Source organism: Capsicum annuum, chromosome 12, assembly GCF_002878395.1.
Source record: "Capsicum annuum cultivar UCD-10X-F1 chromosome 12, UCD10Xv1.1, whole genome shotgun sequence".
Lineage (NCBI taxonomy): Eukaryota > Viridiplantae > Streptophyta > Magnoliopsida > Solanales > Solanaceae > Capsicum > Capsicum annuum.
In genome coordinates this window covers 148,228,319-148,293,735 of record NC_061122.1, presented here as the reverse complement: position 1 = coordinate 148,293,735, position 65,417 = coordinate 148,228,319, and the positions used below count along the sequence as shown (strand labels likewise).

General features: G+C 33.1%; 2 protein-coding genes across 2 annotated transcripts; both read right to left on the bottom strand.

The window, feature by feature from the left end:
- Window positions 1-26,048: 26,048 nt before the first annotated feature.
- On the bottom strand, window positions 26,049-26,812 carry LOC107849156. The gene is made up of 2 exons (XM_016693798.1): window positions 26,501-26,812; window positions 26,049-26,402 (listed from the first exon to the last, which is right to left on the bottom strand). Exons 1-2 carry the CDS (start codon window positions 26,810-26,812, stop codon window positions 26,049-26,051), a joined length of 666 nt encoding a protein of 221 aa, XP_016549284.1.
- Window positions 26,813-26,898: 86 nt separating this feature from the next.
- Window positions 26,899-28,496, bottom strand: LOC107849155. Its single transcript, XM_016693797.1, has 4 exons — window positions 28,435-28,496; window positions 27,460-27,823; window positions 27,274-27,373; window positions 26,899-27,098 (listed from the first exon to the last, which is right to left on the bottom strand). The coding sequence occupies exons 1-4, from the start codon at window positions 28,494-28,496 to the stop codon at window positions 26,899-26,901; spliced, it is 726 nt and encodes a 241-aa protein (XP_016549283.1).
- Between the last annotated feature and the right edge of the window lie 36,921 nt (window positions 28,497-65,417).

The following is a 65,417-nucleotide window of genomic DNA, read 5'->3' as shown; positions in this document are numbered from 1 at the left end:
GATTTGGTTTAATTTTCAGCTTGATTTGTTTTGTCACCATACTATGAACAGTCCTAAGACATAATAACTAAAGAAGCATTAATTAAGGAAGTTTAAATGCAATAGAAACACGTGTATCTCTTTCAATCAATGCTCTTAAGACATTAGCTTTCTTAAATAGAAGATTGATTTCAGCATAGTGCCCCATCAACTTCCTCAAATAAGCAGACTGCTTTCAACATAGTGTCCTTAGGCGTGCAACTTCCTTAAATAAGCAAATTCTTTCAAGATAGTGTCCTTTAATCACTAAATCACCAAGATGCAATATACCACAAGAAATAGAGTGTTGTAGCAATAACTAGTCAATTCAAATCATAAAATATTTATTAAGTCCAAGCCTAGTTTACACATAGATAGGTATATCTCCTCAATCCCTGAATTCACCAATACACCTAATATACACAATTTTACACTTTAGATAATGTAATGCAATCACATAAAAATATAGATATCAAAAAATAATATTGGGGATCTAATCCCTCATGGGATAGGAAGTAACACTACAAATTGGACATATACTTGATTGACAATCTGAATTCTATTTCATGAAAGTAGTAAGGATTTTGTTTTGTTTTAAGACAAACATTGCAGCGCTCAAACTTGACTTATTGGAGACTCACGGTATCCGTATGCATTAACCTGACTCAAACCAGGACTTATATAACAATATTACTCATAATACGACGCAGTCTCGAACTGGTACTAAAATTATTAATTTCTTATTAGAAATAATATTTTAAAAGGTGGGGCATTTTAGTTAGCACGACGAGGCATAAGCCCCAAGTCGATGGGGCGTGAGCCTCATGGATCTTTCAATTTTTAATTTATATTATAGTAAAGTAGTGTTATAAAGAAAAAATTATTAACAATTAAAAACATGATTAAACAAATTTATAAAAAATACAACTTTTACAATGATTTTACAAGTATAAATAAAGAAATTCTGTAATAGCTAATATGATATGCAAATAACTCTAACATTTGTACTATCTAGATTAGAATGAGGATTCAATATTTCGTAATAGTTATAATTACAAATAACGACTATTTTGATACGTATGATAAGTAATAAAATATGATAATTTTGAGACGTATGACAATAATATGAAGACCAATGATAAGTGAAGATGTAGAATTCGGCTAATTAAGTATTTTGAAACAAAATGTTAAATGATATTCGGCCTCATGTTGCTTTTAAATAGTAAATATGCAATACAATGACTTTCTATTTAAGTTATTCTCAATCTTCTTATTCATAAAGATAAAAAAAATTATTAATAAGGGTCAACAATGTTAACTAAGGAATTTGATCCATAATTTGCCTAAGATCTATTAGGCAAGCCTCGAGCATTGGGTGTGCTTAAGGTTTACAGTTGGGCACTTAAAGCATAAGCCTAAGAGGACTAAAGGCCCATTTCTATGCCTCAAGGCATTTTGCCAATGCCTGGCCCCGGAATGAGTCCCGAGGCAAGCCCCAAAACTGCCTTATAAAACACTGATTATAAATTTTCCTTATAAATATAAAGTCCAAATAAATCATCACTGTACTTTTGTAAAGTCAAATACTGTGTTGTTGATCAAACCCAAACATATACAATGAATGTGTAAGTACGAGCATGCGTAAGTAGGTAACCAATCAATTAACCGATTCATAGATATTATAGTAAATTCCATATTAATCCAGATAAAAATCCATCATAAAGAACATTACAACCAAATTGAGACCTCACACATAATATTCCCAACCTAAAGGCCCTTATAATCTCAATAACCTAAGGGTAAACTAGATAAGAACTAAGTAATGTATCTAGGAAAATCGATCTAATGAAACATCCTACCCAATCCTAAGCTAAGGATTTCTAATTGTCAACCTAATACTGATCAGGAGCTCTAGACTAAGGCTCGAGCATTATGCAACTACCTAAACTAAAGGCTGAATGTGAATCCTAATCCAAGGCCTGTAAATAAACAAAGAGTATAAAAAATTCCTCAGTATCATAACCTTAATCCAAATATGTTGTCACTAATAAGAAATTTATGTCATATATAGCCCAACCAAGTTAAATCTTAAAGAGGAAAAGCCGTAACCTACCCGAAGGTCGATTCGCTCGCAGTCAATCACATCGAGACCTTTTCTTTCTGTATAACCTTTAAGTACTGCCAATATTATAAGAACCATGATCGACTCATTAATATGAGAAAATTGATACCTATATTATAATTTTATATGTTAGGCCAAAACTGATAAAGCTATGGGGCCCGATAATGAAATATGAAAATTGTGTTGGGTTAAAAGTATAGATAAAGTGTGAATAGAAAATGGAGGAAATCAAGTGGAAGGAAAAATAGAGAACAAAACACAAAAATGGAAAGTGTACTCTAAAATGGAAAGTCTACTATTTCTCCCACATTGGTGGGAGAATGTGACTTTCAAGTGTTTATATTAAGAAACACTTATTCCACTTGGTAAGTGAGGCAAGAAATAAGAGATGCCTCGCGCCTTCGACGTCGTCGCTCGCTCGGCTCAGATTTGAATTCGGATTCAAAAAATGATCGATGAGATCTATCTTTTTGAACAAAATTTATTTGATAGAAACCTGTTCGAAAAGGTGCAAACTTTGGACGAACAGACATGATCTTTCAGGAAAGGTCACATTTTTAAGTGAACCATTGCCACTTTTCAGAAGAGACATATGAAGGCTATATAAACTTGCTTTCATCTACAGGTTTAGACACAAAATTTTTTGAATTACAAACTCTGTTCTTATCTTCAAAACATTCTCTGTGATCAATCAAACTATTGAGTGAGTTCTTTTAATCCAATATTTTGAGGTACTGCTATTGTTTAGATTGAAGGCCATTTTTTCCTGGGAGGAAGATTCCATAACCTCGGGTACAATGAGGGGAATTATTTCTTAAGGACACTCCATGAAGTCGGGGACTTGGCCTTACAAATTCTATTTCATCTATTTTCTGAAAATAAACACACTTCTTAGATAGATTATTCACAATTTAGCATTGAAGGTGTTAAGTAACTTCAAAAGTGTTCTTGTCTTAGACTTGAACTAGAGTTGAAGTTGGTGTTGCTTGTATACAGATTCTTATACCAGAACACAATAAAATAACAATCTTAAGGAATAATTTGTAGAATCTGTATTTCTTGTTTTTGGAGATTAAAACTTTAAGCTTTCTACTGCGTTTGAACTTAACTAGTTATTCGAAGACATAAAATCTTCATCACAAGTTAAAGATCATTCGGTTGATGATTGAAAGTCATAAAAACTTCATCATTAACTAGAAAAAAAAAAGAAGAGTTTAAAGTTTCTTAACTTTATAAGTTGTATTCTGAAAATACTAAATTTTATTGTCTTGTGGTGACAGAAAAAATGACTAATGAAAGTCAAATGTAAGATGCGGCTATGATTGTGGGGACAACTAGTATTGCCTCAACAAGTCGAGTAAATACTCCGCAACCAATGGCACCTGCAGAGAATCTCAAAAAATTTGCGGGCATCAACTTTAAGTGATGGCAGCAGAAGATGTTCTTCTACCTCACAACACTATATCTTTAAGGGTTAACTAGTGAGGATGCTCCTGAGGTACCCGAGAAAACCTTGAACAAAGAGCGTTTCATAATTGTAGAGGCTTGGAAACACTCGGACTTCCTTTGCAGGAATTATATCTTGAGTAGTCTCCAAGACGACCTCTATAATGTTTACAGTGGAACTAAGATATCGAAGGTATTGTGGGGAGCACTAGAAAAAAAATACAAGACAGAGGATGCAGGAATTAAGAAATTCTTTGTTGCAAGATTCCTGGATTTTAAAATGATAAATAGCAAATTAGTCATCTCTCAAGTGTAGGAATTACAAGTAATCATCCACGATCTCCTAGCGGAAGGTATATCTTTGAAAAATACCTTAGTTGAACAAATTGAAAATGTTCTTAGTACACACATAAACTATTTTTTTAGGTTTGATTATGAATGATGCATTTTAAGTAGTAGCGATCATTAAGAACTGCCACCTATTTGGAAAGACTTCAAAAACTACTTGAAGCACAAACACGAGGAGATAACTGTCGAAGATCTTATTGTCTGACTATGTATTGAAGAGGATAATAAGTCTTTCGAGAGAAGATTAAAAGGAAATTCTATAATTAATGAAGCACATGTTGTAGAAGATGATCAAAATAATTCTACGAAAAGGAAGAATGTTAAACAAGGAAGCAATCAACCCAAGAAGAAATTCAAGGGAAAGTGCTTCAACTGTGGCAAGATTGGCCATAAGTCCATGGATTGTCGTATCCCTAAGAAAGTCAAGAAAAATGACCAAGCAAATATGATTGAGTTCAACAAAGAATGAGACGATCTGTGTGCTATGTTTTCAGAATGCAACTTGGTGGGGAATCCTTACGAGTAATGGATGGATTTTGGTGCCACCCACCATGTTTATGCCAACAAAGAGTTGTTTTCATTATTCGCTCTATCTCAAGTAGAAGAAATGATCTACATGGCTAACTCCGCTATGGCTAAGGTAGAAGAAACAGAAAAAGTGGGCTTGAAAATGACTTCAGAAAAGGTCTTGACACTTAACAATGTCTTGTACGTTCTGAAATTACGTAGGAACTTGATTTCTATTTCACTTCTAGACAAGAATGGATTCAAATGTGTAACCGTTTCTAAAAAATTATAATTAGCAAAGAGAAGTGTATGTAGAAAAAAGCTATCTCACCGAGGGCCTTTATAAGATAAATGTAATGAATGTTGAAATCAATAAAAGTTCAAATTCTTCTTACTTTCTTGAGTATTTTAATTTGTGGCATGAATGTTTAGGCCATGTTAATTACAAAACGTTATGAAAACTGATTAACTTAGAGGTTTTTCCAAATATTGAGTGCAATAAATCAAAGTATCAAACATGTGTGGAATCAAAGTATGCAAAACATCCTTATAAGTCCGTTGAAAGGAATTCCAATTCCTTAGACTTAATACACACCGACATTTGCGATATGAAGTCAACATCATCACGTGGTGGGAAAGAGTATTACATAAATTTTATTAACCATTGCACTAGATATTGTTATGTCTACTTGCTAAATAGTAAGGATGAAACAATAGATGCATTTAGACAATACAAAACTGAAGTAGAAAATTAGTTATAGAAAAAGATAAAAATGATAAGAAGTGATAGGAGCGAAGAATATGAATCTCCCTTCACCGAAATATGTGTAGAGAATGGAATCGTCCATCAAAATATGTCCCTGTACTCACCTCAATCTAACGAAATTACAGAAAAGAAAAATTGAATGTTGAAGAAAATAATGAATGCCTTACTTATAATTTTTGATTTACTGCAAAACTTATGGGGGGAGCCTATCCTTACAGCCAACCGTATACTCAATAGAGTTTTCCATAGTAATACACAACCAATTCCTTATGAAAAATAGAAAGAAAGGAAACCCAACTTGAAATATTTTAAAGTGTGGGGGTGTCTAGCAAAGGTCCAAGTTCCTATGCCTAAAAGGGTTAAGATAAGACCTAAGACTGTGGACTGTGTGTTCATAGGATATGCTAAAATCAGTAAAGCATGTCGGTTTTTGGTTCATAAATCCAAACATCTAGATATAAATAAAAATACGATAATTGAATCAGATAATGCTGAATCCTTTGAAAATATTTACCCGTATAAAATTAGACATTAACAGTCTAGTGGAGGATCTAAGCGACCTCGAGATGAACCAAGTGAGAATATACATAATGAAGAGAATCCAAGATGTAATAAATATCAAATAATGTCTACTTAGTTTGGATAAGATTTTGTAACATTTCTCTTAGAAAATGAGCCTCAAACATGTAAAGAAGCAATGTCGTCGTCAGACTCATCCTTTTTGAAAGACGCAGTCAACAATGAGATTGATTTAATATTAAGCAACCATATGTGGAAATTGGCTGATCTTTAAAAAAATGAAGTTGGATGATACTATTGACAAATACTAGGCAAGACATGCAGTAAAAGGCTTCAAACAAAAAGAAGGACTTGATTACTTTGATACATACTTGCCGGTAACAAGAATAACATCGATTCGAATGTTATTTACCTTAGTGATGGTAGATGGTCTTGAAATCTATCAAATGGATGTGAAAACTGCATTCGTAAATAAAGAATTAGAGGAATAAATTTACATGGAACAACCTGAGGGTTTTGTGGTTCCAGAAAAAGAAAATAAGGTGTGTAAACTTGTTAAGTCACTTTATGGACTAAAACAAGCACCTAATTAATGACATGCAAAGTTTGACCAAACCATGTTGGCAAACAGATTCAAGATAAATGAATGTGATAAATGTGTTTATATTAAAGACACTCCAAATCACCAAGTCATTGTGTGTTTATATGTAGATGATATGTTGATCATCAGTAGAGACATTTCAGACATAAATGCAGCAAAATGAATGCTCGAGAGCAAGTTCTATATGAAAGAACTTAGAGTTGTGGATGTGATCTTAGGAATAAGAATCCATAGAACTCCACAAGGGTTGGCATTGTCACAGTCTCATTATATAAAAAATATACTTGGAAAATTCAAGTATATGGAATTCGGTTTTGCCAAGACTCCATTGGACGTGAGCTTTGCTCTTCAAAAGAATGAAGGTGAAAGTGACTCACAATTGGAGTATGCAAGAGTATTAGGATGTTTAATGTATATAATGAAATGTACACGACCAGACATAGCATCCGCTATTAGTAAATTGAGTTGGTACACGAGTAACCTCAACAAAACTCATTGGATGGTAATGAAAAGAGTTTTGGGGTATCTTAAATACACTCAAGACTATACTTTGCATTATAACAAATATCCTACGGTACTCAAAGCATATAGTGATGAAAATTGGATCATCGGATCGAATAAAGTAAAATCTATAAGTGGATATGTATTTACTATCAGTGGAGAAGAAATCTTTTGGAAATCATTCAAACAGACTTGTATTGCTTGCTCTATAATGAAATCTGAATTTATCGCATTGGATAGAGTTGGTGAAGAAGCAGAATGGCTCTGAAATTTCTTGAAAGATATTCCTTATTGGCCCAAACTAGTGGCACCAGTATGTATACATTGTGATAGCCAAACGACAATAGGTATGGCAGGGAGCATGATGTACAACGGTAAATCTTATCACATACGACGAAGACATAATACCATTAGAGAACTTCTCTCCAGTGAAATTATCACTATTTACTATGTAAAGTCAAAGGATAATGTGTCATATCCACTTACAAAAGACCTATCTAGAGAAGAAGTGGAAAGGATATCCAAGAGAATGGGTTTAAGTCCTAAGACAAGTTAGCATGATGGTAACTCTACCTAGTAGACTGGAGATCCCAAGAGCTAGGTTCAAGGAGATAAAACAAAGTTATGAATGACAGGTTCAACATTATCAATACACCCAACTCATTCTCGTGATGTAGACAATGGTTAGTAAACAAGGATAAGACTTAAGGTAAAAAGTCTTTTAATGATTATCTAAATTTGGTAGATTTGAAAAAATAGTTTAATCTATAGGATTGAACATTTAGAAACCACCTATGTGAGGGAAAAGTGGAATCCGCTTCAATGAGAATGTTAGTAAAGTCCTATTCTCTAAGCTCTTATAAAACTGGGATTTTTTCATGGCTAAAAAGAACAAAATCGTGAGAACCATAAACGGTAAAAGGCTGGTTGTGTGAAATTTGTTGTCTAGGTGTACATAAAGATGACGGTTCAAATATAACAAATCTACCGATTTATCGAGTGTATCCGATGCATGTTCACTATGGAAATTTCAAAGGGAAACCAACTTGTCCAGATGCAATCAGTCTTTGCTTGATGATTACATACTTGTCCATAAAATTTTATGAAAAATAGCTATTCCTCATTCATGTGGGGGATTGTTGGGTTCAAAGTATAGATAAAGTATGAATGGAAAATGGAGGAAATCAAGTGGAAGGAAAAATAGAGAAGAAAACACTAAAATAGAAAGTGTACTCTAAAATGGAAAGTCTACTATTTCTCCTACATTGGTGGGAGAATATGACTTTCAAGTGTTTATATGAAGAAACACTTATTCCACTTGGTAAGTGAGGCAAGAAATAAGAGATGCCTCGCGTCTTCGTCGTCGTCGCTCGCTTGGCTTGGATTCCAATTTGAATTTGGATTTGAATTTGAAAAATGATCAATCGATGAGATCTATCTTTTTGGACAAAATTTATTTGACAGAAATTTAATCTGAAGGGAAATAAAAAATGCAGTAAATTATTTTTGTGTTTTGATCCTTCAGTTATATGTATGCATGCAGTGTTTCAAACTGATGCTTCAGAAGGATGCACTGTTTTGAATTGATGCTTCAGAAGGATGCAATCCTTCATGAAATGGTTTGCCTATTCAGAAAAGATGCAAACTTTGGACGAACAAACATGATCTTTCAGGAAAGGTCATACCTGTAAGTGAACCATTGTCATTTTTCAGAAGAGGTATATGAAGGCTATATAAACCTGCTTTCATCCACAGTTTAGACATAAAATTTTCTGAATTACAAACTCTCTTCTTGTCTTCAAAACATTCTATGTGATCAATCAAACTGTTGAGTGAGTTCGTGAATCCAATAATTTGAGGTACGAAGGCCATTTTTTCCTGGGAGGAAGATTCCATAACTTTGGGTACAGTGAGGGGAATTATTTCCTAAGGACACTCCATGAAGTTAGGGGACTTGGCCTTACAAATTGTATTTCATCTATTTTCTGAAAATAAACACACTTCTTAGATAGATTATTCATAATCTAGTGTTGAATGTGTTGAGTAACTTCAAAAGTATTCTTGTCTTAGACTTGAACTAGAGTTGAAGTTGGTGTTGCTTGTATACAAATTCTTGTACCGAAATATCATAAAATAACAAATTGAACTTGCAATTTTATTCCCTATAAGGTAAGAATGCATGCTCAAAAATTGAGCAAAACGTGATTTTAAATTGACCCAAAAGTAAAAAGATAAGAATTTAAGAACAAAATTTGGCAAAAATCAATTGAATTAGTATGATAGAAGTATTGGAAGCATAAACAGACTACTTTCAATGAAGAATACCCCAAGAAATAACTCCCAAGCTCTTCAAACCGCCCTAAATTATAGGATCAAGTTTTTGGAATTTTAGCTCGAATTTGACAAAAAGCAAAAGGGAAAATTGAGTGAAACTAAAAGAAAATGCATGCGGGGATCATAAAAAAACTTTCCCTTCATGATTTTGATGAAATCCCACAACAATCATACTTTCAAGCTCCAACAATGGCTCTATTTTGTCAAAATCCAAGCTAAAAACTCAAAAATTTGATCCTTTAAGTTGGGAATGTTTTAGGAGTTTGAGAGATGATTCTTAGCACATTCTTGATCATAATTAGTTTGGATACACTCCCTTTACTCCCCTTATATAAATTTGATTGATTTTCGCCAATTTTTTTTCTTAATTTTAGATTTTAATTCTTATTTTTTTTACTTTTTTGGCTGTTTCGAGCCCCAATTTGACCCCGCGTTGCTCAATTTTGAGCATGTATTCCTTACCTTATGGGAAAGGTAATTGAAGGTTTAATTTTTAAATTTTGTTATTGGATAACACATGTTAATTTTTACTCAATTTTACCCTCGAAATATAAAATTGCAATATGAATACCAATTTTCTCATCTTAATAAGTGTGTCATTTTTTGATAGCGTAGTGAAGGTTATACAAAAAGGAAAGGCGTCTATGTGATTGATCACAAGCTTGTTGTTTTACCTTCAGGTAGGTTATGACTTTTACTCTTTTAGACGTAGTTTAGTTGGGTTATATATGACATAAATTGCTTATTAGTGGCAAGTTATTTGGATTAAGATTATGATATGGAGGAATTTTTGATAATCCTAGAGTTTTTGGAGGACTTAAGAGTAGGATTGACATTAGACCTTAGTTTGGATAGTTTCTTTTCTCTTGAGCCTTAGTCTATGTAGCTTTATTACTATTAGGTTTACTATTGGGAATACATATCTTAGAATTGTGTAGATTTCTTTATTTGACTGATATAACACTCTGACGTCTTCTTAGCTAAATTCCATCCATGAAAAGTCTAAGCATTAGTTTCTAGAATGATCTAAATTATTTTTCATGTGGAATTTCCTAGATTTCAGCCTTTCATTATGTAGATGACTGAATTAGCTTTCTAACGATATAAGATTTGTCCAAAACGGACCCTCGGTGAAGATGTTATGAATAATTTAAGGTTCCAGTCGTAAACATCATCATTTTGGTCTCTAGCGCGCCGCGGAGAGGGTCAAATTGACAACCGTCAAATTCCAATGGGGTTTCGCAATGGTGGCACATCGTGGAGGCACCCAATTTTCCACTTGTCAAATTCTAATGGACCACCGCAATTGTGGCGCATCGCGATGGCACCCGAAATCGGGTTTTTAAGTTCAAATTTCTAGTTCCGTTTAGGAGTCATTAAGGGTAATTTTAAATTTTCCCTAGCCTTTAAAACCATCCAAATAAAGGATTTAGGGTATGTTTGAGCAACTTAACCCTATTTTCATCAAAATCATCAAGAATTCTCTCTAGAGTTTCAAACAAGAACTTCAAGAATCTTAAGATTCAACCGTGGGTTTTCAAAATTGATTGAAGATTCAAAATCCCCAGATCATAGGCTTCAAGAAACACCCATTGTTTCCCTATTTCGAGGTACGCGGGGTTTTCCTAAAATCTCTTGGGCTTAGAAATCATGTTTTGAGAAAAAGGATTTTGGATTTCTAAATATAATCATATTTTAGAAGTTTTGACGATATTGTTTTGGCCTTTAGGCCTTCCCCCAAATTGTTTGGAAAATTATATATATATATATATGTATGTATGTATGTATGTATGTATGTATGAATGTGTTGAAGGATGAATATTCAATTGAGAGCATGACTTATAATGAACTCCTCTCTTATTATGATCTTTCTCATCTTCCATATGATATGAATTGTTCTAAACTGCATCATGAAAAGCATGTTAAGAAATGTCTTGAATGATGTTATATTTGACTTATGATTTCAATTTCAAAAGAGAGAGGGTTGTTTGTATCGAAAAGTGTTGAAAGTACATATAATGAAAGAGTGCATGGATTATCCAAAAGCACATGACCACCTTATGTTTGAAGAGTTCTTGCATAGTTTGGACTTATACTTTTGGAACATGAAATCTCTTGAACTATTTGCATGTTTGGGTGGTCTGAACTATGTTTTAATAAAATAATTATACATGATGCATTATAGCTCAGAAATAGGACTTGCAAGTCCTGGTGTGATGACACCAACTCAGATTATACCATGGTAATTTAGAACAGAATAGAATACATATTTAAAGTCAGAATTTTCAGATGTTGAAACTAGAATAATGCATGATCCAGAAAAGGATAAAATTGGGCATAAAGAGAGCTTAGGTGGTTCCACGAAGAAGTTATGAGTCAGATAACTCGTTGCCTAAAACCGTGATTTGTCGATCTAGGCATATTATATTACGCTGGCCTCGAGTCGTGTGGCATATCGGAATCAAAAACTCCAACTCTTGCGGCACACTCGGGTTGGGGGATTCCCCGTCGAGTCAATTACGGATTCCATACTGCCCGTGGAATATTAGAATTGTAGAGGAGTGCCACCTAACTCAAAAGTTATACAAAGATTAGACATTGCATTGATAAGAATGATTTGTGATTTTCAGAAAGTGCCCATGTGTTTTGGAACTATTTCATGTATAGTATCTGATGATTTGCTCTCCAACTATTTTATCTATATAAAAGTTTTACTTTGGAGTACTTTGTGTACCAATACATCTGTATTGACCCCCCTCCTCCCTCTAGGTTCTGAGGCTCAATCTAGGGGTCCAGAAAGGCAGTAGATTCATCAAATAGAGTTTGCAGTGTTCAGTTGGTGAGCCTTATCTATTCCAGAAGGCACATCTTTCAGATTATGACCCTTATTATTGTTTTGGTCTACTGAGGGCCTTGTCCCAGTTTTGAGACAGTTATCAGATTTTCATGTAGTAGAGATTTTGCAGACCGAGTCAGATGTTATTTAGCTGTAGTTATACTACAGTTTTCCATAATTATGTTGATATTAAAATTTGACCATGTTTCTATAGATGACTATGTTTCCGCATCTTTTCTTTTATATAAGTGTTGTGCATGATTAACAGATAGAGAAGGGTGTTCTGGGCCTTTATGGTTTGGGATGTCCATCACAGCCTGGCCCTAATTCGGGTGGTGACAAACTTGGTATCAGAGCATTGTTCATGGTCCCAGGGTATCTGCAAAATTGCGTCGGGTAGAGTCTTGTTTATGGGTGTGTTGCGCACCATACTTATAGGCAGGGGGCTACTAGGTGTTTAGGAATGTTTCTCTTCTTTGTGATTTAGCTCGTGCTTCAGAGTCTAATCTGTCCCCTAATCAATGATCTCTTGCTTTTCAGAAAATAAGCTATGCCTCCCTGTTGCACCAATGTTAATGCTCAAGAGGACGAAGTCCGTCCCACTCATGGGATGAGGACATGTAACAGAGCTCACACTCCAGAACCTGTCCCTACTCTTGGAGTCCCTCCAGTCCCGACCAGTCCACCTAGGGCTCCACAGACCAATGTTAACTGTCCCCCGACTACTCAGAGGGATATTTTGAATGTAGAATTCAGACAATCTATTCATATGCTGACACAGTTGGTGGCTAATCAGGCCCAATGATCAGAAGATATTGGGTTTACACCTGTTACATCTGAAGCTACTAGGGTGGGTCAGTTCATGAGAATGAACCTGGCTAAGTTTACTGGGACTAAAGTAGAAGAGAATCCGCAAGAGTTCATAGATGAAATGGAGAAAATTTTCAGAGTGATGCATGTGGATCAGGTGGAAGGTGTCAAACTAGTGGCTTATTAGCTAAAGGATGTAGCGAACCAATGGTATGATGAGTGGGAAGAGGTGAAGGGCGACAGTGCTGAGCCTACAGTGTGGGACGAATTTGTGGAAGCTTTTCTTGACCGATTCTTTCCTTTGGAGATAAGGGAAGCTAAAGTAGAGGAGTTCATAAAACTTAAGTAGGGTAGGATGAGTGTTCAGGAGTATACTTTAAAGTTTAATTACCAGGCCTATTATGCTCTTGAGATGATGAGTAGTATGAGGGCCCGAATAAGAAAGTTTGCTTCCGGCCTTTCAAATGATCTGGTGCTTGAATGTCAAGGGCCGGTGCTAAACAGGGAATTGGACTTTGCTAGGCTGACAGTCCACATGCAGTAGGTTAAGGAGAAGAAGAAGAAGATAGCTAAGTCCAGTAAGAAGGACAGGCAGGCGAAGATAGCTAGATCAGCGGATCAGAACCCCAGTCAGCAGCAGTGTGGTAATTGGGGTAACAAGTGGCAAAAGAAAAAGTTTTGGGATAAGGCGCAGTCTGCAGCTAGTGCCCCAGCGCCCAGACCCCCAGTTGATAGATGCCCGCAGAGTTTTCAGACTAGTCATGGACCCAAAGCTCGGGATACTCAGTCGTAGGGTAGTATGGCACAATAACATTGTACTTTTCCATGGTGCGAGACTTATGGTAGGCATCACCCGGGAAAGTGTCAGCTAGGCGTATTTATGTGTTATTCTTGTGGTCAGATGGCCCACTTCCAGAGAGATTGTCCCTCCTCTAGGAGGAATGTTGGTGGAGCTAAGTCTCAGGCAAACTCTTCCGCACCACCACCACCCTAAAAGGGAACCACTATAGCTACTGGGAGCGATCGTAATCGGTTATATGCGTTGACCAATCGACAAGAGACGGAAGCCTCTCCAGATATTGTCACCGGCATGTTACAAATCTTTTCCTGTGATGTTTTTGTGTTACTTTATCCTAGGTCAACCTTATCCTATATGACCCCGTATGTGGAGATTAGTTTTGGGTTTGAGCTCGAAGTGATTGCCGAACCTTTCTCTATTTCTACCCTGGTATGATCTAGAATGATATAAATTAATTTTCATGAGGAATTTCCTAGATTTCAACCTTTTATTATGTGGATGACTGAATTAGCTTTCCAACGATATAAGATTCATCCAAAATGGACCCTCGTTAAAGAAGTTATGAATAATTTAAGGTTCTAGTCGTAAACATCATCATTTTGGTATCTAGCATGTTGTGAAGAGGGTCAAATTGACAATCGTCAAATTCTAGTGGGGTTCCACAATGGTGGTGCATCACGGAGGCACCCAATTTCCCACTCGTTGAATTTTAGTGGATCACTGCAATTGTGACGGTCGCGGTGGCACCCAAATTCGGATTTTTAAGTTCAAGTTTCTAGTTCTTTTTAGGAGTCATTAAGGGTAATTTTGACTTTTACCTAGCCTTTAAAACCGTCCAAACAAAGGATTTAGGGTATGTTTGAGCAACTTAACCCTATTTTCATCAAAATCATTAAGAATCCTCTCTAGAGTTTCAGACAAGAACTTCAAGAAACTCAAGATTCAACCGTGGGTTTTCAAAATCGATTGAAGATTCGAAATCCCCAGATCATAGGCTTCAATAAACACCCATTATTTCCCTATTTCGAGGTACGCGGGGTTTTCCTAAAATCTCTTGGGCTTAGAAATCATGTTTTAAGAAAAAGGGTTTTGGATTTATGAGTATAATTATATTTTAAAAGTTTTGACAATATTGTTTTGTCCTTTAGGCCTTATATATATATATATATGTATGTATGAATGTGTTTAAGGATGAATATTCAATTGAGAGCATGACTTATAATGAACCCCTCTCTTGTTATGATCTTTCTCATCTTCTATATGATATGAATTATTCTAAACTGCATCTTGAAAAGCATGTTATGAAATGTCTTGAATGATGTTATATTTGAATTATGATTTCAATTTCAAAAGAGAGAGGGTTGTTTGTATTGAAAAATGTTGAAAATACATATAATGAAAGAGTGCATAGATTTTTCCAAAAGCACATGATCACCTTATGTTTGAAGAGTTCTTGCATAATTTTGACTTATGCTTTCGGAACATGAAATCTCTTATACTATTTGCATGTTTGGGTAGTCTGAACTATGTTTTAATGAAAGAATTATGCATGATGCATTATGGCTCAGAAATAGGACTTGCAAGTCTTGGTGTGACGACACCAACTCAGATTATGCCATGGTAATTTAGAATAGAATAGAATACATGTTTAAAGTCAAAATTTTCAGATGTTGAAACTAGAATAGTGAATGATTCAAAACAGGATAAAATTGGACATAAAGAGAGCTTAGGTGGTTCCCCGAAGAAGGCATGAATCAGAAAACTCGTTGCCCAAAATCACGATTGGCCAATCCAGGCATATTATATTATGCTGAGCCGTGTGGCATATCAGAATCAGTAACTCCAACTTTTGCAGCACACTCGGGTTGGGGGCTTACCCGCCGAGTCAATGGAGGATTCCATATAGCTGGTGGAATATCAGAATTGTAGGGGAGTATCACCTAACTCAGAAGTTATACAAAGATCAGACATTGCATTGATAAGAATAATTTGTGATTTTTAAAAAAGGCCCATGTGTTTTGAAACTATTACATGTATAGTATCTGACGATTTACTCTCCAACTATTTTATCTATATAAAAGTTTTATTTCGGAATACTTTGCGTACTAGTACATCTGTATTGATCCCTCCTCCTCCCTCCAGGTTCTGAGGCTCAATCTAGGGGTCTAGATAGGAAGTAGATTCATCAAACAGAGTTTGCAGTGTTCAGTTGGTGATCCTTATCTATTCCAAAAAGCCCGTATTTTAGATTATGACCCTTATTATTGTTTTGGTTTACTGGGGACCTTGTCCCAGTTTTCAGAAAGTTATCAGATTTTCATATAGTAGAGATTTCGCAGATTGAGTCAGATGCTATTTAGCTATAGTTGCAGTACATTTTTCCATACTTATGTTGATATTAGAATTTGACCATGTTTTCGGAGGTAACTATGTTTCCGCATTTTTTTATATGACTATTGTGCATGATTACCAGATAGAGAAGGGCGTTTTGGGCCTTCATGGTTTGGGATGTCTGTCATGGGCAGGCCCTAGTTTGGGTCGTGACATATTAGTTTGTACTATCTCTTTTGGTTATCTGTATCTGGTTACACATATTCATACGTACACATTCATTTTATATTTTTGGATTAGATGGAAAACACATATTTGGCTTTACAAGAGAACGATGATGATTTATTTGGACTTTAGTTTTTAAATGGAATTTATTTAGGAAAGAATTAGATTATTTTAGTCTTATTCAGAATATTATAGGAAATATTGATATGAAGGTACCTATTTGTACTTGGGCAATGTATACAGATATCATGAGTCTCCATGGGTCCTGCCTTTGCAAGCCATAGATGCTGGAGGAGGAGTATATATAGGAATTGGTCATAGAATTTATTCAATACTACACTGCACTTGTTCATTTGCACCTATTTATTTGTATATACTACAATGTATATTACTTGCTTATGTATTTACTGTTTAATTTAATTATGTTCTGTTGGCTCTATTTATAGTCTTACCATACATAGAAGTAGATTATGTTCGCACTTTATTTTATACATTATTTTTCTAAACTCAGTTGATCGATGATACCTACTGAGAATCGCGTGTATTGGTACTCATACTAAACTTTTACATCTTTTTCCCTGATGTAGATCTAAGTGTGAGTTATCGCTGCTAACTTCCTACTCATTTAACACTTTTTTGATCGGCGATTTGGGGTGAGCTGTTGGTATTCAGAGTTGTGCCATCACCTTCTTTTGAACATGTCTTTATTTTGTATATTCAGAGATAGTTCTGTATATTTAGACTGATTTAGTACTATTCTTATATTAGTAGCCGTTGTACCCACCAATACCTGGTGTTGGGGCTGGATTTATTTTATTTTGTTATTTCACTCGATATATATATATATATATATATATATATATATACTAGTCGCATTTAGCCCGTGCTATGCCCGGTCTCAAAATTAATAATGAACTTTATATTTGTAAACTTTTTTAAATCTTATTGCTATTCTTGTTTAAAATTTTTGTTTTATTTTTGTGATATTATATTAATTGTAAAGGTAGTTCAAACATATCTCAATATTTCTAATATTCATCAAATAATATTTTTTTCTAAATTGAAAGAATAATTTTTTTCTTAGAGTTTATTTTTAGATTATCTTTTCAGTTTCAAACAGATGCATGCACCAACACTATTTCCCTTTTTGTTTTACTGTTAGTTTTGAAGATTAAAGTCTTTAATGATCCAAATCGAGTTTTATCTTTTGTTGGATTAACTTCATCATTTTTTCCTCAATACTTTTTTATTTAGTTTTTCTCATTTAAACTTATAGACTTGATTCAACAAAATACTTTTGTGGATATTTCTTCATATTAAACCATGTAAAAGAAATTAATAAGTTACTAATTTTTTTAACTTCAGTAGTTTCCTTCTCCTAAAATTAGATGTTAGGAAAGTTATATTGACATTTCTTAAATGCTTATGAACCTTTAATATTTCAATTATTTCGTCCTAAATTCTATAAAATATTGATAATCTCATTTTTTATTAAAAAATTCATCATAAAAAATGTGCAAAAGAATTACTCTCATTTTTCATTATTTAGTATCATTAATGTTAGGAGAGTTAAATTGCATTTTTTAAAAAATTAAATTTTCAAACTTTTTTAGCTATATATAAAAAATAATTAACATGTACTAAGTTAGAAAGAGAATGCCAAGATACTTTAATTACTTGTCCATGATAAATTTGTTAGAAAAAAATGATAATTTGAAGTAACATTAATAAGCATTTCCAGAAAATAGAAAGACAATAAACTCTTGGATCAATTATGAATTTGATTGTATAAATAGTTTTTTATGGTGTCACTATCATATTTTCATGACTCGTCACTTTTGTAGCATTTAATAAGCTAAGAATTACATATATACACAAATTTAAGTTACATAATTATAAAAAATTCCCAATTGGTAAAGTAATTACACAAATCCCATAATAATTACAAAAATCCCTTTATTTGGTATTTTCTCTCTCATTAATATTATACATGTTAAAATCGGTTTTTTGCTTCCGTCTTGAACTCCATTATGCTCCCAATATCAAGCCGTTTTTTACTCTATTTTTGAAATCCCTCTTTTATGGTATTCTTGAAGTAACCTCTACTTGTGGTTATCAAATTGTAAGTTATTCAACAGTTAATTATCTTTAATATTGTACTTCATTAATTTTTTTGAATTTTTTTTGTTCAACTTTACCAATTCAGGGGTTTTCCATTTTTTTTTGCATGTTCAAATTATAGTATTGTTCAATCTTATTCAAGTTAAGTAGTTCATCTTTTCGTTATTTTTCATATGGTAGAAGTTAGGTCTGAGATTTTCTTGTTTTTTTAGTTTGATTTAACAATACAGTTAAGTTAAAATAGTGTTAATTGGTAATGGATAATCCTCCAAGTTTTAGTTTAGGAATTACTCTGTTAGATGCAACTGTACAAGATATTCCACTTGGATTTGTTCCTACTACATTTGATGAACAGGATTTTGATTGGGCAGAGAATCGCTCAAAGCATAGAAACATCCCCGTTACAATGAAGAAATTGAAGGATAAGACTGTTTCTAAATCGAAGAAGTCTACTTCAAAAGCAAATAAAAAGAAATTTGATGATTCCGGCCAACCACGTTTGCCGAAGGTATTTTTTTTTAGTGTATTCATAATTTGACACATATATAATAATACACCATACATTAGTGTTTCATCACAGGAATGTATAATATAGTTGTTCTAAAATATTATTGTGAAGGTTATACATTCTAATAAAGATGATATTAATTTTTGAAATGTATAAGTTACCCTCATACATGTGTATTTTCTGTTTATATTTTGGTCTGACATAAATTGTTAGATGTATACATAACTATCATACATTTCTATATGTTGTTTAATTAGGGTACTCTTTGAAAATTTTATATGTATAAGTTACACTCATACATATTTAGATGTAGTTTCTTTTTGAGTATAATAAGAATTTGTTAGATATAAGTAACCATCATAAACGTGTATGTATAGAATGGTTAGGATTGGAATTTATTATACATTAATGTAAGTGATTTGTTAATGATTAAGTAACCATCATACATGTCTAACAGATTATATTAATTTTAGATGTATAAGTTAACCTCATACATTTGTTACTGTAGTGTATATGTGGGACTGAAATTATTATACATTTAAATAGTTTAATTATCAATGTATAAATAACCCTCATACATGACTAACTGTTGTTTAATAGGTGTTAACCATCACACATGTAGTGTATATATTAATCATCATACATTTGTATATGTTGTTTAATAGTTAACCATCATACATGTGTATGTATAGAATGGTTACGATTGGACTTTATTATACATTAATGTAAGTGATTTATTAATGATTAAGTAACCATCATACATGTCTAACAGATTATATTAATTTTAGATGTAAAATTTAACCTCATACATTTGTTACTGTAGTGTATATGTTGGACTAAAATTATTATACATTTAAATAGTTTAACTATCAATGTATAAATAACTCTCATACATGAATAACTGTTGTTTAATAGGTAACCATCACACATGTTTAACAGATTATATTAATTTCCAGATGTATAAGTTAACCTTATACATTTGTTAATGTAGTGTATATATTAACTTATACAGTTATAAGTTACCCTCATACATGAGTAACAATTGTTTAATGTTGGTCTAATTTATATTATGAAAGTATAAATGAACATCATACAATCAGTAACTATTAGCTAATTATATTTTACATTTTTTCCAGGGCATGAAATACTGAATTGATAAAGTCCCACCACACTCATTGCATATGGGGAGTTTATGTAACTGTGCTTTCGGTGAGGATATAAATGAATATTTTGGAGAGGATGTACTGGGAGCATTTAAAAATATGATTTTTGCCATATTTTTGGATTTGCCACGGTGCAACTGGATAGGACAAATTTCAAAATGCCTACTCATACTTGAAATTCAGCAGGATAACAAGGATGAGCTTCATGTTTGGGTACAAGGGGAAATTCTCAAATTCACAATACTTGAATTAGCCATTATAACCGGTCTGAAGTGTACCGGTAATATTGATGATTATATGTATACTTCATCATCTAAATCAGCGTTGATGTCGAGGTATTTTCCCGAAAATAAAGGAATAATAACTCGGTCAAAACTGATAACACGTATGCAGCTGGGAAACTTTGATAACTCTGAAGATGCTCTAAACCTGAAGATATTGTTGAGGACAGTCGGTACATTAACTTTCCATGGGGGAAGGTCACATTTGAAAAGTTAATGAGTTCCTGGTAGTAGGATTTCAACATTGCAAAGCAGTTATATTCATTGGGTGGAATGCCTCACGTTCTAAATGTTTGGATGTTTGAGTGCTGCTCTGAGGTAGAATAAAAAACTACTGTCCATCAGAGAAACGCTATTCCCAGAATACTAAACTGGTCGGTGGAGTGTATAAGGCCTAAGTATGAAAATTTTATGTCTGACATGTTCACTAAGGTAATTGTTTAACTTCGTACTTATTTTGTTTATTCACGTCGTTTTATATATGTGCAAATATTTTATTTTGAAATTATTCTTTCCAGCATTCTTACAAGAATATACAACCTACAACCGATGAAGTTAGCAGGTTGGATTTGTCCTTTTCAAAAGATTTTGAGACATGTGATCCAACAACTTATGCTTCGACATCCGATGTTGGAAAGTTGAAAAGGACAGCAGCTGAACTTCAACAGCGTGTTGGTACCATTGCTGAACAATTTGGTGATTTCAGCACTATACCACCGCGGGAAATCCTCATAAAGGTTGGTTTTAAATCGCCTGTATCACCTGGCCAACTTTTGAAGAAAAGAAAGACTGTCATGTTTGAGCAAGATCATTAAACGGTGTTGGATGATGATACATCTGGAAGTGGTCATGCAGTACATCATAGGTCTGATTTGTATTATGAAACACAAAAGAATGTAGCGGACAAGGGAGAAATTGGTGTGTCTAAAATTCAACATCATCATCATAGAGAAATTGGTGTGTCTCCTCAGAGTTACCAGCACAAGTCTGTTTCTTCATCTTCCAAACAACATGAAGGGACTTCTAAATCAAGTTTAGATGGTGATGAAATAAAGAATTACATCAACAAATGTGTAAGTTTAGTTTCCTTATCGTACATTTTTTCTGAAAAACATGATGTGTTTCTACTAATTTTTTTTTGTCATGTGATAAGTTTGCCGAAAAGATGGACGAATTGGTTACACTAATATCAAAAATACCTGCTGAGGTTGTCAAAGCATTGAAGAATGAAGAAAATAAGCAATCACAGGTATAACAATTTAATTTTATTATATTTTGCATAACGTTGAGGAAATGTTCATACATTCAGATTTTTGGTGTTATATAGAAGGACAAAATTGATGAACAACAATAAAGTCAAGAAAACGGATCCAACAAACGGGAGAGACCACATAATGAGGATATGTAGGTACATTTTTCCACTTATGTTATTTGTTTACTATAAATCAACATAATTACCTTATCAAAAACAAATTTTATTTCTTTTTAATACAGCATGAAAATGATGCTAAGGGATCAATCAATGTTATGGAGGTGTCTCGCGATGAAGAATCTAATAAGCATCACTTTCTTGAAGAGCAACAGTTGCTGGTATTTTTTTCCCTTATTACTTGTTACATACTAAATTTGGACAGTTTAATTTTTCATCATACACTAACTTGAATGTATAATGAACAGTTATACATTAAACTTACTACATTTTCCTTCATCAAAATACATGTTAATTATGAATCTCTTCATAGAATCAATTAAAAAAAGTTTATGAATAACTGTTATTTAAATCGACTTGTAATTTAGTTTAGGATGTGAATGCGGCCAATAAAGATGCAGGTCGTGAGGATGATTTTGAAAATGAGGACTGTTCTGATTTGGAAGCTTTGGAGTATCTTTATGTACATTATATTTATTTTTTCCCTAAAATATATGTCTATATAAATGTAGCTTTTGTTATTGGTTGAAAAAAAGGATATTAACCTTATCGGCTGAATATTAAGTTGTATCGATCTTGACGCTTTCAATATTTTGCACATTATTTAATAGTTGTCTTAATAAATATAATTTTTGTCTTCATACAACTTGGATAATGATAATTATCACATAAATAATAGGATGAGATTATGACGTATGAAGAAGAAAGTAACGATGAAGAATTGGGAAAAAAGAACATTCCAGATGTGGAAGATTTGCCGGTATTTTTATGTCCCTAATAATGTTTGATTGCTACTGTAAGTTTGTATACACATGTAGTTTCTTCTAACTTCTTCATATTAGGACAGTTAAATGTACATAAAACATTCAAATGTATGTATCAAGGAGAGTCGTACGTTCAACATACAAAAATTTTCATAAACGTAAAGGTTGTAATTTATGATTAACATCAAACATATTTATGTTATTAAAGCAATAAAATAGTTTGTGCATCACATATGACATCCTTTGTTATTACTGATATATTTATAGTTTCATATGCACCCATTACAGATAGAACTTTCTTATCACGGGTGTAAAACATCAATTCAAACTTTTATATTATACTTTGAATAGATGTTAAGACACGATAATTGTTATTAAATATAGGATGTGAATCTAATCGCTAAAGAAGATGTTAATGAAGTGAAATTGAAAAATCAGAAATTTACTGATGTGACAGATGGACAAGTATTTTTTGTCCCTAACACTTATTTTTTTTACACAAAAGTATCGATCTACGTGTTCGAGCTTGTAAAAGTATGTACTGGGACTAAATGTTATTTCTCTAGTGCATATCAAATTTTGAATGTGAATTTGAAACAAATGGAATGTATTGATTTTTTTCTCTACTGCATGTCAAATTTTACTAATATTGATGCTATCATGATTTCTAACATAAATGTCGTAAGCATTAATATAGTTACACATTCAGATATTGTATGTATACATTACAAATCCTTATGTGTTCACATAGGATGAAGTTGGTGGGACAATAACTGATTCAATACAAGTAGTTGTAGGTACTATTATATTTGGTCTGTCAACACCTTCGACTACAAAGTCAATGGATTTGGTGCTTCAAGTAAAATGACCAAAAGACACTAGGACCTTCCAGACAGTCAGATTCCACCTGACTTCCCTGATGCTCAGGTTTGGAAGCTTCAAGCCTCAAAAGAGAATGCACCTGCCAAACGAGAAAGAAAGAAGTCCAGGGTTTTAAGGTCACCATACATTTCAAAGTATGGTTCTGGCTCTAAAGATTCTGTTGATTTTGATAAAGAGGAGAAGCTGAAGTATGCTTTTGATGGGTACACCATCAACCAAGTATTACCAAACGAATTGATGATTGATTACTCCCAGTGGATTGTCGTAGGATTACTGAAAACTCATTCTGCCAAGTAAGAAATTTGGTATTATTTTTATGCCTAACAATACTATGCCATCTTAAACTAAACGGTTATTGTCATGTGTAATCAATGATTTTTTCCCAGGAAAGAGATGGATAACCATTATCGAGTAAATGCTTTTGGGTTAGGATATAGTTAATTGGACTTTGTTGTTGCATACCCACAGTCCAAGAATTGATTTTACTTGATGTCCGAACGCAAGACATGCTGGAACGATGAGGTAACTTGTTCTAAATATTATCAATATCATAAGTTATTTTGCTGAAACTTAATATTCTACAACACCATAACATATCATACATGTAAACCAATGTATAATAAGAAATCATACATGTTAGCCAATATATAATAACATATCATACATGCAGTATTTTCCATTATCAACTGTTCAAAATTTACCAACATGTCATGTATAATAACATGAAACTATAACATATTTGTATGTCATATATCTAATCAACAAGTAAGCTCGAAGCTACAGATTTCTTTCAATCGCTTTTACTATTTTACCATGTTTTCACTTGTAGCATTTAGATGTGATCTTCTACCACTTGAGAAAGAAATCAAAGTTTCATCTGGGTGATAATTATAGATATACAACTACAAGCTACTTCTTTAAATCATATGTTGAGAAGACACATACTCGCTATTATCCATCGGAACCGACAGTTGACCTATCGATGCAATAAGACTATGCAGAATCAATTGTGGTGGCTAAGAATAAAGATTCTATTTCTAATATAATTCATGGATTTTGTATGCCTGCTGGATTACCATGGTATATGGTTGATGAGGTATATGTTCCAATTAACTGCGGTAAAGAATTTCATTGGGTATTGGCTGTGATTGTCTTGAAGGAAAGATTGATACGTGTGTATAACTCACTATCAAGTAAAAGGAAAAAAGAACCTCATATTGAAATACAAAAGCTTGCAGTTATGCTTCCTACTTACTTGTTAGACAATGACTTTTATGATAAGATCGAGCGAACTAACTGGCCATCACTTGAAGCGTACAAAGGAAAGATTGCCTAACAAACTGGTCTTGTAAATGAAATTCCATTTGATGTTGATTATGTGTAAAATATCCCACAACAAACGTTTGATAGTTTGTAAGTAAATTACATTTTATTTTTCATGTATAATAATGTTTTAATTGATTTACTGATTATTATTTTATTTTTATTCTTGAAATCAAGGATTGTGGCTTATTTGTGTGTGCCTATGCAGAGATATTAAGCGAAGGACTACAAGTTCATTCATGTGGGTTTGATGCTGCAAGTCAACGTGCACGCTATGCTTCCTTACTATAGCATTATGGAGTGGAAAAGGCAAATGAAGGGTACACGAGTGATAATGGAGATCCGCCTCGACCAAACAAAAGTGTAATCAAAGAAATTGAAGCAAGTGCAATTGTTACTTTAGAGTAGCAATGTTTTCTAATTGTTGGCATTAAAAGAACTATTTCTTATTTTGGTTGTTAATGTTACACATTTCCAGGAATACTTTCTTAATGTTAATGAACATTTTATGGATGTCTTCTTCTTTTTTTAACAATTGATTTGTAGTTTCTAACACAATACTGTAATGATACAAATTTTTCTTGGTCGATATTGAGTTTGCCTTGTATTTTTTTGTACGACGTGTATAAACAAAAATAAAAACACACTCACATTGCTTTTGAACACATAATATTTTTACTATAACATAAATTTTCTTATAAGTTAAAACGACATTTCACTAATAATTAGTACGTTACATATATGTAACACATAACATAATACATGTTGTCACATTTTATATTTTCTTAAATAAAATTTACAAATACAGTTTACCAGAATCACTTATTTAAAGTATTAAACAATTTCGTACAATGATACACATGTATAATCTAAATTATACATTCATAACTTAACAAAAAAAATTAAATAAATGTATAACGTTTAATCATTTAGTGTCATTAAAATGACATTTTTCCTGTAAAATATACACCAACACAAAGTATAACGCTAATTAATACATTTCTTACATAGTAACTACTAACGTATAACAACTCATATAGATTATGTTTCAACAATTTTTTAAGTGACTGTTATATTTCCCAGGTTACATAATACATATACCAATCAGTTGTAAATTACAGTGATATGTTTACGAAATATGATAAACGAAAAATTACACAAAATGTGATGCAACTATTAAATATTAATTGAACAAGTGAAACTAAAATAGCAACCAAAAATCTTATTATTAATTGTTCCAGCATTCTAAAAAAATCTAATTAAAATAATTATACTACTAAAACCAAACAAACCATCAGCAAGTAGGAAAACATATTATCTTCATCATGATTCCTTTGGAAAGAAACCGCAAGTCCTACAGTTGTGACCGGCTCGTCTGCATTTTTCGTAGCGGTTTGAATTTGAAGACAGTGATTCACTTGATTTCAGATGCCTTTCTTTTTTGGCCAACCAGGAGGTCTTCGATATTTGGGAGGCAAAACTTTTTCATCATCAACAAAACCTGGAATACTCCAACCTTCTTGTCTGGCATTGAAACTATCGGGAGTTCATATGTCTTCACTATGGTTTGTGGCCTGTACAATTCAGAGCAATAACAACCATAATCCTTTACATCCACATTTTTACTTTTTAATACGGCAATTCCATGTGGACAAGGTATTTCATCAATTTCATATCGGCCATAATTGCACGTGCCACGCTCAATATCTACAATGTACCTCCATCCCGAATCATAAACACAATAAAGATAACTCCCTGCTGGCTTGACCTGTTACCAAAAAACATAATATGTTTTAGATGGAAAAATATTAATATACACTCAATGTAAAACAAAGTTTCTATTCCATAATTATTCTAAATACATACCGTAATCTGCAAAGCTTTAACACCATTATGAGTTAGAATTTCTTCAAATCTTCTGCCTAGAGTTGTATTGGTGTACGATGCAATTTCGTTGCTCTTACAATTCCATACAGCAAATAAGATTCTAACTTCTTCTAGGAAACCTAGAATAGGAAGTTTTATAGCCTCAACCAAACCACCATTGATACATTCGGCTATATTTGAAGTCATCATTCTACCTCTATTTACAGGAGAGTGACACCGTGCCCATTCTTCATACCCAGCTTCCTCCAGATATTCCTTAACTCGTTGATCAACCTTAGCAAACTTAGACATAATCTTTTTTTATAAGATTTAGCCATGGAATAATAAAGGTCACTAAGTCTATCTTTGCTTTTCCTAAAATGGGTGCAAACGTTTTTTCATAAATGCCATATACAAGCTAGATGAGGGACATTAGGATAAACAATGGTTACACCTTTTATGATACTTTCATTTCTATTTGAAACAACACACGTGTTGTTTCTTTCACCAAATGCCTCTCTAAACTGTTGAAAAAACCAAATCCATGTGTTGTCATTCTCCGAATCAACAACACCGTATGCTAATGGCAGAATACAACCTACAAATAAATTAAACAAGGCAATCATTGTTTAAAAAAATAAGTCAACTATAAAGGTGCTAATTTTAGCATCTTTATGATTCACTATAAATAAAACATCAATGTGTAAGTTAATATAATGTATAGTAAATAAAAAAACAAAAAAAGAGTACAAAAAAATATGAACGCACAGTACCTGCACCATCTAATGTGCTTACCGACACAAATGTTCCTTCATTTGGACTGCTTAAATGTGCCCCGTCAATAACTACAGCAGGTCTACAAAATTTAAAACCCTAATCATCAGACACAATATAATAAACAAGTATTTAAACTCGTTATCTACTGCCTTATGCATCCGAATGTGCGATTGTGGATAGACTTGGTTCAACATATAGATATAACGGGGAATTTTTCTATATCCATCTGCTGGTCCACCTCTAAGCATTGCAATAGCCTTCTCTTTTGCACGCCATGCTTTCATGTAGTTAATGTCGACTTTGTAAACAACATTCATCTCTTCGATAATGTCTGCGGGGGTGTGTATTCTTTTGTGATTGATTAATTTTATAGCAGTAAATTCACTCACAAAATTACTTGTCGCAACCACATTATTCAGCACTCGGTACCTAAGACTGCAACTATGCTCCAAAACAAATATTTTAATCAAAAACAATTCCGATTCATTCATACAAGATGCCTTCGTGACCCACTTGCAATCTTCGTTACGATAAATCAGTACATAGCTGCATCAAAATATAAAAACTTATTCATTGTATTAAATAAAATTATTAATCTTGAAAATAGAAATAAAATAAACTTTTTCCATAAACTGCCCAGTTATATTATACGTAGCTTTGAATGTATAATCTCATTATACATACGTTTTTTAACTAAAAAAACATAATTCATAAAACACATTAATCAAAAAATTAAATTTCAAAAAGTATATATTCATGTTATCAGTACATATCTTCATCAACAAATAAAAACTTAATCAATATATAAAACATAAATATATAAAATTAAAATAGTAAGAACAAAAGAAAAAAACTTTCACTACAACAGTTATATTATACATATATCTGCATGTATAATTAAAATTATACATTCACATTTTTAACTTAAAAAACCAGTAATAAATCACAAACTAGTTCACAATCTCTTAAACAAATGAATCATACATTTATTTGCCTGACACGATTTAATTATACATTATCAAACACATAAAGTATCACATTATACATTCGTATATCAACATTACACATCAACAGTTCACAAAACTACACAACATAAATTTCTTATAATAAAAAAAACAAATATGTTATAAGATCAGGACATACAATTGATATCATACCTTTTGTTGTTGAATCGTTTTGCTTTTCTGTTGAATCCATTCGCTATTGCGTGTTTTGCCATTACTGAAACAAGAGTTTCCTAATCCTTTTATATCTGACTCACCGTTATTTCAGTTTTCTTGCAATCAGTAATGAAGTTTTTAACTTCCATTTTAGGCACATATAGAGCATACTGATTATCCATTTCAACAACAGTTAATGCAACCGAATCATATTCACTACCCTCGTACACATTACAGAACCAGTTGCTTTATGAAACTCTATTTCACTATTGGCTTTGTCGCAAGTTGAAATACAAAGAAAAAAATTAACCAAACTAGCAAGTTGTTTCTTTAACTCAACATAAACCCTCACTCCATTATCGTTTATGATTACAATTGGAGAAGAGTTTCCTTCAAACACATATTTCACTTTATTTTTTTATGTACTTCGTCTATATTCAACTCAATGGCGATCGTAGAAATCAATTTCAAGAAAGTAATACTTTTTGAAATAATTATTGCGTCACTTTTGTATGACTCATAACTAGTTTCTGACTCCTAAATTCCTGAATGCCGCAGCAATATTGGGATATTCATGTTACTTTTTGAAATTTTGAGGAACTATGTAGAAAATTTTTGTTGATTTTTGGGAATTTTTTAGAAGAAAAAAATTGCAGCAATAGAGCTTTATTGCTTTCTAGATCTTCAATCAAATATTAGAGAAAATATTATTTGACTTGTATATTTTTTTTTGCAATTCAAATTTCAGTTACTAGTTTTATCCATAAATGAGTTAATATTAGATAATTATTGCTGTTAATTAAGGAACAGTGATATAATTACTAATTTCTATTACCTTAAATTCAGGAATAACTGTTTAATTATACATTCACCAATGTATAATATTTGGCCGAGTGTATGAGTATCTTTGCCAAAATTTGGGAGAGAGAATTTATGAGGGGATTTTGTGTAATTACTTTCTTAATCTAGGGGATTTATGTTGTTTATACTTTAATAAGCCCATATAACTATTCAAATTTACCAAAATGGATGAAAATTTGTACAATAATTAAAATTTAAATTAGGGATAAAATTGATAAAAAAACTTTATGTGAGGACTACAAAATTTTTCACATTCTCTCTTATATAGAGTTTTTGTGTGTGTGTGTATATATATATAGATATATACATATATGTATACTAGGTGGTTTAACCCATGCCAGCACGGGCCGAATAGTTCAACTGGAAAATATACATAAGCTCCCTCATAACACGACCATGAGCTTCTACATTTTACTTGCACTTTCAGAAGTCAAGATGTGGACATAAACTAAACAAGCCAAATCTCATGGCTATCAGAGTAAACAGAAGAAAAACTTATCATCTTATAGAAAGAATAAGGTTAGCTAGCAATTGAATTAGGAAAATATTTCTATGAGTAAGGCATAAAAAATTCATTCTTGTCAGTCTTATTTTTAATATACTATGAGTGGTCCTAGGGAAAACACACTTTACAACATCTTTGAAATACCCAGATAGACAACAACATGGAAATCAAACTTTATGTTATGCAGGGAAAACAGAAGTGTAGCGAGAGCGACTCATGCCAAAGATACTGCCTGATGGAGGATTATTGGGCAACATTGGAGCCAATGATAAACCAGTATCACCAGCGTGTAAGAATCAACACCTGCAGATGGATTAAGATTACCTTCTCAGTTTTTTATAACATCATCTCTGAGCCTTAGTACAATATAGATAAGGGCATTCCTTACACTACTAACTTCCCTAGACAGCTACATGTTTTAAAATTGCTCAATCACTTGAGAAAATATAAAAATAAGCAATTAAAAAACTTCTGAATTGATTGACTCTTATGCGATATAGACTTCAGCAAGTTCATCATTTGAATCCGCATATATGGGCTTCTTTCCTTTTGAGATATATAACGATTGAATCACTTTTCCTAATGATACATTCAATAATCTTGGAAGGAATAAGTATATAAAATGTTACAGCTTCAACTGTCATGGACTTAATATCATCCACTTACTATATAAAACCAAATACTGAATATGATTAACACACATGAAATACAAGAGTGGAGATGAAACTCTTGTCATATAAAGTTAATACACCAATCTGAGATCCATCAGTACAACACAACAAAGCAAAGATCATACCACCAAAAGTCTAAGTAACATACGGTAAATAAACTAAGTAGCATATTTTGATTCTTTAAAACAAGGCAAAAAATAAATCTTCTTTAAATAATGTACAAGAATGTATAAAATTATTTTACAAACGTAAGCAAATATAAAATTTTTAGCAATATAATAACAACTGAAAGAACTAGCAAAAATAGAAAGTCCAAAAAAACTAACCTGAGATACCAGCAATACAATACACGAAGGCAAAGATCGTTCAACCAAAAGCCTAAGCAACACCTTGAATACCAGCTGATGAACACAAACTATCAGATCTCTTAAGTCCCATAACAATGAAGATTGTTATGTACAAGATGAAGAAAGTTATGATGAACTCAGCAATACTAGTTCTGTAAAAGGACCATGATGACAACTCCCCTGGTTCAAACAGTGGTGCTGGTGGTCGATCTTTGTACTGTTGTACCCAATGGTTGTGTTTCCCTGAACTTGTTAGCTCTAAGATTAACATCTTCTTTCCTGTTTTTTGCCATTTTTTCACACACACATAAAAAGTTAAAGCTTAATATCTTTTTTTTGCTTTGTTTGAGTTAAGAGTGGACAGTTCAAGAGCTGAGTTTGGTATTGAGATAAGATTGGGTTGTGGTTGTTTTATAGTGGAGAACTTAACCAAAAAAAAGATGAGAAACTATCAACAATGCTTTTTGTGTAAAAGTTTGTTCCAAAATAATCAAAGAGAAGAAAAGCATTGGCAAATTATATTGCTCGAACTCTCCAAAAATATCAATGGGTGCATATCAAATTTTTCAAAAGTAGTGTATTTTTGGAGAATCCAATAGATACGGCATCGAAAGTGAATAGTCCACTCAACTTAGGTGGCAAGTATAGTACTATATGCTGGCAGGAGCGGTAAACAATGCAGAACACTTGTACAAAAAGAAAGACGGCTTCTAAAAGGCAAAAATTTCACCAATGCGGGGACTAAAGAATTCTGGAGAGAAAGCAATACCTCAGTGGAATTGACTGTGATAAAGCAATTGGTAGCATGAGAAACCCTTTAACACTTTCAATCAAAGATCCTTGTTTGCCAGTAATACGACCAGTATTGTTAGTAGGACACAACACTGTAATAGTCAATTCTTTAGTTTGAGAGGAACCAATATAAGCAAAAATCATGGGAAGAGCAGAAGGATAAATACGCCATGTGTTTGCTGAATCCACATACCCAAAAAATAGTAAATTTCAACAGTTGGTTGGTATGCATCGTATTGCATTGTATTGTTAGTTTAAATATAATAGTTGTTGTAATTTGATTTTGATTTTTGATACCATACCATTAAATTCATCATTATAGAATAACCAAAAGTCTAAAATAAGAAAAATCTATAGATTAGGTTAAATTACACCTTACTCATCAGTCAAATCGCACTAGAATACTAAACTAAATAAACTTCTATGTTTTAAGACTCCTACAAAGCATGAATATATTTTACATTAGGATGTTGAAGACCAGTTATAATGACATAACTTCTATCATAGTTAATAATATAAGCTCAAGATAATAAACTATCCCCAAAAAAACTTCAAGATCAGTAACAGAACAAAGCACTATAGTCTTGATTATATGAAAGATGTTATTTTTCAAAAGCATACTACAGAATTGACAAAACAAAATCATGTAGATATAGTTGGCTATAAACTTGATCCTACTTTTTGTATTAATTTGTGCAAAAGTTGAATCTTGTCTTCCAAGAACAATCGTGATCCAAGAAAAGAAAAGCTTAACATAGCCCCTTTTCCAATTTCATATTCCATGTATGAAACTTGTTTGGTATTAAGCTTTGAAATCTTCTTTTTACTTTCTACTATTTACTATTACATCGGGATCCATATGTGACTAAACAATACTCCCTCTACTTCATTTTCTGTGATTTTATTTAACAGGAGTTTAAAGAAGATGCATATGCTTCTAGAATATTTTCATTGCATTGAGCTTATCGAGATTATAGAATAAGCAATAGTAATAAACAATTTCCTTAAAGACTGTAAAGAATTACCTTATCCATGCTCCAGATATGTTATCTTTCTATAGGATCATCATGTGGAATTCATGATAATCTAATCATGAAAATTGTGATCTATAAATATAGCGAGAATATATTTATAACAAAGCTTTTTGAATGATTCATTGTACGCAACACTATAAGTCAATTGATCATCATCATGAGTATTTGAATTTGCAGAATCCTTTTTTCTTCATACATGAATTTGTAGGATTTAAATGATCACAAGGACCATGCATCATATGTTTCTTAACAAGTTTGTATAAATAAAGATTTTCATCATGATCGGGAAGTTCAACTGAAACAATTTGATAATATGATTCAGGAGTGAGTAATTTGAAATCCTCACTAAGAATCAAAAGAAAATGAGCGTGTGGAAGACCACGCTTCTGAAATTCAGTAGTGTACATAGATGCAATTACTTTTTCAAATATGTTTCTTTTTAATATGTCCGTTTTTAGTTCTTCAACTTTTGCCTTTTATACTCGACTAATTAAATCAAGTTTGTTTTGTGCTTCATCAGTTGTTAGTAAATATTCTTGTATTTCTATCCAAGAAGGATTATAGGTCATAGTTAAAAATATGCCAGATTTTCCAAAATATTGCACTAATGCAATAGCATCCATATAGCGTTGAAGCATATCTCTAGGACCACTCGTAAAACTTATTGGAAGAAATTTCTATTTTCCTATCTTTGAAACATCTCTGTCGCCATGTCTAAGAAAATCAATAAGTCCTTGTAATGCATCAGTTCAAAACAAATCCTGATTACATGAGGCAAAATCTAATCTTTTAGTTTCAATTTTTATGAATTCATCAACTGAGTATTGTTTAAAAATTCCTTTAGAATGCAACACTCCATTTTGGTCATTATCTCTAATTTGAAATTTATAGCTGTAGTATTCACGACAAGAAATGTTATCTCTTTTTGTTTTCCTTTTTGTAGAACTTTAACTTCCATATCAAGAAATTCATCAATAGAACACATATTTGATAAACTTGGAAGTTGTTCATTTTCATAGTGCGATTGATTAGTTTTGTTATAAGGTTGCACAACTTTTTTAATTCCACAATGCCATCCATTTTGACCATAAGGAAATAACAAAGGATATTGTAAAGGATCATAACAACTGTAGTAATAATTAACCAATTGACTGTTATTATTACAAGGATAAATTTGAATATGTGGTGCGAAACTATTATTTCTTGATTCTTGGTCTAATATATTGCCGCAATTTTTGAGATAGTCGTTAAGTTATACACTTGTTGATTTAAGGTAGAGTCATATTTGAGTGCAATGTATAAGTTTGGTAATTTTGGAACATGTATTAGAGACTTCAGGAAGATACAATATGGATTTATTTTTAATAAATTCATCAATTTTTGAACAACTGATTGATTCACTTTATTACAAAAAGCTAAATGGTTCATTTCAGTGTGATCGTCATAAAAATATAACTGGAGGTTTCTTTGTTTTTGATTTGAAGGTATTAGATCATCAATGAAATGATAAATTTGTCCTTGAACTCTGAAGGTATAGATACCGTGATATCTATTCGCTATCTCTTTGTCATATTTTACTCCAAGAGAAGTAAAGGGGAACATGTTATTATACATTCTAATGTATGTACGAAAATGTACAGATTCATCTGTGTTACCTAAAAAAAATCCACTAATTCTGTAGGCATTTCATGTGTTATTAATTTAACTGTACCATTACTACAACAAAATTCCGGTGACTCATATTCAAATTTCTTTGCTCGACAATATTTACAAGGAGGAACTCTTTTCAAAATGGTTGCGTCAGTAGGAAGTTGTTTAATATTGAAACAACGTACAACCTATTACCTGCGTAAATTAGTTATTGCAGACTGGAATATAAGCTGAAAGAGGAGTTGAATAATCAATATAGTTATAAGTTTATAGTGAAACGAAACTTTGGTTTTATGAGGTATTGTCTTTTGAGCATGCCACTGATTCATGAGTACTGCCAAGCCTAATATAGATATGATTTTAGTTAATATAGAAAACATTAATGCAATTCAAAAATTTTATGAAAATGTAAAGATAAACAAAAAACCTACAGCAGTTGTATTTGTTGTGTTTGGATGATGTTGTTCAGTGGGTGGAGATGATGTTGAGCCTGATAGAAAGAGTTCTAATTAATAGAACTAATCCTTCTTTTGGAAGAGAAAATATGAGAAGTATGTACATATTACATACCGACTTCAAAAGTGGGGAAAGCAGCCAATTGTATTTTTCCCTTTGGGTGGTGTAACTATAGAAGAGTTACTACAGAGGCCATTGCCTGGCAGTATAAGAAACGTGGTATAAGTATAGTAGGATTCTGTGTATAATGAGACAAAGAACCGTGCATTTATTGTTTATATTCGGCAAACCTGCTTCACGGTAAGGTAATCTCTCTGTGATAGTGATGCCTCTTTGCCAACTTAGTTTGGGTTGAGTAGTAGCCAGTAAAGCAGGGGCAGTACACAAAAAATTTTGAGTGTTTGATTCTTGATATCTCATACGCCGTTGCTAGAGAAGTGGTTTCTTTCTATCAGATGACACTTTCCTATATAGGTCACGTTACCTATTGCTAACAGAAGAAGCTTTATCTGTAGAGCATTGGCAGTGTTTTATCGGTAAGGATGTACTTAAATTGACAATCTTTTTATTTGGAGACATGTTTACTGTAAAAAATATATGCAGTTAGTATATCAATGTTGTATTGCAAAATATAAGTAGATCACCAAAAGTAATGAAGTATAAGGATCCATTTTATAAGTAAAAACTGTTATTACCCCAACATAAAGCAATTGATGTTCTATACATAAGCAGTAATACATAAATACTCTATATTATCTGAATTTCTTAGGAAACAAAATGCACATAAATGGTAAAATGATAAATAACCTTTACTACATGACTGTTAATTAAGAGGCAAAAAATTGGCTTGCTAATCACACACAGTCAAGATTCCAGAATGCAAAATAAAAGAGGGAAAAAGTTGTATTCATAGCCCCATCTTTTTCTGATTCCTTGCAAATTAAATTTCTCCTTTAATAATTAAAAGATTCAGGTTTCTTGAAGTTTCTAAATAATAGGAAAAATAAATGGGATAATAATAATAGGCAAGTGAATTTGACAGATTCATTTGAAGAATTTTTTTGGGTATAGCATTAACTTTGAGAGAAGAAGAAGCTAACACAGAAGAGGGAAAGTTACTTATTAGATCGGTGAAACAAAAGCTTCGCTCCTGCTCTACAACTTATTCTGTAAGCAGTTATAGTATGTCCAAGAGTAGAGACTACTGAAAAGAGAAACAACACACGTATAATCCATGAATTTTATCGATGAAGCCATTGTGTTGAGACAAAAGATGAAGCTACGACAGAGAAAACACAAGCTTTGGTATCCCGAGGTTTAGCCGAGGCATTCAAGAAATTCAAAATCATGTCTTAAACAATGGAATGCACGTAAATGGTAAAATGATAAATAACCTTTACCACATCACTATGTTAATTAAGAGGCAAAAATTGGCTTGTTAATCACACACAGTCAAGATTCTAGAATGCAAATAGAAAAATGGAAGGGATAATAATAATAGGTAAGTTAATTGGACCGACTCATTTGAAGAATTTTTTTGGGTATAACATTAACTTTGACAGAGAAAGAAGGTAACACAGAAGAGGGAAAGTTACTAAGCAGATCGGTGAAACAAAAGCTTTGCTCCTGCTCTACAACTTGTTCTATAAGTGGTTATAGTAAGTCCAAGAGCAGAGACTACTGAATAGGGAAACAACACACGTATAATCCATTACTTTTATAGATGAAGCCATTATGTTGAGACAAAAGATGAAGCTTCAATAGAGAAAACACAAGATTTGGTATCCCGAGGTTTAGCTGAGGCATTCAAGAAATTCAAACTCACGTCTTAAACAATGGAATACATATAAATGGTAAAATGATAAATAACCTTTACCACATGACTATGTTAATTATGAGGCCAAAAATTGGTTTGTTAATCACACAGAGTCAAGATTCCAGAATGCAACATAAAAGGGGAAAAAAGTTGTATTCATAGCCTCATCTTTTTCTGATTCCTTGCAAATTAAATTTCTCATTTAATAATTAAAAGATTCAGGTTTCTTGAAGTTTCTAAATAATAGGAAAAATAGAAGGGATAATAATAATAGGTAAGTAAATTTGACAGATTCATTTGAAGATTTTTTTTTGGTATAACATTAACTTTTAGAAAAGAAGAAGCTAACACAGAAGAGGGAAAGTTACTTATTAGATCGGTGAAACAAAAGCTTCGCTCCTACTCTACAACTTGTTCTATAAACTGTTATAGTATGTCCAAGAGCAGAGACTAATGAAGAGAGAAACAACACACGTATAACCCATGGTGTTGAGACAAAAGATTAAGCTTAGACAGAGAAAACAAAAGCTTTGGTATCCCGAGGTTTAGCCGAGGCATTAAAAAAATTCAAAATAACGTCTTAAATAATGGAACACCAATGTTAGAATAATGATAAATGGTAGACACTATAACACCATTATAGTCATTATGGCGAATATGATAGATTCCCAGTAGTAGAGTGAAAGTATTACAACTGTAGCCAAGGTGATCAGCTATTTGTATGACTTTGTATTTAGTACTATCATGTTTTATCCATTCAATGTTTTTGTTCTAATTTATTTCTGTACTTGACATATATCATTATGATCATATACAATGTACGACCACTCCTGATAAATAAATTCTCTACACACCAATTATGTATGCTTTAGCTGCTTAACATATACTAATTTGGAATCCTTTAGTATTTGTTCTTACCACGTAAGACTTATATTTTATGATGATTAGTTTGCTACATAAGTAGCTTTAAATTGACAAAACTGAAAGCAGGGAGCAGTACATACAAACTGACATGGAAACTTAAAATTGAAAGTCGGTTGTTGGAGTATTATATTGAATAAGAAAAGTGAAGATATAGAAGATTAATTAATTACCTCAACAACAAAATTCCAATTGTTGGCAGAAAAGGGTGTGTAATCAGAAAGCAAAATCCAGAAAACAAAACAAAATGTAAAGGTTTTAAGGAATAAGAATCACCTACAAATTCATGAACAAAGATGATGCTTTTGCTCTTCTGAAATGGACACAACTTCCCTGACCTAAGTTCATTTTACATTGGAAGGAATATATTTACTCAAACAAAGAAAAGCAATGGTATTCTACAATGTCAAAGGAATTCTACTATTGAGTCTTATTTTTTTTTGGTATGCTACAGTAGAGAAGATATTCTTCTGTTAAAGTTGGGAACGTCAATGAAATGATCAAATGGTATGACACATACCACTCCAACTATAAACAATGATCGCAAGGTATGACGCATAGCAATCCAACTATAAAGCAAAATTAAACTTTTTTAAGTATTACTATCCCCAAACTTCTATTCTGCTCCCTATTACAATCTGTTAGAATCACAACAACAACAACACCAGCGTAGTCCCACAAAGGGTGCGCTACCATAGAGGTGTATACAGATAAAAATGATTCTACTTTCAAAAGTGTTGTCCAATTAAAAACAATATTCCTAATTATTCACGTGACGATGAAAATTTTTCATCTCCGGAAGAATATTTCAAATAACCATGAATTTCTCAGGCAACTTGATTGGAGAATTTTCAAAAATAGCTAAAGAGCAAAAATTGAATGAAGTGAAGGATTCATAGAAATAGCATGCTTTTTTTCCCCCAAATAAACAGACATTCAAACAATCAATTTATAAATAGAAGTTAAGAAACTCCACGATTTAAAACAGAAATATGAAAAATGAAGAATGACCCTCTCCCACTGAATAAACTGAAATTCATCTTAAAGAAATCATAATTAAGCAGAAGAGGAGTTCTCCAACCGTTCAAATTAATTATTCACCAGAAGCATATGAGGAGTTGAAATTTGAAACAATAGAACTCACTCTGGAAATCTTGTTGCTGATGTTGATTTGTTAATACTGTAGTTTGATTGTACATAGAAATTGGGGAACCATTCCAGTAGAAAAGCCTATAAAAAGCTTAAAGAAGAGGTGCCAAGAATAATGGATAATAAAACACAGAAGCAACGACGGTGGAAATAATGGACAAAATATTGAGCGAAAAGACTAAAAATCCCTGAAGTAAGCATGTCGATGAAGTCAAAAAGCTTGAACAAGAGGCATCAAGAATAATGGATACTAAAACATAGAAGCAACGGCGGTGGAAACAATGGACAAAATATTGAGCGAAAAGACTAAAATACCCTAAAGCAAGCATGTCGAATAAGTTGTTGTTGCATCACCATATTTCTAAATAGTAGTAATGTATATGTATATGTATGTGTATACATATATATAGTAATAAGACATCATTATCTATGTGTATGTAATGACCCACCAGGTCATTTTATTTGTTTTCTGCTTTTTTTGTTGTTAGAGCTTTCCTATAGTAGCCTCAAGTTATTTATGACTACCTGGGACCGGTGGTTTAGTTTCCGATTAGTTTATTTGGGTTTAGAAAGTTTTTCTATTTTGGAGATTTTAAAGTCGAGAAATTAGACTTTTGCCAAAACTTCAAATAAACAACCTTAAATTAAAAATTCCGATAGTTTTATTAGCTTCGAAACATGGATTTTAGGATAGGGGGACCCTTAGTTTATGTTTTGAGGCTTTCAGACTTATTTTAAGATATTTGTTGGTTTTGGTTGAAAATGAAAGAGTATGTGTGGGGCCTATATTTTGTCAAAACAACCTCCATTAGGAAATTTTCAATTTTGTTGAGTCCAGGATGTCATTTCTTGTAGGATAATGTCACGATCCAATTCACAAATCATGATGGAACTTACCAAAACCCACTGGTAAGTAAGCCAACACCGTAACATGGAGCTAAGACAATGGGTTACTTTGGTAGAATTTCCCACAGGCCTAAATACATGAACACAATCATAATTAATAATGTTTCACTAAAAGAAGACAATCAGAATACGAATACCAATCCGACGTCCTGGTAATATAAGTACAAGAGCATCTAAGTATGATAATTAGAAATACAACCCCAAAATTCTAGAATAGTCAACATATTCGTGTCAAATACAAAAGACTAAACAAGGATAGAGGAAAATGAGAGACTCAAAACTCCATAAGCTTACCCTATCTTCGGAAGATCAACACTGCACTAGCTTAACTTAGTGGTGATAACTAGTACTCAGATCTGCACCAAAAAGGTACAAAAGTGTAGTATGAGTACCAAATCAATGGATACTCAGTAGACATTATCGGCCGACTGAGCTAAATTATGATATAAAGATGATATAAAGCAAGATAATATCTCTAAGTCAAGGTATAGAGTCGATCTTGAATCATCTTCATCATTATTGTATAAAATAAATGATCAACTAGAATGATAATACGACATATCATATCAATACATGCTAATGCCATCATATTTAAGGAGTAATTAATTTGAAAGTGTAAATTGACACTAATACAATTACAATCACATAAATATAAAGTTGACGCACATACATCCATTAGAGAATAAAGTAAAAGAATTCACCACAACATCCCATACCATCGGGGAGTACACCCAAAAGAACATAAAGTAAAGAACGCATCATGGTGTCCCATACCACCAGAGAGTGCATCAAAGGATCAAATCATTAACGTAAATAGATATATAACCAATTTCTTATTTTCCATGGTTTCCCACATTTTCTATTAATGGCCATTGTCCACAATTATAATCATTAACCATTACCATAATTAAATAACATATACCAAGGTACTAATACCCATAATCATATCACTATATAGATATCTATATCATCAATATACTTTACTTACTCATTATTAGCTAACAAATGATTTTTAATAAACCACTAATTTTCTAGTCATCATGTGGTCTCTAATTATTAGCCTAACAGATTCCTTACATAATCTTTATTAACTGGATAGAAACTAACCATTACTCATTTAATACCGAACATCCAACATCTAGTCAAAATTCACTACTAGACCATAGACACCATTTATTCAATGCTCATTTCTAATCATCATAAATGCATTAGTCACCATATTGTAAAAAGCCACTAATCATCACTAATGCTAAACCAATTATCTTCATTAACCAGGCAACAACCAAAATTATTAGTTACCACATTTCCACTAAACAAGGTTCATTAACTAGTACTCTAGACTTCTAGCTATCAAGTAAAATAATCACTTAATAGACAACTAATTACCACATAGCTCATTTTAACAGGCAATATTCCTTAATTAATCAATTTATTCTAAGCTAAATATACCCACTTGGTGAATCCTTAATTCTACACAAGATTTGACTTACCAACTAATTTTAACTAATTATTCAGCATATTCTACTTCTATTCGCTATTTAGCACTAACATGAGCTATGCTGCTTAGAAAGTGATTAGCACTAAAGAAATACAACCGATAATACCAAGAATAACATCACATCCTCAAGTGCACGCACGAATAAAATCATATGAAGGAAATCCATACATAAGCATCATATCATTAATATATCCTCCAAACTTGTCGGGTATCATCATATCATCAATATATCCTCTACACTTGTTGGGCATCATCATATCATTAATATATCCTTCAATCTTTTCGGGCATCATCATATTATCAATATATCTTTTGGACTTACCGGGCATCATCATATCATCAATATATCCTTCGGACTTTTTGGATATCATCATATCATCAATATATCCTCTAGACTTATTGGGTATCAATCATACCATCAATACATATATAAGAAATCCAATTAATAATAAATGCAAGCCCCACAAGGGATAAAGTGAAAGAGAAGTAAGGAAAGATGTACCATCGTACCTTATCATTCATTACCAATATAATATATTAATAGGTGCATGAACAAGTATATTTATATGGTAAAAACACTCAATACATTCCCAGGCTTAACAAAATCATTAGCATGGTCGAACACAAAGCCATGGTTTATACCTTGTAGAGCCACTCTTTATTAGCATGACTCACCTTATTAGCACTAGAGGATTTTTAGCACAAACATTAGTTTAGTTACTAGGCTTGAACATAATATGAATAATAACGTAATCCAAGGCCCAAATAGAATGCTAGTCAATGATTCAAGTGATAGCATAGTCATGGGCTCAATCTATAAGACAGTTTATTGCTATCCAAGCATTATCAATAAATTTAGCAACCAATCATGCACATAATTTCCAATACCAACATCATGAATAAATCATTTATCGGGGTTATCAATCATATTACCAAAGGCACATTCTATGTGTTTAACAAGCATCTAGGTCACTAATGAAACTATATTTTCCAAGCTTAAGGAAGGGTCAAGTTTTGCCTCTAATAACCCAAATTCCTCTTCAAGTCTAAATTCTACCTAGGACTAAGCTAAGCCATATAAGTCATGTCTTAGAGGTTTATCAATCTACAATAGTTCTATGGTACAATTCTTTCTTATGTATTACACTTAATTCATCCAAGCTACTAGGGGTAGGATGCAGTCTACTTTCTTATGGACTTTGCTTTACAAAGTTGTGTATGGTATAAATTGTATGCATGGTAGGGGTTCAAAGGATAGGATTTATTTTAACTTAGATTTTCACCATTCTTGGCCTTCTTTGAGGGATCTTAAAATATAATATTAGCTTGAGTCTTAGTTTAGCATACGTACTGTAAGTGTAAGGATTAGGATAATAATACTGGTATACTAGCTATCATTTTAGGATTAAAGTAACAATATTTAGCATAGTCTCGGGGTCGTATCTTTTAATAAAGATGGTATTCCTTGGTCATCTCATTTAGTATCATGCTTCATCTTACTTACACTCATATATATATATATATATATAACCAGGACATAACCACGACCTCGGGACCACCAAAGTAGATACTTATGTGATTATGCCCTATTTTTGTGAATACTAGTGATGACATATATATATATATATATATATATATATATATATATATATTCATGTATATACATGCATACATTGTGGTATGAGTTCAAGAAAAAACATTGAATCTGACTTTTAAAAGAAATAAGGAAATAGTACCACTCTTACTACTAGTTGACAACTTTTTAAGACTATAATATACCACTTTACTGGTGTTTTTTGGGAATTTCTAAAGGGATTATAATTTTTTTAATCATTCATTTTTATCCAGATTTTCACTTACTGATTTGGAATGTTTATATAATTTGTGGATATTTTACCTGCACTCTGGTTTTAAAAAGAAAAGAAAATAGATTAACTTAGTCCCCACTTAATTCTGTACACTTTTTATATTCACACTTACTTTTAGGTCGAGAAATAATTTATTATTGATTATTACATAAAAGTCCCACTTTGTACCAGATAATGTATATGAATATCGCGAGTACTCTATGGGTCCCTTCGTCTATGATCCATAGTGTTGAAGGAGGGGTGTTCCCCATGGATCCTACCTTTACGAGCCCCGAGATCTAGGGGAGTTATATACACTCTTGTTGACCATGGTGTTTATCTTATATTTTATCACTTGGTTTCCATTACACTCATCTATTTATATGCACTACCTATTGCTAGTGTGTTTATAGCTTGTACCTATCATGATTAGGGGGCTCGATTGTTTTCTTATTTGTTGTGTCTAGTTATTCATGTCGTTTATCGTTATATTAGTTGCTTGTACTTTTTGGGATTATGGGGGCTTGGTTAGATTATTGTTGATCATCAGTGCATAAATTGTGATATGATATTTGTAGATATTTTATCAAAACTCAATTTACAAGTCATGATGGCACCTACTTAATCTAGCTAGTAAGTAAGCCAAATTGTAGCCCGTAACTATAAGCAATGGGCTAATTTGATGTAAAATGGCCTAAAAGTTAGAAATCAATAATTAAGACTTATAATAATAATAATAAGATAATAAATATAGTCTAAAAGATAGGAAGAGCATCAACACCAGCCCACGACCTAGTAGTATCGGTATAAGAGCTATTACAAAAGGAACATAAGTATTTAAATAGTAAAATACAATATATCTCAGATAATGAAAGACTAGAAATAGATAATAGAAGGAAAAAAGGGGCAACTCTGACTTTGTGAGCTCACCCTATCTCTGAAATCCACCCCGCACGATCATCACATCAGTGATGACTACTAGTACTCGGATCTACACCAAAAAAGTAGAGAAGAGTAGTATGAGTACCAAAACCAAGGGTACTCAGTAGACATCATTGGCCAACTGTGCTAAATCAAGATATAAATATGATAAAGATGCGAGATAAATAAGTTAAGTCAAGGTAAAAGGAAAACCTGGAAATAGGATCCAACATTGTAAATAAATAACTGTAACTAACATAATATGAAATAATGAACAAATAATACTACAATACTAACCCCTATAAGCCAGTAAGTGCAAAAAATAAAATAACCCAATGTAACACCTCACATTTTTGGGCTAGAATTCGAACCATCGTTCCTAAGTGTATAGACTCTAATCCAATGATTTGTATATGAATATATTTTTTATTATCATTATCCTAGTGCAAATAGAGCTTTTTAGGTGTAATGTATTCATAGGAAACACTTAGAACAAAGTTGAGTTAAGAGCTTTTGATTCGACCAAATTTTTGGTATTCGATCCTATAAGGGTTAAATTTAAACATGTATAACTTCTATAATATATGTAATTTTTGAATCTCAAGACCCAAAAAATTATATATAAATGTTTTCTCTTTCCAACGCATCTGATTTTGCCTTAATCTGATACCCGAGTGAAAAGTTATGAGCATTTTTTGTGAGGAACTAGTGACGGTCTGCGATTTTAGCGTGGCATGGACCTTGTGCTTCGCTATTTTCAGCGTGGCACAGACCTTGTTCAAAAATTCTAAAATCCACTTTCTCTTTAATTTTTTGAGGGTAAACTGGTCATTTATATTCTAAACTATCCTATAACTAATAGTAACGTGAATTGATCATCGCATAGCCCCAAGATACACAAATTATACAATCCCTCTTCTCCCAAATCCTCAAGAACCCAGATAAGTGGTTTTCTTCAAAATTCAACTTCCAAGGATCCAAATTCATGCTTTCCTTCAAGAAGCCAATAAATTTAGATATGTGGGATATTCATTAATGGGATTCTTTCGCCCATTGAGTCCTAAAGTTTTCCCCAATTCGCAAGTTTAATTCTATTGTGATTTAGGATTTTATGAAAAGTATAAATTCCATGATATCCTCCATGTAATTATTGATTCTACCCTGAAATAACATTCTCTCATAATTTCAAGTATTCTTTCCTGCTCTAATCATGATGATTTGATACACTGATGAAATTGTTGGATTCTTCAGTTTAAATCATAAAATTTCCTATCATGTCATTACAATAAAATCATCATATTTAATTTATATTATTTTCCAGGTTGGTGGGTTATGAACATTCGGTACCTAGTTTATCTTGCACGTTATAGTTTTCAAGATTTCAAGTTAATCATATCATGTTTATCTAATAAAGTTTATAACATGGTCATAACGAGCACTCTCCAGTATTACATCATGCTAAATACATCAGTTTACATGTTCACGATTACCTTAGATTTTCAAAATACCATGACTTGAGCACATCCGTTATCAGTACATGTCCGAACTTACGTTTCAGTGTCTTTCAGTTGGGGGTAGGACTTAGCACAGAGTGAACCTGGGGACGAAGGCTCACCCACTAGTAGAGGACTGAGACCTTTAGTAAAAGTACCTAATTTCCAGAACTACGTAGACAACGTAGGTTATGAGATGTCCCCCACCAGTAGAGGATTGGTACTCTTTTTGGGGTCACCCACCAGTAGAGGACTGGCACCTTAGTCTTTCAGGAATCAGCTTAATAGATCCATACTGTCAATGTATGTACCCTTGGAAAGGTATTAACACCCTTCCAACTGGGGTTATAGATTGGACCCCGATTAGCTTAGATAGGGGAATATTAGTTAAATGTTATCTCCCACAGTTTCAGTTCAGTATTTAGATTATATCATCTCAGTTTTGCATAACTAAGTATTCAATTTATCAGATATTCAGATCATTTTAGCACGAGCTTTACTTGGTCCTGTATTCATTTTACATATTAATGCATTCATGCCCAATATTCATACATAATCCTCAGTATGATTTTATAGCCTATTTAGCTTTAACTTAAGATTTGCACATGGTACTCTTATTTCTACCACTTTTCAGCTTACATAAACGTTTTAAGCTCATAATGTAGAAATTTTAATAAGTCTTACAACTTTTACATACAACCATGAATTAAATGCATATTTCAGCAAATAACTTATGTCCTCAGTTTTAAAATATACGTTACGTATTTCCATGATTTAGTGCATATCTGACATACTCAGTACATTCCAAAGTACTACCATATTTACACGTTTGTGGCTACATTCCTTCATAATGTTGGTACTAGATGTATCTCACACACCAGGGTCAAACAGTTCACAATATTCAACTAGCAGGTGATGAGTTCTCTTATTCTAAGGACTAAAGTCAGTTGCAGTTCCTGTATTTTAGTATCATTATTCTTATGTATTGATTTGGGATAGTTGGGGGTCATTTCTCGACTGCCTATAGTTAGTATAGTAATGGTTTCATAGATGTATAGTCAGAGTCAGACTTTGTAATTTAAGTTCCTCTCCATCTCAGATTGCTGTGTTGTAAACTTTCATCAATTATGTATTGAAACTGCTTATCTCATGTTAATTATGCTTCCACTCAGTTATTTAGCATATATATATATATATATATATTAAATCAGTTGCTCAAGTGTTATTCCAATACACGGGTTATCTTAGGATCACTTGTGGTTCTAAGCACCGTGTGACGTCTAGGGAATAGTCTCAGGGCCTAACCCCTAATGCAGGTCTCCATAAGCCCGCAGGGTGCAATCAATGAAAGTAAATAACAGAGGATCCGTAACTTTACCGAATATCAGTTGTAACCATAAAACTACCCATGCCATGTCATCTTATAAATGAACTCTCAGGACGCAAATTGGATCTCAATAGTATCATGATCATATCATTATTTGCTGGGAATCCATTGCCAACCCATGCTGAAACCAATATATTGGAGTTGATATACGATGGCAAAGAGTCTGGAACCATGTCTCATATTATCAATATTATCATCACTTGTAGGAATTCAATCAGAACACAGTATTAATAGACTTTTGGGTTTTGCCCCAAATTAACACCAACTCCCAAATACCAAATCAATATAAATATCATGTGTCTAAATTCCTCAAGGTCCAAAATAAGCTTCTTAAAGAGTATAACATACGTATAGAAGTTTACAAGAGCTAACATGAATCTTGGCTTAAGGTGGGTAGGACGAGGCCTACTTCTAATCTACGAAATCTATTCTAAGGCAAATTCTACCTTAACCAGGCCAAGATATCTAAATTTACTTCTAGATGTTAAATAAGCCATAATTAGCGAAGATAGCAATTCTACCTAGAACTCGAGCAACTAAGTCAATTATGCCTAAATTATGGTTCCAAGATAGCCTAAACACTCCAAATAATCCTAATATTGTCAATCATACCTCCAATACCTAAATCTCATCCTATTTAACATATTATAATTATACTATGAATTAGCTCAATCTATGAGAAAGGTAAACATAACCTTCCTGGACATCAAAGAAAAGCCCGAAGAATCAGCTATACTGATAATTTCCCTTTCCGAGAAGCTTTCGCAAGATACCACGCTATCAAAACCACAATCTACCCAACAAAATGAGAACAATGATACCCATATTGCACTATTGTGCTTAGGGTCCAAAATTAAGTAAAAATCCCATGTGGGTCTCACTTATGAAATCACACTTTCGAAACCAACAACACATCTCTCTATGCTCAAGGAATATTTACCCTAAAAAATTAGTGAATGCCAAGCTCAAATGGTGATACAATCAACCCACCAATATTTTAGAGATTTTAGAAAATGAAGAAGGATTTACTCAAGAAATTGATGGAAGCTTGTCACGAATTCAAAGAAGAAATGCATCATTTAAGTTCCCAAATGCTCCAAAATCACCCACCAATGATTCTCCCAAGTTTTCAGACTTATTAGGGTTCTATATTCTTGGAAATGGTTGAAAAATGGGAGAAATCGCACTAAGTGGAGATTTTTATATGGTACGAGGTATACCAATATAGCTTAAGCAAACACTAAGCCGCTTGAATGACCTTGTGTCACTTTAGCGGCATTGCATATCTGCACATATGCCGCTTAAGCGGTCCCTTTGCCTCTTGAATGGCCATCACTTATGTGGTAAGGGCATCCCTTAAGTGAACCTTTGTTGGGATGGCCTAACCACTTAAGCGGTCGGTTGGGTGCTTAAGCAGTGCACCAACTCAATCATAAAAATTTATTTCGGGTTTACACCAACCCCCAACAATTCATTTAGAATTCCGTATCCACAAATAAACTATGCTACCCTATCAAATTTGACGTTCCAAACTCAATGGCACAGTAAAATTTCCATTCGAGATTATTTCAATGAAAAGTAGGTCCACATCCATGTGCTATTTTTCTTAACTTCTGGATAATTGCCCGAAATGAGTTCGGGAGCCTCGGGACCGAACCAAGGGTCTACTGAGCCTAAAATCTACATTCCAAAGCTATTGGAACTATTAGAATTGACATATAATGTTGTTTGACTGAAGTTTTTGCCCGACAACCAACTTGAATTAGCAAAGACTTCAAAATAGGGAATTTTCTCTAAAACCCAAAGAACTGCCCTATAATCAAACTGCTAGCTCCAATAAGTCATAAATGACTTGGGGCAGCTATAGAAAAGCTCTAAATGGAAAAAATAAGCAGAAATAGAAAAAATGACCTAAAGGGTCATTACAATATCCATCATTAAAAGAACTTTTATCTGTCAAAGTAAAGGGTTAGGATGTAACTGAATTCTTGAGCAGTTGAGGATACTGGGTCTACATCTCACTCACGATTTGTCAAGTAGCCTCTTCTACTGGGTGGTGCCTCCAGTAAACCTTAACTACTGGAATCTCTCTAATGCACAACCGCTTGACATCACTGTCTAATATGTGGACCGGTGCCTCTACGAAGGCTAACCACTCATCCACATGTATCATCGCAACATAGAAACATGGAAAATCGGATGGACAACAACAAAATCTGGGGTATGGCTAACTTATAAACCACAACACCAATTATACGATGAATCTTAAGGGGTCTAATATATCTGGGTTTGGGCTTCCCATTCCTTCCGAAGCTCATCACACTCTTCATGGGAGATACATAGAGAAATACCCGATCACCAACTTCAAATCTCAAGGAACGGAGTCTACAATCTATATAAGCCTCTTCCTACTCTGTGCTACCCTCAACGTATCCTGAATCGCCCTCACCCTATGCAACGACTCCTGAAGCAAGTCAAGACCACAGGGTTTAATCTTATAGGTTTAAAACCACCAATTGGATAACAACATTGCGTACCATACAAAGCCTAAAAAGGAACCATCTCAATACTCAAATGGTAGCTATTATTATATGCAAAGTCAGCCAAAGCTAAGTGCTGCTTTCACTGACCTCGATAATCTATAAAATAGGCTTAGAGCATATCCTCAAGAACCTAGATAGTCCACTCCAACTTCCTCACAACTCTTCTTGAAAAGATCTTGAAAATCTAGAAGTGAACACTCAACCCCGATATGAAATAATAGATATAAGCACACCATGAAAATGTTCTATCTTATGAACATAGATACGTGCCAACCTCTCAACACTTAAGGATATCTGAATAGGAATGAAATATGCTGACTTGGTTAATCGATCCATAGTGACCCAAATACCATAAAAAACATGGGAAGTACGAGGCAACCCCCTATTGCGCCTAAGCACACACGCAAGTGTACGTGGTCTCACCAATTAATAAGTGGCCTTAAATAAATCCAAATATCAATCACACCGGGACGTGTGCTTAAAACTATCTAATTCAAGTTTAACTATTGAGATTAAATTAGTGCAATTGTAACCAAAAGAGTTTTGAAAGTTTATAATTAAAAGTAAACTAAAATAAAGCAGAAAAGTAAAGACTTTGGAAAATCAATGGATGAAAACCCTACGTTAAAGCACTACAAACAATCATACTAAGCTATTGAACTTTATTGGTTAGATTTCTTATCTTGGTTGTTGATTTATAGGGTTTATCGTATGATCATGGTCTCCCGACCTCTAATCTTTTACCTAATTGGACATTACAACTACATCATTGAGTAGGAATGCAATAATCTAATTAGATGCATTAAGATGTCATCTTCTAAGTGAACCAAATAAGGCTTCTAGGTATATCCCTATCCTAGACACTAATTCATATCCCTTATTTTATAAAAGAATAAGAACCTTACTCTATTTATCCTCATGTTCTATCCTTTTATTTCCCCTCCCCAAAATAGATGTATTCTAAGGGTCGGAAATCCTTAAAATAGTTATAACAAGGATAACTAAACAATCAAATATGATAAGCAATCAAAACCAAATAAATTCAAAGCAATAGTAATTATGTTCTTGGTCATGACCTTGGAAAGGAGGCTTTTAGCCACTAATGTAAATAACCGTAATCAAGATATATGAATACAAGATATAATCTATCAATAAACTAAAGTGAAAGAATAAAAACCCTAATTAAAGTATTTTCCATCCCCTCTCAAAGCTTCCAAGACGTCAAGGTTAATAACATCAAGTCTAAGTGTCTTATTTATAGGAAGGAAATTTCGGCCATGGGTGGAATAAGGGTCATGATGTGACACTCATTACCATAGATTATGGGTCATGACATACTTCCCATTCCTATGGTATATGGGTCTCAACACCCCTCTATCATGAGGGCACACTGGAACATCCAATTTGACGTCTAAACTTTGTCTTGTGCATTTGTCTTTCACCCCAAGCCTTGTAGTGTTATTTCCACTTGATTTACAGCTTTTTCATCATCCATATATCACCATAATCAACTCACCAAGCATCCTATATCATCAAACACCACAGATTAGAGATCAAAACAATAAAATGTCAAGATGATAAACTAGAAATTCAAGCTAAGAACTAGTTGTTTGCCTCCAAAGTTTATATTTTAATAATGATGAACTAACAAGCGAATCCTTGCATGTTATTAAAGACCACTGATGAAGGAATCCGGCTCTAGAAAAGAAAGGACATTCAATCACAAAAATATTATGGCATTCTAACATGCATGGCAGATAAATCAAATATGCTAAAAGGAAGAAAAATCATCATCCCAGAATCAAGGAAGAATGGGAATCATGATAGAAAAAGATTAATCAAAGAATCAATCAAGATATAACCAAAAGAAGGAAGCACACAATCATCATATAAGACAACCAGACTAAAAGAAAAGAAATATCACAAGCATATCTGATATGGACGTGATCCAAAGCTGTATTTGGATATATCTGATATGGACATATAAAATGACTATATTCCTAAATCAAGAAATCAATCTAAGTCCTTGATTGAGAAGAAATCTCTTGGGTTTCCTTATGAAGAATGACAGCCAAAGACTATAAAAGAAGAAGACCGAACACAGGCACTACTCATGCAACTTCAAGGAGAAAATTCCAAGTGTGTCATTCTTAGTCTTACAGAGCTCTGTAATGTTAGTTTACAGTTTTTTTATAAAGTGTAGGTTCGAGTCATATTTGTAACATCAACTGAAGCTGTGTCAAAAGATTTGAAGAGGAAAAATAAATCTTCAGAACTTATTTCCTATCATTGTACTCGAACCAAACCTTCAACGATCTAAAGGAAACTTGAAACCCAAAGTAACGAGACGTAGGCGATGGATTGGTGTGCCAAACCAGGATAAATCTTTGTGTTGTTTACTTTATTCTTTATTATTTACATGTTTAATTATTTAAGTTTAATTTGTTTGTAAAGTGTGTTGATCTGTAGGCGAGTTGACTGTGAGTAGTCAGTAGTTGACTCATAGAAGAAAATTTTAATTCAACTCATCTTGACTTTCAATTGGTATCAGAGCAGGCATTACAGATAGCATTGCCTAATCGCAAGTGAGCAAAGATCAAATGGCCAATTACCAAATTCTCGGTGCTCTTCTTCAGGATGGTTACTCCTCTATAAGACCACCATACTTTAATGGAAAACACTACTCATACTGGAAAAATAGATTCACTATCTTTGATTAGCCTGGGTTGTCATTAAAAAAGGTCCTAAGCCAATTCCAAGGCTCAAGAAAAAACAAAAGGACAAGGATAAAGAATCTATTAGTACTGATATGGAAGATCTTAAAAATTTTGATATTATCAAAGAACAACAGAAGGAAATACAAACTAACACACATGCTATAAGTTTACTTTTATGTGTAGTTAGCGGAGAAAAATATGATAAGATCTTAACGTGTGAGATAACAAAAGAAATGTAGGAAAAATTGGAGGTAACCTATGAATGAATGAATCGCCAGATTCAGTGAAATTATTTGTGAACTAAAATTGCTGGGAATGATCTATCCTCACAACCTGCAAGTCCAAAAGCTGGTCTGAGGTCTCTTAAAGACTTGGGAAACCAAGGCTGCCATTGTGGAAGATGAAGATCTTTATAATATGACATAAGAAACTATGAGGTAACCTTATTACATACCAAAAAAATTATATCAACAAGTTTCACAAAGATAAAAAGAGGAAATTAGTAGCCTTCAACACTGCTCCAATCGAAGAAGAGGACATTCTGGACGATACTAATGGCGAAGAAATGTCCCTCATCAACCGTAGAGTAAAGAAAATCATAAGGCAGAGGCAAAAAAGATTCTAAGGAGGTAAAAATAATGACTTCACCAGAAATGGTAATCTCTATTACTACTGTGGAAGGCCTGACACTTCAAACAAAATTGTATAGAATTGAGATAACGACCATCTAGAAAGAATCAAAATTTTGGATCCTAGAGTGATAAATATGAAATAAAAAAAGAATTAGAAGCCACAATATATGCTTCATAAAAATAGGAGAATCTAGTGAGGAAAGACACATGATTGTTATAATTGTAACACTCTTAAATCTAACTTAGATATGATTACTAACGAGCTTCAAAAAATTATAGATGAATGTAACAAAATCTCTAAAGAGAAGAAAAGTTTCAAATCTTAATTTAAAAAAAAACTTGAAGAGGAACGACGAAACTGGCAAATAAAAATTGAGGCATGTCAAATTAAAATTAAACTGCTTCATGAAAAGCTTGATGATTCAAAAATAAAATTAAAATTTTTTAAGGAAATCCCAAGCCACATTCCCATAAGATCAAACTCTTTTAATAGATATTCAAGTTCCTCATTAGGATTTAATCAGCTAAAAACTATTTCTCCTATCGAGGATTTGTTGTTTTATCTGTAGATAGAGAAGGCACAAATCTTGTAGTTGTAGGCATAATCCTATAAATGTCTGGGTTTAGAATCTAAAAGGAAGTACATCTAACCCGCAAGGATCCAAGACCACTTGGGTACCTAGGTAAAATTAATCTTCTTATTTTGCAAGAACATGTCCGCAAAGTTTTGGGAGGGATTAATAGTGGATGTTCCAGAAGTATAGCTGGAAAGAAAAATGTCTCATCTGTTTATGTAGAATCTAGATGAAAAATTGTTAAATTCAGCGACAATGACAGAGGCAAGCCGCCAGAGTCAATTATGCCCCCTTTAAAGTTGACTTTTTAAATAGATATAATGGTAGAGGGCACTGACTTTAATAAAAATATTTGACAAGGTCAGAATTAAATACGAATTGTACCTGTCTATTGATACTCAAGATATTTTCATGAAAAAATCTCCAAAATTTGAAAATCTATTTTAAAACCTTCTTAAAAGGGAGGCAAATTATCATTTTAAAAATATTGTTTTATTATCTTTGCTACATGTTTTAATACTATTCCAAATAATTCTAATATTTTTTGTGAGAATTTTTGCTATTCTGACAAAAGCTTCATCTCATGAGCAATATCCCTAACTATGGCTTAGCAAGTAACAAACTTGAGTTGACTCTTCAAAAATCGGAGCGGTATGCATGACTCTTGGAAGTCATTGTACTTAAATTGTCTGAATTTAGTGTCAACCACCTGATGTTATTCTATCTCTTGATTTTGTTCCCAGAGCATCTGCTACTACTGTGCTAATAATCTATTTAATTATTCTGTTTTAGTATCAAGTGATTTATGTCCATGATCTTGAAGAAAAATGGGATCTTATCAAAATCTTGATTTCTCAGAAAAAGATTTGGTGTTAATTATTTATGAGTCATATTTTTGATGCAAATCATTTTACTTAGTCCAATTTTAAAACTCATAAGCTATTTTTGACCACAATATTCTCTTTACTTGATCAAATTTTTAAAATTTTCAAAAAAGTACTCTTTTTAAATGGGCTTCCATCATTGCGTCATTGTTCATCACACGTCTTTTCACTTCTCCAGTCCTATCCACCCCAAATAGTCACCTCCCTAGGTTCTCTTAACCGATCTTCCTTCTCCCCCTTTTACTCATCTTCTAAACCCTTCCCTTCTCTCTTCAATGCTAAAAATTCAATCAATGGCCAATGTTTCTAAAATCTTCTCTGAAGGTCCTATTCCTTTTTCAGAATCCTCTGTTGAGTCCTCATCTCAATCCATTTTTCTCAAGAGATGTCGAACCTCTTCTAGCGCTATCTATTAAGCAAAGAAAACCTATTCAAATCCCTCTATCTCTGTTACACCAGAAGAGATGCACCAATTTAGGACAAACTCTCACAAATAAAAATTTCTCTCCTTCAAAAATCACTCCATCGTTACAGATTGCATCGTCAATCTTAATATTCTAAGAGATGCTTCTTGCAAAAGCAATCACTTCTTTAAATTTCAAGATCTATCCTTACTATTTTGCCTTTGTGGACTTCTGGTTTACGAAGACCCTATCCACATATTTTATGCTAATATCTGAATTTCCCCATATAGTGGTGAATTTGAGACTCTGGTACTAGGCACAAGAATTGTCTTGAATAACATTCTATTTGAAAATTGTTTTGAAACCAATTTCTCTAGTATTGTACCATTCATGAACAATAACTGTCCTAAGGACTTTGAAGTAGGCTTTGAAGAAGCCAAGAAGTTCTTATTTGATTCTGACTCTATGTCAACCAACTTTGGTCCCTTGTATTTATTTTTCAAATATCGCACTATGGCCCATATTGTTGCCACCACTATGATTCCTAGAAAAGGATATCTAAGAAACATCACTTGTTATGATATATTTATGCTATACTGTCTGGTCAAGAATATCAAAATAAACTGGGCAACTTGGATTCGGGAATACATGGTTGAGAGCACAAGGGAAGCTAATGCTTTGTCTAGTTTATCATATGGACTGCTTATCACTCAGATCCTTTTGTTCTACTGCATCGATCTCTCCGCTTATCCCTTGTAGAAGTAGCTGCAACTTATGATTCTAGAATTTTCAGCAACATGGGATATGTACTAGTGGAACATGAGTGGCGTGGGAAAGAATATGCCGGTGTAAAGGCCGAGCCTCCAAAGGTAAATAAGTTTGTTACTAACTCCTCTGTCTCTCTGATGAAGGAACTTAAAGAATTTAAGCAGCGGTTAAAAACTATTGAGGAAGGTATCATACAGCTTCAAGAGTCTACTACCAAGCTATTGGACCTTGGGAAAACTACAAGCTCTGACATAGGTGCGGTCTGGCTAGGGCTTGATGGTCTCAAACAAGAATGAATCAAGTTGTTCTCTCGAGTGCTCTCTCGTATAGACTCTTTGAAATCCAAAGTATCTTCCTTGAATGATGATCTGGTTGTCTGTGTTCAAAATTCCTACTCTTCCTTCATTAAAAATATTGAAAAATATTATGTAAAGTTCTATCAAAATATGCAAAACACTCTTACTTACTTTCTGGCAAAACGATGAATTATGAACTTCTTTTTGAAAAAAGGGTCCTGTCCTTTATGCTTTTGGGTTGTAAAGATAATTTTTACTATCTGACAATTTCATTTGCTATGATTAGTTATAACTATCCATAGTTATGTACTGCCTCTATCTATATAGATTATGTGATGCATATATGTGCCTAGTTATATGCTTTGTCTATATGTGTTGTTTCTGTTGCTTGCTACTCTTTTTGATTATGCCAAAAAGGGGAGAAAGACAAGAAGGGAAGCACTTATCAGTCAGGAGAAAGTTGACTTTCAAAGTTGACTATCATTTTAACAATCTTAATCAACAAAGATGATCACAAGTCAGGGGAGCAAAAGTCGACTGATGCTTACAAAGTCAGGGGGAGCAAGCTGACTGACAGGGAAGTCAACTAATGTTTACTCATATTTGTCATTATCAAAAAAGGGGAGATTGTTAGCCTCCAAAGTTTATATTTTAATAATGAAAAACTAACAAGTGAATCCTTGTAGGATATTAAAGACCACCGACGAAGGAAGATGACTCTAGAAAAGGAAGGACATTTAATTGTAAAAAGGTTACAGTATTCTAACAGGCATGGAAGATAAATAAAGTATGCTGAAAAGAAAGAAAAATTATCATCCAAGAATCATGGTAGAACGGGAATCATGTCAAAATAAGATCAATCAAGATCTAAATAAAAGAAGAAAGGATGCAATCATCACATAAGACATCTAGACTAAAAGGAAAGAAATTTCATGGACATATTTGATATAGACATGATATAAAGCCATATATAGACATATCTGATATGGACATATCAAATGACTATATTTCTCAATCAAGGAATCAATCTAAGTCCTTGATTGAGAAGAAATCTCTTGGGTTTCCTTATGAAGAATAGTAGCTGAATACTATTAATAAAAAGACTGAAGACAGACACTACTCACACAACTTCAAGTTAAAAATTCAAAGTGTCTCATTCTTAGTCTTACAAAGCTCTGTAACGTTAGTTTACAATTGTTATATAAAGAGTATGAATGAGTCATCTTTGTAAAATCAACTGAAGTTATGTCACAAAATTTAAAGAGCAAAATACGTCTTCAAAACTTGTTTCCTATCATTGTATTAAAAAAAAACTTCGACGTTCTAAAGAAAACTTGAAACCCAAAGGGACTAGATGTAAGCATTGGATTAGCATGCCGAACCAGGATAAATCTTTGTATTGTTTACTCTATGCTTTATTATTTACGTGCTTAACTATTTAATTTTAATTTATTTGTGAAGTGTGTTGATCTACAGGTGAATCAACTGTGAGGAGTCAGTAGTCGACTCACAGAAGAAAATTTCAATTCACCCCCTCTTGAATTTCACTGGTTTCACCCATTTAATCTTTAACTTAGTGTTTCGACTTTTGGCTTGATTCAATTAAACTATGAACACTATAAACAAGCTATTACACATATAATTACATAATAAAACTATTAGGAACTTATTTAACACATTAGAATCCATCGATATCAACTAGAACAACACCTAGCTCAAGCTAGTAACACTAGTTTTCTCATTTAAACTCTAAGTGACCAACTTAAGTACAAACTTGTTTGAAAGACACCTTGAAAATTGTATTCAAATACTTAAGCACTTAGATGCTCAATTAATTCATCATTAACACATTAATCACATAATAAGTCCTCAAAATAGGGCTAAATAAGCTAGGATAACAACACTAAGGTGCATAAAACCACCTCAGATCACCCACTAACAAAGTCCATGGTCATTTTCTCCCAATTATACTTAGGAATGGGTAATATATAAATCAATGCACCAGGTCTCTGATGCAAGGACTTCACCTTCTGACAACATAGGCAAATAGATACAAGTCTGCTATATCTCTCTTCATAGCACTCTACCAATAATGTTGCCTCAAGTCTTTATACATCTTATCTGTACCTGGGTGAGTAAAATATCTAGAGTTGTGTGCCTCATGTAAAATCGACTAAATTAAATTATCAACCCTCAAAGCATAAATATGACTATTAAATCTCAAAACACCCTAAAAATATATGGTAGCCCTTTTAGACTCACCACTCAAAACCTGATCACATATGATGCAAAGTGTTATATCCTTTAACTGATGACTTCAAATATGCTCAAATAGTGAAGAACACGCCTCAACACTAGCAAGAATCCACCTAAGGTCTGGAATATTGAGTCGCGCTATCATGTTGTCTAAGAACTAAACAACCTATGCCAATGGCCTCAAAGAAATAGAAATAAAAGCCAAACTACACATACATACTATATTGCAGCTTAAGGCATCCGCTACTGCATTTGCCTTACCTAGATGATACAAAATAGGGTTGTCATAATCCTTAAGAAATTCCATCCACCTATGCTGCCTAGAATTAAGCTCTCTCTAGGTCATAAAATGATGATGAATACAATGATCCATGAAGATCTCATAATGCACGCCATAAAGATAATGTCTACAAATCTTAAGCACAAAGTCTACTGTCGCCAACTCATGAGTAAGGTAGTTGTGCTCATGTACCTTTAATTTCCTTGATGCATAAGTAATAAATCGACCCTGGTGCATCAACAAGCAACTAAAACCAACACTGTAAGTTTCATAATATATGGTGAATTTCTCACCCTTAACAGGAAGGGCCAAATAAGAGATAAAGTTAGAAATACTTTGAGCTTTCCAATGATCGACTAACACACCTAGAACCATTGGGAAAAAGCTCCTTCTAAGTCAATCTTAAAATTCAAGAGGGGGGGGATTGAAAATAATCTGTGAGTTGACTACTCACTTTTCATATTTGACTCGCTTACAGATCAGTACTTCACAAGGTTGATTTAATTTAAAATAATTAAGAAAATAAGTAATTAAATATAAAGTAAAGACATTGAGATTTATACAGGTTCAAAACACCAATGTGGTGCCTACTTCTAGACCCCTTGGGTTTCAAAGTTTCCTTAGATCGTTGAATGTTAGGCTTGAGTACAGTAGTGAGAAAAAAGTTCTAAATACTTCTTTGGTTCTTTAGATCCTGTGACACAACTTCAGTTGATGTTACAAAGTTGAATCGATCCTACTCTTTATATAATAATTGTAAACTAAAAGTTAAAAATCCTTGTGAGACTAAGATTGAGATACTTTGATTTTCTTGTTTGAAGTTGCATAACCCATGTCCAACTTTAGTCTTCCTATTTTATAGTCTTCGACTGCTACTCTTCATAAGGAAACCCAAGAAATTTCTTCTCAATCAAGGATTTGAATTGATTCCTTGATTTTGGAATATAGCCGTATGATATATACATATCAGATATGTCCATTTATGGTTGTTACTCACGTCCATATCAGATATGTCCATGATCTATTATTCCTTTTGGTCTTCGTAGAGATTGATACCTTTCTAAATGTGTTTGTGACCTTTTTCTTTTTTTACTTGATCATGATTGATATGATTTTCCATGACTTTTGGGGCTGAGATTCTCCTTCGATTTGTTCTCATTGTGATCAATTTACTTGGATGTAGTGGATCATGAATTGATGTTCTTCCATTGCTGGAGCTTGTGATTGATTCACTTGGATGCCGTGGATCATGAATTGATGTCCTTCTATTCCTGATGTCCTTTCATTCCTGGAGCCGACTTCCATTTTGCTTTTTAATATCCTTCAAAGATACACTTGTGAGTTTGTCGATATTAAAAAGTAGGCTTAGGAGTCTAACAATCTCCCCCTTTTTGATAATGATAAATAAGAGTAAACATCAATTGACTTCCCTATTTATCATCTTTCTTCCCCTGACTTGTAGGCTCCTCCTAACTTGTAGGCGACTCTAATGTTCCTAATTTCTCCTCATTTGACATAATAAAAAATAAAAAACACATATGCAATATACAGAGAAAGAAATCCACACATAGAGATACAAAAAAAGTAAAAAAAGAAATCATTTTATAATCTATATATCCAGGAAGTATGTGAGGGATTTATGCATGTTGTGACAGAATTGTTTATAAGAATTTTTTTAATTTTAAATAATTATGGTAAAATACTATTCAAAATAAGGCTTAAAATCATTAATGCTAAGAATACCAAGCCTTTGGTAAAGGAACAAAATCTTTCTTCTAGCAGGGGTTTTGTTAAAATATCTGCTAGTTGATTTTTGGAGTCTATAAATTTTAGAGTAAAATCACCATTCTCTACATAATATCGAATAAAATGATGCTTAATATCAATTTTTTAGCTCTAAAATGATGCATAATATGCTTAGATAAGCTAATAGCACTGCTGTTATAACACATAATAGGAAAAAGTTCAAAAGATAAGTCAAAGTCAAAAAGTTGATGCATAATCCATAAGATCTGAGTAACACAAATTTTGATATCTATGTATTCATCTTCTGTGGTTGGAAGGGCAATGAAAGTTCGCTTCTTGCTATGCCATGAGATAAGGGCATCACCAAGAATTTTACATGTTCCATTACTGCTCTTTTTATCATTTTTATCTCCTACAAAATTAGCATCTGAATAACCAATTAAATTAGAATGTAAGGAGCAGAGATACCATAGTCCAAAGTCTTGAGTTCTTATTAGATATCAGATGACTCATTTGACGGCCATGAGATAAGACTCCTTGGAAGTCGACTGGAACCTTGCACATTTACACATACTGAACATAATGTCTGCTCAACTTGCAATCAAGTAGAGTAGAAATATGATCATCCCCCAATACAACTTTTCATCAATGTCTTTTCTAGACAAGTCTGAATCAATGCTTGTAGAGGGGCTCACTGGTGTTCTATGGGCCTTTCCTTTTTCTATGACGAACTTTTTGATGAGTTTTTTCGTGTACATGGCTTGACTGATGAAAGTACCTTTGGGAGTTTGTTTGATTTGTAATCCTAGTAAGAATGTGAGCTCGCCCATAAGACTCATTTTGAATTCTCCTTTCATCAAATTAGCAAACTTCTAGCTCATAGAGATATTAGAACTACCAAAAATAATATCATCAATGTAAATTTGCGCAATGAGCAGATTTGAATCAAGCGTTTGTATGAACAAAATTGTATCAATTTTACCCTTTTTAAAATTATTATTTAGTAAAAAAGTAATCAATCTCTTATACCAAGCTTTTAGAGCTTATTTGAGGCCGTAGAGTGCTTTGATAATTTGAAAACACGATTTGGATATGATGGATCTTCAAATCCGGGGGTTGTTTTACAAAACTTCCTCATGAATAAATCCATTTAAGAAAGCACTTTTTACATCTATTTGATATAACTTAAAACATTTGAACACTGCACAAGCTAATAAATTTGTACTGACTCTAACGTTTCCACGGGGGCAAAGGTCTCATCATAATCAATACCTTCCCATTGGTAGTAGCCTTGAGCTATAAGTCTGGCTTTATTTCTAATAACTTTATCTTCTTTTTTTAATTTATTTCTGTAAACCTATCTGGTTTCAATTACTGAGTAGTTTCTTGGTCTTTCAACTAGAGTCAAAACTTGATTTTGTTAAAAATGGTCTAGTTCTTCCTTTACAGCTTCAACCCATGATTCATCTTTGAGGGCTCCATCAGTTTTCTTGGGTTTAATTTAAGAAACAAGGACGACAACTGATTGTCTCCTCAATGATGCTCTTGTTTGCACTCTATCTTCTGGATTTCTGATGATGATATCATTTGAATCACTAGTATCATGCTTCCATTATTTTGGAACACTTGGCTTTACTGTTTCTGCTTTAGGAGTTGACTCTTGAGAGGGTGTAGTCGACTTCTCTTGTGATGGTTCAATGATTGTGCTGTTACTTTCTTCAGATCATAGATTACCTACCTATTCTTCATCAATACTCAAACTCGTAGTGAAGTGATTAGATTCATTAAATACAATATGCATATATTCCTCAACATACAAAGTACTTTTATTAAAGGCCCTGTAGGCATGACTGGTGGGAGAGTACCCAATAAAATTACCTTCGGCACTTCATGGATCAAATTTTCACAAGATGTTCTTACTATTGTTGTGAATAAAATTTTTGTAGCCAAAAGGATAGAAATAACTGATGTTGGGCTTCTTTTCTCTCTAGAATTCATAAGGCATTTTCTTTAAGATAGGTCAGATCAGGCACCTACTGATGATGTGACGTGTGGTGCTTATGTTTCTACAGAGAAATAATATGGGAGATTATGTTCCAACCACATTGTCCTGGCAGTTTCTCAGAGAGACCGATTCTGTTGCTCCACTACACCATTTTACTGAGGGGACTAGGGTAAGAAAAGTTCTGAGAGTATTCTTTCTGAGCACAATACTTCTCGAATGCCTTGTTTTCAAACTCTCCTTTGAGATCACTGTGAATATAAGGGCTGAGGTGTCCAACTTCTCTCCGTACCTTTCTATAAAAAATCTCAAAATTTGTAAAAACCTCATGTTTATGAGCAAGGAACATTACCCAAGTATAACGTGAATAATCATCAACTATGATAAAAATATATCTCGTTCCACCGATGCTTGTAGTTTTGGTGAGGCCATACAGATCCATATGGATTGTTTGAAGAGGTTTGGTAGTGAAGAGAATGTCTTTGACTTTGAATAATGTCCAGATCTACTTACCTAATTGACAGGCATCAAAGATGTGATCCTTTTCAAACTTGAGTTTTGGTAGACCTTTCACCAGTTTGAGTCTAGAAAACTTCTCAATGCTAGAGCTTTCTATGCCACAGCTAAGTATCATTGTCTTGCATAGTGATGCAACTTAAGGTAGTAAAATTGGGACTATTTAAAATAAAAATGTTGTCAATGCATTCACTGATGAGAAAGATGTCTCTTTTGTTGTATTTGATTGAGCAATTTTTGGTTTTAAAGAGTACTACAAATCCGACATTACAGAGCTGACTGATGCTGGGCACATTGTGGTTGAGGCTATCCACTAGATCTACTTCCATGATATCGCATAATGACCAGAGATTTATTGAGCCAACTCCAATGACCTTACCTCTAGCACTGTCATCGAACTTTACTGATCCCCCATCTATTTTATCTAAAGTAGAGAAATTTTCTTTCTTTCCTGTCATGTGTCTAGAGCATCTGCTATCAATAACCCATATTCATTTCTTATATCTCTTATGGACCTGTTACTATAACATAAGGAGATCAATTTTGTTTAGGTACCCAAGTGGTATGGGCCTCCAAACCCATACACTTTTAGGCTTATTCCTGTAGCTGTACGATTTGTGCCCTCTCTATTCACAAATAAAATAGACAGGTCTTCAAAAAGAAAAGGAGGTCTTAGCTGACTTAAATAATTTTGATGAGGAACTTGATTTATTTTTAAAAGAGTTGGATCTCACAAAACTCTGACTAGAAATTTTCTTAGTACCCTTTAGATTTATTTTTACTTCATTAAGCTCTCCATGAAGCAAGTCAATTTCAATTTGACATGCTTCAATTTTTATTTGATGACTTCTCTGTTCCTCCTCAAGTTCTTGTTTAAATCGGGCTTTGAAACTTTTCTTCTCTTGAGTTAGTTTGTTATATTCATCTATAACCTTTTGAAGCTCATCAGCTATTAAATCTAAGTTCAATTCAAGAATATTACAGTTGTGACAATCGTGTATTCTTACCTCGCTAGATTCACCAGTTGCCATACACATATTGGCGGCTTCAAATTTTTAGTTTGATTTTATCTTCATCACTCTATGCTCTAAAGTTTAGATTTTTTCTAGACGATCTTCTGATTAACTCAGTACAGTTTTATTTAAAGTGACCAAGCCTTCCACAAAAATAACAACGATCATGGGTTCTAGTGGAATCATCATTCTTGGATCCTAGGGATTTTTCCTATCTCTGTCTTATGATTTTCCATACTCCATGATTTAAGAGAGCCATTACTTCACTTTTAGCATGTTCCAAAATGTCCACTTCTTTGGTTGGATCAACATTGAAAGCTATTGGTTTATTCTTCTTATCTTTGTGGTACCGGTTTATATAATTGCATTCATATGCAATGAGGTTCCCTCAAAGTTTGTCGTATGTCATGTTGTGAAAATCTCCATTTTCAAGAATAGCAACCTTGATTTCCCAAATTTTTGAGAGGCTCCAGGCTAGCTTCTGGACTTGAAGGCTATGTGGATAGATCATCCCCAGTGATTTTAGTTTGCAATACAATCTTGCTGAATCTGACAAACATTGTTTCAATATTCTCATTTTCTTCTATTTTGAACAACTTGTAATCATTGACCAGGGCAGCGATATTTGACTTTTTTACTTTGGAGGTTCCTTCATAGGTTAACTCCAATTTATCCCACATCTCTTTTTTAGTCTCACAGGCTGATATCTTATTGTATTTCTCTCTACTAACTGTATAAAGAAGAAAACTTATAGCACGTGCATTAGTTTGAATTACCGATTGTTGTTCTTTAGTGAACTCAAAGCTTTTAAGGTTTTCTTTTTTAGAACTGCTAGATTCTTTGTCTTTGTCCTTTGACCTCTCTATAAATCCTAAAATTGACTTTGGACCGTTCTTGATGACAACATATGCTTGGAAGTTATTTGATTGGACAAAAATTTATGAACCTACTTTTCTAGTAGGAGTAATGCTATCCATTAAAGTATGGTGGTCTTGTAGAGGAGTGGCCATCCTAGACAAGAGCAATGGGGATTTGATAATTTGTCATGGTATCTTTACTTACTTATGGTTAAGCAACATTGTTGGTAAGACCTTCTTTGATACTAATTGACATTCAAGAAGAGGGGGGGTGAATTAATTTTTTTTTTTGAGTCGATTACTGAATCTCCGAGGTCAACCCGCCTGCAGATCAGTACACTTCACAAGAAAAAATAAATTTTAAATAGTTAAGCAAATGAGTAATCAAACATAAAGTAAGGACACCAAGATTTATCCTAGTTTGAAATACCAATGTGGTGCCTATTTCCAGTCTCTTTGGGTTTCAGAGTTTCCTTAGATCGTTCAATGTCGGACTCGAGTATAGTATTGAGAAACAAGTTCTGAAGACTTATTTTGTTCTTCATATCTTGTGACACAGCTTCAGTTGATTTCACATAGTTAAATAGATCCTACTCTTTATATAACAATTGTAAACTAAAAGTTACAATGCCTTGTGAGACTAAGATTGAGACTCTTTGATTTTCTTCTTGAAGTTGCATAAACCATGTCCATCTTCAGTCTTTCTATTTTCTAGTATTCGGCGTCTACTCTTCAAAAGGAAACCCAAGAGATTTATTCTCAATCAAGGATTTTAATTGATTCCTTGATTGAGGAATATAGCCGTATGATGTGTTCATATACGGCTGTTACTCATGTCCATATCAGATATGTCTATGATCTATTGTTCCTTTTGGTCTTTGTAGAGATTGATGCCTTTAAAAATGTGTTTCTAACCTTTTTCTTTTTTTACTTGATTGTAATTGATTTGATTTTCCGTGACTTTTGGGACTGATATTATCTTTTTGTTTGTTCTCTTTGTGATCTATTTACTTGGATGTCGTGGATCGTGACTTGATGTCCTTCTATTCCTAGAGCTTGTAATTAATTCACTTGGATGCCGTTGATCATGAATTGTTGTCCTTCCATTCCTGGAGTTGGCTTCCTTTATCCTTTTCAATGTCCTACAAATATACACTTGTTAGTTTGTCGTTATTAAAATGTAGACTTAGGAGGCTAACAAATCTAGTCATCAACTCTGCATAATACTAAAACTTTC

Bases quoted from the DNA above. Each gene is read 5' to 3' on its own strand.
- LOC107849156 (XM_016693798.1), bottom strand. From the start codon at position 26,812: ATGTCTAAGTTTGCTAAGGTTGATCAACGAGTTAAGGAATATCTGGAG. The intron at 26,403-26,500 runs GTATGTATTTAG...TTTTGGTAACAG, and splicing joins TTAAAGCTTTGCAGATTACG to GTCAAGCCAGCAGGGAGTTA.
- LOC107849155 (XM_016693797.1), bottom strand. From the start codon at position 28,496: ATGGCAAAACACGCAATAGCGAATGGATTCAACAGAAAAGCAAAACGA. The intron at 27,374-27,459 runs GTCTATCCACAA...TCTGATGATTAG, and splicing joins ATATCTATATGTTGAACCAA to GGTTTTAAATTTTGTAGACC. The intron at 27,099-27,273 runs GTACTGTGCGTT...ATTTATTTGTAG, and splicing joins AAGCACATTAGATGGTGCAG to GTTGTATTCTGCCATTAGCA.